A 72089-nucleotide genomic window follows, 5' to 3' on the forward strand; every position below is an offset into this window, starting at 1 on the left:
CTGCTGTTGCAAACACAGTGATAGGTCAAGGGAACACCACATCATGGAAGCTATGTGGACTTGATAAAGACACTTGTTTGACTGTTTTCTTTGATATATCATCAAGTGATAAAGATCCTTCTGGAAATGTAAATCCACAGTTGTATATACAAACCACCACAAGGTAAACTCACTTTTCTTTTTTTCCCCACATTAAAATTGTTTCTTTGAGAATGTAAGGGTAAAACGGTCATTTTGGTACAGATACCAGGGTGTTGATGGGCAACCAAAACTACGAGTTACTACAATCACTAGAAGATGGGTAGAGAGTGCTGTTGTTTCAGAGGTAAAAAAAAATAGTAAAACCCTTTTCTTTATCTGGCTAAAAGACTTATTTACCCTTTTCTTTAACAGGAATTAATGCAAGGTTTTGATCAAGAGACTGCTGCTGTAGTAATGGCTAGATTAACTTCTTATAAAATGGAAATGGAGGTGAATTTGCACTTTCCTTTCTACTACTTTTTTATACAAATCAAATATATAAATTTTATTTACCGAATTACCCTTTTCAGGAAGCATTTGATGCAACAAGGTGGATAGATAGAAACCTAATTCGCCTATGTTCCAAATTTGGGGACTATAGAAAAGACGACCCCTCTTCATTTTCTTTAAACCCTAGTTTCTCATTGTTCCCTCAATTCATGTTCAATCTTCGAAGATCACAATTCGTTCAGGTAAAAAGTTGTTAATTTACTAAATTGCCCTTTTTGTTATATGTTGAGTTTTTTTAATTTTATGAAACGCTGGCAGGTGTTTAATAATAGTCCAGATGAAACTGCTTATTTTCGGATGATGTTAAACAGAGAAAGCATAACAAATGCAACTGTGATGATTCAGCCTTCATTGATTTCATATTCATTTAACTCACTTCCTTCTCCTGCATTGCTTGATGTGGCATCAATTTCAGCTGATAGAATCTTGTTGTTAGATTCTTATTTCAGTGTAGTTGTTTTTCATGGCATGACAATTGCTCAATGGAGAAACAATGGCTACCAACATCAGCCTGAACATCAAGTACTTTTTCTCATTTTCCCTCATTTCCTTTTTATAATTAAAAAAAAAAAGAAAAAACATCAGATTAATATATATATTGTTTTTGTAGGCATTTGCTCAGTTGTTACAAGCGCCACATGATGATGCAGAACTGATAATACGTGAGCGGTTTCCTGTCCCACGATTGGTGGTGTGTGATCAACATGGTTCTCAGGTAAATGACCATTTTACCCTCACATTCCAAATAACAAATTTCACGATATTGATTAGTTGTTAAGTAAATTACAGATAGTGTTGTTGTATAATGTATACATAAGGTTTGTTTCTTTTCTAGACTGAATAAAACCGTTTGAACGAAACTAAATGACCATTTTACCCTTGCATTCCAAATAACAAATTTTTGCAAATAGGTAAAAGGGTTGGTGTTTGAATACATTAAGTGATTAACTCATTAATATGTGAAAAACAGGCAAGATTCTTATTGGCTAAGTTGAATCCATCAGCAACATATAACAATGAAGTGGCTACAGCTGGAATGGATGTCATCTTCACTGATGATGTCAATCTTCAAGTCTTCTTTGAGCATTTACAGAGGCTTGCTGTTCAAACTTCTTGAAAATTAAGGAAATCTTCATGTCTTCTTATTGTTATAAAAATGTTCATATGAATTGAGTCTTAAAAGAGAATGCTTATTTCAGGGAGAGAAGAGTATTTGGTAATTTTAATTTTGACTTTTTCTTTTTTGGTAAGTTACAACTTGTGAGATGGATAGTATGTCTATTGTGTATTTTGAGAACTTTAAGGTTATATATTGGAGCGGATTCTGCTCCCAAGGAGCCGAAAAAGGGGAAAAAATTTGATTGTGTTTTCTTATTTTGTGTAGATTGTTGATACATGGACACTTTTGATTCTCTTTTTGTACTTTTGGATTGATAATCTTCTTCATTTGAATTTGAATTTTTGTTTTTAAGTAGTGGCATTTGATTTCTCTAGTAGTAATTTGTGAAATTGGAGAGGAAAAGAGGAAGTGGCATGGCAATTGGAGAGAAAGACATTTATTTGTAAAAATATATGGCGAAAGGGTATTTTAGTAATTTTAACAAGAAAAATTACACAAGTATTTTTGGGTTTAATGTTTCTACAAGTTTTCTAAACAGAAAGAGTGAGATTTTCTAATGAGATTCACATCATTCATTTCATGAAAACCTATCTTCATCAATTTGATGTTGCTTCACCAACTTGATGAGATGCTCATAGCTCCAAACTTTACTCTCTCTATGATCAAGTTCTTCAACAATTTTCAAAAAACACCCCTTTCCAAATGCAACGAGAATCAAAGGGTTACTTTTAAACTCCACAACATCTCCAAACAATCCCACTTTTCTCCAACAACTTAACTCATCAAACCCATATACATCACACAAAATCCCACAAGTAACAATATCACCTTTCACACCTCCATCCACCATTTTGAAGATTACAACTTTCATGTTTTCAAAATCTTTCATTCTTGCATATGCAAACAACATCGTGTTAGCAATCGTCACATTCCATCCAACTTTCTTGTATTCCATCTCTTGAATCACGGATTCCATTCCGGTTCTACTCAAAAGACAAGCATGACTAAGCATCCGTAAACACCACACCATGTCACTATTCTTTGTTTTGGTATGATAAAGCTCGTTTCCCAAATCGTCTAATTTAGAAAACATAAAGTTCTCAATGTAAACAATAGCCACTTTATGAATCAAATCATCTTTCAAGAAAACTTTCGGTTTTAACTTCAACACCTTTTTACAAACCTTCTCCATCTTTTCCAATATCCCAAAGTTGGCATACGCATCTAGCATTGCCACCATTGTTGAGGCTTCAAGATCCATCTTTTTTGAAATCACAATCTGATATGTTCTTTCCATTCTTTTAATCAATCCAGCTATCGAAAACTCTCTGACTAACAAATTATAAGTAGATTGATTAGGGAAACACCCGTTTGATTCCATTCTTTTAACACACTTTGCCATATCATCATACAAACCATTATCTGCATACACTTTGATTAGTTTATTATACGTATGTGGCTGTGGAATCACTTTGGTATCTTCCATTTCCTTAAGATAAAACAATGCATCTTCAAATCTTTCTTTTTTGAGAAAACCATGGATGATTGAATCATAGATCTCAGATGAAGCCTGCAAACCATGAAAATTCTTCATATCTTTCAAGGTCAACACTGCAACTTCAACTAATCCCTCTTCAACTAACAAACTTATGATTCTCTCGTAGTTGAATTGGCTCACTCGCGAATCATCCTTGCTTTTCCATTTATCAAACACCTGGTGGGCAACATTACAAAACATGAACTATCGCACCATAGAAAAGCGCAACATCCTTAAATCGATCAAATTTACAGAAAGGTTTTTGAAAAGAAACGAGTGATGTTCAAAGAATGTGAAACTTCACCTGAAGAACCTGGTTCGATCTGGAGCTTTGATTGAGGAATCCAACAGCAGCCCAGAAAAGTTCTTTGCTCCAATCTCCATCCTCTTCGAGGATCTGAACAGGGTCTGAGTCTCTAGCTTTGAGCTTCTCAAACAAACTCCTTTTGAGGTTCCAATTTCGAGGAAGATCATCAAATTGAACCGAATTTTCTTTGTAAAATTTCGTTTTGCCACCGGAGAAGTGTACTGAAAAAGGAGGAGGTTTGGTCGGACGTTGGAATTGGGGTTTTGTAGACGTTAGGGTTCTGATATAGGGTTTGGGAAAAACTAGGGCTTTATAGAGGAAGGTTTTATCGTTGACGGATATGGAGGGAAGGAGCATCCCCACACCCATTTGAAGACCAAGCATGAAACTACCGCAACTGTTTGTTTTGTGATTGCGTTGTTATTTCATACTACGAAATATTAATTAATAGATATATATATATTAAAGATAGCAACTTAGGATTAGGATTAGGAATAGTAAATTGGACTTTTTTTTTTTTTTTTTTTTTTTTTTTTTTTTTTTTTTTTTTTTTCCCTCCACTTTGCTCCTCATTTTTTAATAAAACTTTAACGGTTTGACAACTTTGATCCATTTTCTAAAAAATTGTTAATTTCTATCCCTTTAATTCTTTAACCGTTTTGAAACTTCTGATCATTGCAGTCAAAACTTTTACATTTTTTCATAAAACGGTCCGGGACAAACTTCGGGCTTTTCATCCTTACACTTTATACGTCTGTCATATTTATCGATTCGAAAACAATATTGAAAGTTTCTGACCCCACGTAGCGGGGGTAACCTTTCTAGTTAATATTATTACAAATTTCAGTGTATCTATCGAAATACATGTTTCATAAATACATTGTAGTTTTTAAATATATAAAACTGTTTGATAAAAATAAAAATAGTTGTTTTACTTTTAGAAATATAAAATATATAAAATAAAAAATTAAAAGCTGGATATATGCTTATTGTTTAAAATAAAAGTTAAAATCTGGTGATGACAAATAAAATTTTTCTTTAATTCGAATTTTTTTATTAAAAAATAAAAGTTCAAAGCTCTTAAAAATATCAAAGATCGTTACCAAAACCACAACAATTAAAAACATAATAAATTTACAATATGTCGTCTATTTTTTTCCACTATTTTTAATTATAATTAATTAATTTATTGACTTTGTTAAGATTCAAACTATATTCTCTTCAACATAACAAGTTTTTTGAGTGAATTTTGATGTCGTTTAAAGACAAAAAATACCAAACTCGACCTATCCTTCAATGTTCTTTATGGGTAAAATATCATTTTTAGAGTCATATTGGTCTTTTTAAGATGTGTATATATGAAATTCCCCCTAAAAGGAAAGATGATGTAATAAAACCACAACAATTAAAAACATAATAAATTTACAATCTTTCATCGGAGTGTCAAACATCTAATTCTTTTTTGAACATATTCATCAGTTTCGTATTTGTTTCTCTTTTTAGTTATAAAAAACAAAACCCTGACACACCCAGGATATCTTATACATTAATATACACTACGAAAGATGTTAAAACATAAATCTACCAAAATAACAAGTAATTACTAAGTTTCTAACATGCTCGAAAGTTGTTACAACATTTAAAAAAAACTATTTACATATGTTTATATACCCAATCTTACGTTGCAATAGTTGCTAAAACACAAATCCAACCAATATAATATTGAATTTAGGTTTTTGGAAATGAAGAACATTTTTGAAAAACTAAATTTAGGTTTTCATAGACGAATATACGCAAATGAGCTATCGATCTCAATGACCACATTAAATGCGCTATTCGAAACACAAATCCAACCAATATAACATTATATTTAGGTTTTCGAAAATGAAAAGCAAGTTCGAAAACCTGAATTTAGGTTTTTGTAGACTAGTATATGTAAATGAGCTATTGATCTCAATGACCATATAAAAAAAACTTGTCCTACATAATGACCACACAATTTCAAAATTTGAAAAATAACTACAATGTTCCAAATCTGTAATTTTCAAAAAGAAAAAAAAAATCAGATTATCATACACATTTTTATGACATTATCGAAATGAATCTAGTTTTCAAACTACTTTTACTAACAACAAGCAATCAGAAATTTTCTAACGTTTAAAAATTTTCAAACTTCTTTAAGTGATAAGACGTTTTCGGAAAAGATATATTTATTTTGAAATTTCGAAAAACGTTCTTACCATATACTACTAAGCTCATTTATCAAACACAAAGTTAAAAGAGAAGTTAGATTTCAGAAAAAAAAATGGATATGACATGCTAAATTTTTAGAGATGTTATGCATATCTGAGGTACATGACAAAGAATAAATTGTGTTATGCAATGCATAACATCATAATGAAGGGAGTATGATATAGTTTTTCCTGCAAATACAAAGTATGTTGATTTGGTTCAAATGGCAACTAGCAAAGTTCATGTAAGAGAAACACACACACATACACACACACACACACACACATATATATATATATATATATATATATATATATATATATATATATAATCTATACAAAAGAAAATTGAATCAGAAGGAGCCTAAATTGTTTGTTCGTATATCAAAGTAGCTGGTTTCCAAATCGCAAGCTATCATTTCTAATTTTCTTGGTCCGATGGAAGCTCAGAGAAAAACAAAATTCAATAAGTCATAACATATATAATTTCAGTTCTCACTAAAATAAGCATTTTTCAAAATAATTTCAAATTTCAAATTTCAAAGTAGTTTCGAACAAAATGAACATAATACTTTATTCTTTAACTAGTTTTTGTTATGATTTCCAATAAATGATATGAACATTTACCAAGATAAATAACAAAATTTACTTAAAATCTCACGTTCCTTCATATTTTTTTGAACTCATTCTTATTTATATGCTGTGGTTACAAGATTTTAGAACTTGTTTTTTAGAACGTCTTGAATGAATTTCGGAAGTCAAACTTAAAAAAAAGTTTTAAATAAAAAATCCCTTGTTAGTAATTCGAAATAAAGCGTCATTTTCGAAAAACCTTGTTAAAAAACCATGGTTACTATATGAATTTACATTTGAGTTGATCATTACATTTTGTTAGAAAAATGTCATTAACGTCAATAGCTCGTTTTGTATTAGTGTACTAGGTGTAAGACTCATGTATTATATGATTTTATTTAAAAATAAATAAATATGAAATTCTAAACATTTGAGAGATTTGAATTTATAAGAAAAATTAGAAAAATATTGAATTATTAAAATTAAAATATTTTATCTCTTTTAAATTTAAACAAATAATTTAGATAAATAAACAAATGAAACTAATGAGCTTTAATTTACAAATTTTGAAATTAAAAGGAAACTCAATTAAGGAAATTGAAATGCATTTATTATTATACTTATTTCAATTAATATATTTAATTAAATATTATATGAAATTTAATAAAAATAAAAAACCACAAAATGCCACGTGGAAAAGATTTAATTGAAAAAGATCACAAACAAAATGACATGTGACTAAATCAATGAAAATATGACATGTTAAAAAAAATATTTCATTTATCGAGTAGATTTAACTTTAATTAATAACATAAGGTCACAATGATAACACATATGATATAATATTTACTTATTTAGTTTTATATAGCAATTTTACATAGCATTTTGTGTAAAGATAAAATTTAGTGTTGGGTTAGACTTTAGAGATGGGGCTCAAGAGTGTTTGCCAAGCATTTTGTGTAAAGAAACCTGACCATATCAACATGATGGCGTAACTTACCATATCGAAGCTTCAAAATTTTGAAGCTATGATGATATCATGAAACAAGAAAGAATATGGTCTGTTCTCCACGAGTAACTTTCTTTTCAACCCTCTTAAATCACTGTCTCTCATTAGAGTCATTATTTTCCGTTAAAATCGTTCATGCCCAACTCATAAAGCTCAGTCTTTGCAACGCCGACACTTTCTTGGGTAATCGCTGTCTTGATCTTTACTCAAAATTCGGAACCATTAAAGACGCTTTCCAAGCGTTTGATGACATACGTAACAAAAATGTATTCTCTTGGAATATATACATGCGAGTTCTCATTAGTCTCGACGACATTAAAGGAGCACGCCAACTGTTCGATGAAATGCCTGAACGAGATGTCGTGAGCTGGAACTCCATCATTTCAGGGTACTCTTCTAGTGGGTTTCACGATTGTGCGCTTCGATTATTCTCACGAATGCAAACATTTGGAGTAACACCAAGTGACTACACATATTCGATTGTGTTGTCATTCATACAATCTGTTCATCATGGGATGGAAATCCACTGTAACATGATAAGAAATGGAGTCGATTTCTCTTCTGTTATTATCTGGAACTCATTGATTGATATGTATTGTAATCATGGCGTTCTAGATTATGCTTTTGGTGTGTTTCTAAATATGGAGCAAATCGACATCATCTCCTGGAATACACTGATTGCAGGTTTCAGTAAATCGGGTTACAAAGAATTGGCTTATAAACACTTCAACATCATGAGAACAACCAATCATCTACCTGATGCATTTACAATATCTTCAATTATGACTTCATGTTCTAGTTCTACTTCTACCATCGATCAAGATTTATCAACAGGGAAACAGTTATTCTCTTTATCCATAAAATTAGGGTTTCTTTCAAACACAATTCTTTCAAGTGCAGCTATCGACATGTTCTCAAAATGTAAAAATATAAACGATTCAATACGTGTTTTTGAAGAAATCAACAATTGGGATTCATGTGTTTGCAATTCAATGATTTCAAGCCTTGTGAATAATCGACTCGAGGAGAATGCAATGGACATTTTTACCCTTTCTTTAAACAAAAACATAAGGCCTACAGAATTCACACTTAGTTGTTTGGTGAGTTGTTCTTCCCTCTTTCTGCCACCTGTCGTTGGGACACAATTGCATTCTTTGGTTGTGAAATTAGGATTTGAGAATGATTCTATTGTTTCAAGCTCACTTGTTGAAATGTACACCAAATGTGGTTCTATTGACTCTGCAAAAACCATCTTTGACCAAATGGGTGTCAAAGATTTAATATCTTGGAACACCATGATTCTAGGGTTTACTTATAATGGAAAAACAATCAAATCCCTTAAACTTTTTGATGAATTACTCAAAAGTGGGCCCACCCCAGATGAAGTAACCCTATATGGAATTCTATTAGCTTGCAATTATGGTTCTTTGATCAATGAAGGGTTGTTAATCTTTTATTCAATGGAGAACGAATATGGGGTTACACCAAAAGACACACATTTGACCATTATTGTCGACTTGATGATAAAATGTGGAAGACTTAATGAAGCACTTGAAATAGTTACAACAATGGGTAGTGGACTCAATGGTGTTATGTGTAAATCGATTCTTGATGTTTATGGGGTATATGGAGAGTTGGGATTTATAGAAAAGGTTGCTGAAATATTGATGAATTTGGAACCTATGTGTGTGTTACCTTATATTGTGTTGTGTAAAGCTTATGAAGTGAGGGGAAAATGGGAAAGTGTAGCTAGAGTGAAGAAAGAAATGAAAGATAGAAAGATTAAGAAAGTGGTGGGGTGTAGTTGGATTGGAGTGAAGAGAAATTTGTTTGATTTTAAAGAAAGTGAAGTTGTTCATCATGGTGGGGAAGATTTGTACTTGATGTTGAGATTAATGATGTGGGATTTAGATGATGAAGGTTATAATATATTTTAGTTGTATAAAAGTGGATGATGGAAGATTAAAGATTTAGATATATAAAAGTGGTTGTAATTCTTCTTAAGTCATATTTTGCATCTTTATGATTAATATCTTTTATCCTTTTGTGTTTTGTTTGTTTATTAGATCTTTTTAGTTAGGTAATAAAAAAGTCTTAGTGTCTTATATTTATAACTTTATACCAAAATCTAAAATCTTTCTATTTGTTTGTTAATTGATTATATCGTGTTCTTTCATCATTGCCATGCAAGAATCAACTTTGGTAGATTTGATATCACAAATGTAAAATAATTCAATAAAATAAAAATATAAAATAATATCACAGATGACCACAAGCCTCCTTGATGCCAACTTCTAATATTAAATTAACAAATAGTTTTAGTTGCATGTCTTGAGTAAGCAAGTATGTCATTCTTTTCATTATATTGTCACATAAGTGCTATATTATTTTCTTTTTTCCTTTTTTATTTTATTTATCAAATCATTTTATATTTACTTTTCATCTTTTAAGAACACATGCAAAAATCTTAATGCACAATATATAAGAGGAAAAAAATAACACCGAAATGAAAGTAATAATTTAGCTTTGAAATGGTTAAATACAAAAATCCATCATACCACAATAATCAATTAAGAAAACAGATACAAACAAACACCTTCTTGATTATGTGATTGAGAATATAATTTTTAAAATGGTTACAACAATTTTAAAATACTTATCGAAACACCCTTTTATATATAACAACACTAGTCACTAGACTCCTCTAAATCCAACCATAACACCATGAAGCACCACCATTTCCTACTCGTATCTTTACCCATCCAAAGCCACATCAACCCCACTTTCCGACTAGCCAACAAATTCACACGCGCCACAAAACTGACAAAAGGAAAATAATATAGCACTTATTTATTGTGCATTAAAATTTATATAAATTATTCTTGAAAGATGAAAAATAAATAAATTGAAAACCGCAAAAGGAAAATAATATAGCACTTATGTGCAATATAGTTAAAAGTTAAATATGAGTATAGCATTGTGAAAGAAGTGCATACTTGCTTGTTCAAGAAATGCAACTAAACCTATTTGTTGATTTAATATTAGAAGTCAAGTAATCAAGATGGCTTGAGGTAACCAGTGATGTCATATAAGATCTTATTTTATTTTATTGAATTATTTAGATTTAGATATGTGATATCAAATCTATCAAAAAAAAAAAATGACGATATAGGCAAATTCTATTTGTATACCTACTAAATAGAGTAATCATTTCTATTCGTAGCCCCCATATGTATAACAACACTGACTAAATCCAACGATAACCATGAAGCACCACCATTTCCTCCTCGTATCTTTACCCGTCCAAAGCCACATCAACCCCACTTTCCGACTAGCTACCAGACTCACACGCGCCGGTGCTCAAGTCACTCTGGCCACCACCGTCAGCGGCCTAAAAACCCTCCCTTCAGTCCCCGGCCTATCTTACCATTTCTTCCCCGGCGGCGGTGCTGATGGAAAACTAAGCTCCCTCCAAGAACTCAAGCTCGTTGGGTCAATTGACCTCAAAAAACTTATGGTAACAAAAGCTAAAGAGGGTCAAAAGGTGGATTTCTTAATCTATGGTCTTTCCCTTCCATGGGTGGCAGAGGTGGCGCGTGAACTCCACGTGCCGTCAGCATTATTCTACTTCCAGTCCGCAGCTTCTTTTTCAGTGGTTTACCATTTCTTGAAAGGAGGTGGGGTAGGAAATTCCAATATTGACCTTACTGGTTCAATAAAAGTACCAGGATTGCCCTTGTTAAGATATGGTGAAATCCCTTCTTTTCTCATGCCCACCCATCGATATGCTTATGTTTCCCAAGAACACATAGACACCCTAGAAAAACACCCAAATTCATTCATACTAATCAACAGTTTTGATGGCTTAGAAGAAGAATCGATTAAATCACTACCGGATCATATTAACATCTTCTCCGTCGGACCATTGAATTCCGGCGAAACGGAGGAGCCGTTCGTCATTGATACTATTCGGGATTCCGATCGAGAAACATATCTTAGATGGCTAGACTCGAAACGGGAGAAATCAGTGGTTTACGTTTCCTTTGGAAGCTTGGTGAAGTTACAGAAAAATCAAAAAGATGAGATATTTCAAGGATTAATCGAATCAGGCTACCCGTTTTTGTGGGTCATTCGCAATCAAGGAGAGGATGATGAAGAGTCGAGGCGTTACACGGCGGAAGGCGGTGGGTTGATAGTGAGATGGTGTTCACAGGTGGAGGTTCTGAACCACGTTGCCATCGGGTGTTTTGTGACGCATTGTGGGTGGAACTCGACGGTGGAGAGCATGGTAAGTGGGGTGCCGATGGTGGGGTATCCGCAGGATGCCGATCAGAAGATGAATGCAAAGATGGTGGAGGAAGTGTGGGGGAATGGGGTGAAGGCGGTGGCGGATGGTGAAGGTGTGGTGGGGAGGGAAGAGATGAAGAGGTGTTTGGCGACGGTGATGGGAGGTGGAGAGATAACGAGGAACTGTGAGAAATTGAAAAGCATGGCTATGGAGGCCATGTCGGAGGATGGATCTTCACATAGAAATCTAAATCGATTTTTCCAAACATTAAAACTTGTTTCGGGATGAAATTTTGATCGAGACATATTTTGTTTTTGAAACCGAAATTTGTAACTTTTTATAAATCAATTTTTATTTCCGGTTAATGTCATGTACTCATGTTCTACACTGAGTCCCTGAGTACGAAAACTTTAGATCATATTCCAGATTATCATTTTAGCATTACTTTTATCATTTTCCTTTATTATAAGTTTACAATATTTACTAGCCGGATAAAGCCTCTGTTTTGATCAGAACGAAGATAAAAAAAAGTATGAGTTGAGTTTTTTTTACCCGTTAACCCGTTTATTATACAAGTTGTGTTCAGGTTTACAAATGACCCGTTTATTTTATTAGAAAAAGTAAAATAAAACAATATATCAAATAAAAGAAAGTAAAAATTAATATGTAAATATGTGATATTTAGACTTCTTTTCCGTGAATCACGAACCTGATTCTAACCCACGTAACTGCAAACATTTATAATTATACGAGTTACATGGTTGTTTTATCAATGAAGGGTTGTTAATCTTTTATTCAATGGAGAACGCATACGTGTTATGCCAACAAACCACCCATTTGACCACCATTATTGACTTGATGATAAAATTAGCTAGAAAACTTAATGAAACAATTAACATAATAACAACAATGGGCAGTGGACTCAATGATTTTATGTGCAAGTCGATTCTTGATGTTTATGGGGTACATATAGAGTTGGGATTTATAGAGAAGTTGCTGAAATAATGGTGGAATTGGAACCTATGTGTGTTACCTTATATTGTGTTGTGTAAATCTTATGAGGTGAGGGGAAAATGGGAAAGTGTAGCTACAGTGAAGAAAGAAAAAGATATAAAGACTAAGAAAGTGGTAGGGTGTAGTTGGATTGAGGCAAAGAGAGACTTGTTTGTTTTTAAAGAAAATGAAGTTGTTCATCATGGTCGGCAAGATATGTACTCGACATTGAGATTAGTGATGTGGGGTTTAGAAGATGAAGGTTATATATTTTTTAATTGTATAAAAGTGGACGATGGAATATAAAAGATTTAGGGGGACTTTGGATAGGAAAAAAAAGTATTTATTGTTTATTGTTTATTTCTACCACAATAAGCTAAGTTTAAATGTTTAGATAAAATCCTTAAAAATCAGGTTATTGTATTAGAAATTAGCTAAATAAGCTAATTTTAATAAACATACCCCCTTGCTTATTGTTTATTACTTATTCTTACCACAAATAAACTAATAAATAATAAACTAGTAAGCTAATTCAAACACCCCCTTAGATATATGAAAATAGTTTTAGTTCTTCAAAGGTCTATGTATTCGATCTTCCTGTTTTTGCCCTCAACCAGGTACAAATTTTTTATATTGATTTTGCTATTCTTTCTACACTTGGTTTTTCTTTATCCGTTTATATATATATATATATATATATATATATATATATATATGTCTTTTGGGGCTGCGAGGGGCCATGGCCCCCTGGTTTTTAAACTATTATTACCAAAAAAATTAAGATAATAAGTTATTTGAGAATAAAACTACTATCGGCCCCTCCAATGATTTTGGAAATAGGCAACAAAAATTTTAAGGCAATGTAATCAACAAGGATTAAGAGACTAAATACATATTCAGAATAAAATGTTATTTAAGATTAGATATATGTATTCACTAGGGGTGAGTAAAACTGAACCCAGAAACCAAAAAAACTATCACACCCCAAAACCAGAACGGCGAAAACGTTCGGGGTGGGGGACGTTATGTTTAGTATCACAAGACATGCATCATAGTAAGCAAAGTAATGAACAACCATTTCTTTAGAAAGAAAGTGCTTACAATGTGTGTGTTCACAAAACATAGAATACATAAGCAAATAACAAAACAAGACTTTGAGCTATACTGCTCCATCTTCTGAATTCCTAGCGCGGGTACCTGTCTACTAGTTTCCTGAGAATACAAGTTATTTGAAAGAGTTTACCAACAATTAAGCTGGTGAGTTCATAAGATTTTAGTGATGTAAGTAAGTTGTAGAAAGTTTTTGTAAAATGTAATTGAAAAATGTAGTAAGTTGCAAGTTATGTAAGTTGTAAGTTATGTTTAGAAAGGTTCGCCTGTTCCTCCAGAAAATCATATATTTCCTACTTTAATAAAAGATAAGTAAAAATGACTCTACAATCCTTTCTATGAGTACTAAATGGGTACAAGTTATATAAGACTCAGAATAAACAAACAATCGATTATGTGTATCTGCCTTAAAGCGGAACACACACATCTCATTGTTTGTTTGATCATCGTAGTATATAAATCTGGTGTAATCACTTGTTACTCATGGAGTTAATTGTAACAGTTCTGTTATATTTAATGACAAGATTCCTTAAGAAAACCCTTATTTCTTATAATAAAATAGTGACCACATTGATTATTTCTATAATTACTTAGTTTATACTGGCTATATATGATCTAATATCGAATAGATAGTTAATTGGGTTAATCTGCCTTAAGCCCACAACCAAACAAGGAACAGGAAGTAAGGCGGAAAGCACACATCCAACTACTTATTGGGTATTAATGATATGCAACCGTGATGTATAAACTAAGGTATTATATAGTTAATCACCTAAGGTCTTTTAAGTTTATATTGGTTTAATAAAATGGATTAAACCCTTTACTGGCAAGTTTCTAGTTTTGTATACCAAAAGTTTTGTTTGGAAAAGTATGATTTGTACTAGAAAACTGTGCATTGACTTTGTGTCCTACGACCTGACCCATACCTGGTACCCTTATGATGACTTAATGTATACTGAACATATATATATATATATATATATATATATATATATATATATATATATATATATATATATATATATATATATATAGAATCGAATAGATAATAGACTGGGTGAATCCGTTCCAAGCCCACAACCAAACAAGGAACAGGTGGTGAAGCGGAGAGCACACATCCTATTACTTGTCGGATCCTATTGATATATATATATATATATATATATATATATATATATATATATATATATATATATAGAGAGAGAGAGAGAGAGGTAGGTTCAAATGTTTCTCACATCTATTGTGTGCTAGAATGCACCAATAAGAATTGAGTAAACATTAAATGTATATTAAATGATATCCATATTTATAATTCATTTTTATGGAGACTAATTTAATTCGTCATTAATGTCAATAATAATATTCTTTCAGAATGAATTCATATATAAAATAATAAGAGTGTATTCTAGGAGAACGAGAGTATATTCTATTAGAATACACCCTCATTCTTCATATTCCATACAACTTTATTATATTTTAAGTGAGTGAGTCCTGAAATAATGTTATTGCTGACATAAAAACCTAGATACGAATTCATTCTGAAAGAATGTTATTGCTGACATTAATGACGAATTTAATTAATTTCTATAAAGAGAAAATTATAATTATGGATATCACTTAATATACATACAATTATGGAAACCATTTAATATCTATCATTATTTAATTAAATAATAATATAATTTTACTAAATTCCTATTGGTGCATTCTAGCACACAATAAATGTAAAAAACACTTTAACATAGCCCTATATATATATATATATCCTTTGATGTATATATTAAGGAATCATAAGTTTCGCAATATGGCCCCTTTCTACTAAATGTACTAGACCTGACTGTTCTGTTTGTCATTTTGAAAATATGTAAGTTTTTCTCTAGTTTATAACTATCTTGACTCGAAAATAGTTTGCATTAACTTTCAAGTGGAACTGTCACTTTATGAAAGTAATGGGAAAATATAAGTAACCGGTTGTCTTATAAATTGACATACTGATCGTACTAATTACCTTAAAACATATTTGTTTTATTAAGGTCATAATGTGAAGGCTAGTTCCCATATTATACGCTCTCCCTGTCAAAAGATTCTGGGAAGCAAACGCGACTTCAGCAAACGAGTTGCTAGGCTGTGTAACTTCACACTAAGGTTATGTGATCATGCATACCTAATATAGATATCACCTTTTGCTTAGAACAATACATTAGTTCACTACAAGAAAAAGACCATTTTACGACGCGCAAACCACGACACTCATTGATCTATGTTACGCAATAGAGAGTAACATTAAAAAAGTGTCTTCTCTTCAAAAAATTTAAGGATTTAGGTCACGCATTATCGTGCGCCCTTAAATTAGTGTCTGGTGTAAAAAAAAATAAAGACACGGAGGACACTTTATCTAAAATGTGCGTTGTCTATAAATGTCGCTTTATGATTTTTACTAACATGCGCGTTCTTAAAAGGGGGAAATGAAATCCCCTCAAAATTCTTAAATTTTTTAATACCCGCTTCAAGATCCCCTTTGTTCTCTTCTTTCCCTTCAATCTGCAAACCCTAATCACTATACCATCTCTGCTATACACCTCAACAACTCATAACTCGTTCTATAATTTTTTTTCTTAAATACTCGCCTTCCCTCTCTCGCATTTTCCTCTTCCTGTTGTTTCTTCCGATGTTGCTTGCCACTGTTAGGCCCTCTTTAATTGACACATTGCAGATGACTCTCCCAAAATTAGGTAATACTGACCTATTGTTGATTAGGTACCGGTTTAATTACTCCATCCAACTGCAAAGAGCAAAAGCCCTAAATCAAGTAAACACATAACGTCGACTGGGTACTGATTGGTGAGATTCTCATGACCGCACGCTTTTCACCGCCTCCATTTCCATTCATCACATCTGACTTCAATCTTCTCTGTGATTCATAACCTAATTTTGAATTGCTATTTCTCTTTACCAATCACAGGTATGTCTCTCTCTATTCTTTATTAAAAAAACTGCAATTATTGTTTTGGTTTTGCACATAAGCTTTTGAAAATCCATCCTCACCCTCTTCGGAAAATCAATTCCACCTCTGCACGCCTCCGTAATGTGGTATGATAGTTGCCTGCTTGCTTCCGGTTATCCTGACATCAAGATAAGGCTAGAGACTTCAATACTAAAGGAGTTCATTTCATTTGCGTAGTAGATTCTTCTTGGTGCGACATTTCCCCCGAAGCTGCTTGCTACACTTGGATTCCCATTAAACGCCATCTCCCCTTCATTGTGGTCGACTCACCCTCTTGACTTCCGCTTCACGCCGACTCCATGGTTAGTCTATATTTAAGATTATAATTTCACATGTTTGTTATTTTTGTAGGATTATTCGGTAGGTATATTTTGATAAAGTTCATGCGTATTTTTCTTTTTTCTTGAAATTATAGCCACTTCTTTTGATTGCTCACCGCTCCAAACATCTTCATTTATTTTGATTAGTTTTGCATTTTGTATGCAGATGAGCTTCAATTTAATCGTTTCCTTACTCCTTAAGGATCTATTCTTTCTTCATTCTTTCCTCATGGGTTGAAAGCAAAATGGGGGATATTGCCTCGTATGTTGCTAAAAAGGTAAACTTGAACTCCAAATTACAACTCTATTATTTTTGGTTTGTTTAAATAAATGCTAATCTGGAATCGAGGTATAGGGCTTGAACCCTAATTTCACTTCTTTCTATTATGAGCTCTCTCTTTTGAAAAAAAAATAATCTAATGATGTTAGTTCATCTATTCTCTACACCATTTTGAATACGATTTACAAGAAGAAGTTATCATGATAAAATTGTTGTTGTAACATGTTCAAATCATGTTAGTAATCACGTTTTCAAAGTATTCATCACTAGAGTCATGAGTAAACAAGATATTCTAACAAGTATGTTAACACCTCAAACCTGATTACAATGAATCCACATGGTGGAGACTGTGAAGGTGAATTGTTGTGTCGGGTTTAAACCTTTCCCCCCAGCTCAACACTTCCTACCTACTACTCTTCTCTGTTGATTTCTTTTTAATGTGTTGATTGCAGCTCACGTTATAACTTTTTATTCAAATTAGTTTTCAAAGTATCATCTATTATTGAGATTGAGTTTTTATTTGACAGGTTTTTCAAAAGACTCAACTCAAGGGCTATTGGTGACAATCAATTATATGAGTATTACGCATCATCTTTATAATGGAAGAGTGGAGCATGTTGCACTCGACAGGTATAGCTACTAGAACACTAATCAATATAAGATTTTGAGAAAGACTAATGTTTCTTTTACTTGTGTTCAATAGATAATGGAGAGAATACTATCATCTCCTAAGAAGACACGGCTTCATGGTGATGTACTTCGGATACTTTTCCTACATATGGACCCAATATTACCCCTCCCCAGACTTAAAATGCTTTCAGTTAAGTTTCTAATTATCTACAAATTATTTCTTTTTTCTTTTTCAATTCTATTTTGCTTAACATATGGATACTGTGTGCTACTTGGCAGGTTCTATATCACGTGCTTGGGGCTATACCCTCCTATCAAGGGTCTGTTGGACCAGCATTAAATGAGTTGTGTCTTGGTTTGCAATCTGAAGAAGTAGCACCTGTATGTAGCATTTTAATTATTAGCAATGTAATCATATTTTCTTGATTCCCTTACAAGCCTAACTTTTCTTGACATTTATACCCTCAGGCTTTATCTGGTGTTTATGCGAAAGACCTTCATGTTAGACTAGCTTGTCTAAATGCTACAAAATGTATTCCAGCTATATCCAGCCGTTCTGTTCCTCAAGATGTAGAAATTGCAACCAGCATTTGGATCGCCTTACATGATCCCGAAAAGGTAGAAGATTCAATTTTTTTTAATCATGTATTAGATGGAAATTAGTTTATATCAAGTATTTACCACATTATATGTAATGCAGTCGGTGGCTGAAGTGGCTGAGGATTTATGGGATCGTTATGACTGTGAATTTGGGACCGATTATTCTGGACTCTTTAGAGCTCTTTCTCATGTGAATTATAATGTTCGTGTGGCTGCTTCTGATGCATTAGTTGTTGTATTAGATGAGTACCCAGATACTTTACAGGTGATTACTATTTTCTACCAACTCTTATCTGATTCATTTAAATATGTTATATATGTTCTCATACAGATTGATGTTTGTGCAGGAATCTCTTGCGACTTTATTCTCTCTTTATATCCGTGATAGTGGTGTTGGTGAGGATATGATTGATTCTGGTTGGTTTGGGAGACAAGTGATTGCAATGGCTTTACATGCTGCAGCTGATGTACTTAGAACCAAAGACCTTCCGGTTGTTATGACTTTCTTGATATCTCGAGCCTTGGTAAAGTTTTAATTTTTTTGTTCAAAGTTTTTGATAGTTAGATTAGATATTATACAAATGTAGCTTTCAAACTTTTGATGATTTCAACTGCAGGCTGATACCAATGTTGATGTTCGAGGAAGGATGATTAATGCTGGTATCATGATCATTGACAAACATGGAAAAGATAACCTCTCACTTTTATTTCCTATATTTGAAAATTACTTGAACAAAAAGGTCAGTATATGCTGTGAGTCAAAATTTTCACTTGAGATTAAGTATGAAACTCCTAAAGTTAATATATAATCTTTCTTAGGCCTCAGATGAAGAGAAATACGATTTGGTACGTGAGGGCGTGGTGATATTTACCGGAGCATTAGCAAAACATTTGTCTAAGGTTTGATTTTGTCAATCACTTAGAAGTAAATTTAAATTTTAAAGGTCTCTCTTTTTTACTTTTTGATTTTCTTTTAACGTTTTCTTCTTGAACAGGATGATCCTAAGGTCCATGCTGTTGTAGAGAAGTTGCTGGAGGTGATTAACACCCCATCAGAAGCTATACAGAGGGCAGTCTCAAGCTGCCTGTCTCCATTAATGAAATCGAAGCAAGTATGTATTAGTGTATCCAACAATAGTGTACATCTGAAACATTTTGAATTGAATCTTTTGCTATTTTTATTTTTGGCATTAGGAAGATGCATTGTCACTTGTTACTAGGCTGTTAGATCAGGTTATGAAGAGTGAGAAATACGGAGAACGTCGTGGTGCAACTTCTGGACTTGCTGGAGTCATCAAAGGATTTGGAATATCTAGCTTGAAAAAATATGGAGTTGCTACTGTTCTTCGTGAAGGACTTGCACATAGGAATTCTGCCAAATGTCGTGAAGGATCTTTGCTGGCATTTGAGTGCCTTTGTGAAAAGCTTCGGAAATTGTTCGAACCATAAGTTGTTCCCATTAATCAGTTTTTGTTTATTTATTAATTTATGTATTTCTATTCTATGTGTGATAGATAACACTGTCTCTCTGTTACAGGTATGTGATCTACTTGTTACCATTGCTTTTATTTCTGTTCTCTGATCAAGTTGTTGCTGTCTGGGAGGCTGCTGAATGTGCTGCTCGTGCTATGATGTCTCAACTTACTGCTCAGGGGATGAAGCTTCTCCTTCCTTCACTTCTCAAGGTCCATCTCTTTTTCCTTTTGTAGAAGATTGCTCCTGTGGAACTTCAACACCATGAAACTTTCCTACCTCGAGCTCCCCAATTAAAAGAAAGAGCTTCTCAACTTCTTCAAATGGTATCTTCTTTGATGATGTGATTTGATTAATCACTCGCGTTCACTTTCATTATGGTTTTGAAAACCGGACCGGACCGGCCGGTTCAACCGGAAACCAGTAAGGTCACTAGTTTTTTCAAGCCCGAAAACCGTTTGTTTCTGAACCGGTATTAAACCGGACATTTCGTTGAAAAGCGGGTTAAACCGGACCGGTCCAACCTGCTAAGTAACTGGTTTTTCTTTAAATGTTGGTCACTTGTCCAATCACTATCATTATATGGAGGATCAAACCAACGGGTGTTTCTTTTCACTACCGATGTGGGACAACTCCGAGTTTAGAGGTAAAAGGAAATTGGCAATCCTTTTATAGAAGATTAAATGGTTGTAGGTTTTATCAAGTGACCGATGTGGGATAGAAGAAATTGCTGGCAAATTAAAATAGCAACATGTGGAGACAAGTTTCGAAACAGGGACTTCGATTTCTTTCAAATATCCTTAACAACTTAACCATTTAACCAAGAAGCTACATGTTAAAAAATACGCAAGAATATATTTTTGAAATATAATTATCAACAATATTCAAATCGTCATCTTAATTGTTTAGGATAATAGTTAATAATAGTTCATTTTAATATATATATATATATATATATATATATATATATATATATATATATATATATCCGGTTTTTTTGACCAGTCAGACCAGTTGAACCATCGAAGAACCGGTAAGACGACCAGTTTGATGCCCGGTCCGGTTTTCAAAACCTTAGTTTCATGTTCCACCTTCTAAATTTTGTTTAAGGAACTTGTGGCTATTGTTGGGAAGGCCAAAGGGGGACAAAAGGGCACTAAAAAGCAAAAAGATCAATTTCCAACTTCTCACACTAGAGCCAAACAGTGGAAACCAGGAGAAACAAAACTCCCAAAAAATAAAATGAAAATGACACGTGGCAATGGTTGCTGTTTCTGTGGATCAAAATATTCGTGTTGTCATGTGTGATTGCTGTTTCTGTGGATCCATTATTCTTTTATATTCCAATAGTTATAAACAAGAAGAAGTGCCTTGATCAGGACAAGAAGTTGAGGTCTTCTACATAGTTCATATCATCTTTCAGTTTTGTACTGGTTTTATAGCTCCTTCACGGGTCAAGATCTTTGAATACAAAAAACATGTTGAAGTTTGTTGTTGTGTTCCAGTATATCCCCAGTAACCACAAGCTACCATCGGAGGACCACCGTTGAACACCCCAAAATCCGGTGGTCACTGCCCATAGAACAGGTAAGGATGCTTTGATTTGGTTTTTTTACTGATATGTTGTTTTTTAGTGACCACCAGCCACCACTGGAAGACCACCGTTGAAGCCTACCCGTAGAAATCTCGCTGCCACTTCAATCCACTTCAGGTGTAATCTATTGTTCCCTTTTAAAAATTTTGAAACTTAGACATGACTACATATGATCAAAATAGCTATCTAATTTTATTAATAATAACTATTTAGGAGGTTGTATGCATTTAAATACACTTTGTCAACTTTTGACTTGTTTTGCCTGCTGACCCTGTTTTTTTTAACTAATTTTGTTATATGATGATAGAGATATTAAAGTGCTATGTTTGGATAAGGAAAGGTGGAAACTTTTAAAGAGTGGGCACAAACTTGCAGATGTATGATTCCTTGTGTTTATACTTAGGTTTTGTTTTGTTGGATGGAATGGAATGAACCATTGCATCCATGCGTGAGTTCATATCCTCTAAAATCAACAATTTGGGTGCAGTTGAAGGTATAACATGAATCCTCCATGTTTTTTGAGTGTATATGGAATCGAGGGTATTTTGGTCTTTTTGTAATATATGTCTCTGTACTTGTTCAGAAAAGTTAGAAAGTCAAGATCCAAGTAGAACCAAACAGGAGATGCAGAGAGCAGCTCAAATGATTCCATGTCTAAAAAACGGGTTTGGTAAATATAAAAAATATGTAAAAAGTAAAAAACAAAAAAACAAAAAAAACACCTATACCGACAACAAGTCGTCTGTATAGGTATTAGCTATTCAAACCGTTAGGACCCTTTTCAGATGTTCACTTTTCCCTCATTTGACCACTCACATTTGGCACAACTATTTGCAACTAACATTCCTTGTTTGATTCTTCTATTAATTATATTAGCATATTAATTTTTTGACTTTTATTTGATCAGGTCACAAGAATTATCGGAGCAGAGGTTCATTAGTCTTCAAGAATTATGAAAGGCAAGATGCAACTTTACTTAGTTGGAATTTGATGTTTATCATCTTTGTGTATATCATTTTAGTTTGTATAACATTACTTTGCAGAAGCTGTCCCTTGATACGCAATCTAGTATTAGGCTATATAGTTAGGGAAAACCTCTAGTAACAATGTACAATTAGATCCCCTTATGCAGAGAAGGAAAAAGATAGAAGTTGTTGGCACATAGTAAGCTAGATAATGCAATTGTATATAAATGAGTTCATTTTTTTATAACCTTTACTCACTATTGGAATAATTATTTGTATTTGACATATTAGTGAAATGAATTATCTTTGTTATTTATGGTATTTTATTTTGTATTATGAGATTTTTAATGTATTATTTAATATGAAAAATTAGTAAATCTATAAATAATATTTTTTTTAAACATTTAAAATTATGATACGCAAAAATGTGTGTCATCTTTATTTATGACATGGCCTTTCTTGACAGGGACTTTCTTGATGCGCATTGCGTGTCATTAACACGCACGTCGTAAGATTACGACACACGAATGCGTGTCGTCTTCCTTTATGACAGGGCCTTCCTTGATACGCATTGGGTGTCGTAAACGCGCGTCGTAATTGCGCGTCGTAAATGAGCGTCATAAATGCACGTCGTCTCTCTTTATGACAGGGCCTTCCTTGACGCGCAATGAGCGTCGTAAAAGGCTGTTTTTCTAGCAGTGGTTATTCATTGGTATAATTAGATCCTGTAGTTGTCCCATGCTATAGCACCTTATTATGTTTGTTTTGTTATAATATCTTAGTATGTTCTTTCTGTTATCATGTATTGTATCTTCCTCCCCGTTTGTAACACTCAGAATCAGAAAGACCAAGAAAGGAAAGGAAAACCCTAAGTCAAGGGGGTCAACTCGTCGAGTCCATGGGTGAACTCGGCGAGTTGGAGTTGGTTCCGTGTCGAGATATAAGTGACCAACTCGGCGAGTCGTCAAGTGGACTCGATGAGTTTGGTCTGAACAAGAAAAGCCCTAATATGAGGGTTTGCACCCTATTTAAAGGACCTTATGTCCTCACCTCAGTCCCCCTTGTCGGCCAGAAGCTGCTATACACGATTCCAAACCCTAAATTGAGTGAGAGAAGGAAGAAAGTGAGTTTGGGGATTTTGAAAGAGGAAGATTTGGAGGATTTGACCACTAAAGAGCTAGAGGATCCAACCCTTTTGTTTTGAGCATCAGTTTGAAGGTTAAAAATCTGTCACCTTGCCTTTGTTGCTTCTAGATCTTTTCTTGGTTGAGGTTTTGGGGGCCATTTTGGCATGATAAGGAACCATTTCGAGTTAGAAGTCCAGATCTCAGGTTGTTACTTCGGATCTAGGGTTGTATTGGCTTAGAAACCCATAAAGTATCAGTCTTTGGTGTGTTGGTGAAGCATGCTTGTATCAAACCCTAGCCCTAGAGAGTTTTAAGCCTATAGCTCCTTGGTTTCACGTAAAGTTTGCAACTTTACGTGAAGGATGGGCCTTAGAAGAGTGGGTCTACAGTTTGGAGCCCCAACATAGCTCGAAAAGCCATTGTATGGATTAAGAACAGATGCTACTCGGCAAGTCTGTTCTTGGACTCGACGAGTTGTATGAAGATAGGCAGGAACTCGACGAGTTGGAAGAACAAATCGACGAGTCTGTTGAAGATTGTCGTGGACTCGACGAGTCTGTTCTTGGACTCGATGAGTTGGATCTCAGAACCTCAAACTTTTCTGGTCAAGACTTAGATCTGTGAGTTGAGTGGTGACTCAGTGAGTTGGACAGGATGGGACTCGGAGATCGTTGAACTCGACGAGTCGACGGGGTGACTCGGCAAGTTGAGGTGTATTGTGAGAGCTTCTGAGTATAAGGACTCGACGAGTCAACGGGTTAACTCAGCGAGTAGAGTCAGTCAGGAAGGTTGACTTAGACTAGGACTTTGACTTTGTCAAGAGTGGACTTAGTTGGCTTCTAGAGTTCAGTTTGGATCTAAGTGATATATATATATATATATATATATATATATATATATATATATATATATATATATATATGTATTTTGATATTGGTAGCTCGGGGAGCTAGTGGATCAGCAGTTCAGAGAATTGTCGGACAGCAGCCAGAGGGTTACCAACAAATTTCAGTAGTGCAGGTGAGTTTCATTTTGTGTGAATGGGTCTACGGCCACAATGCCGACCCATGTAATTATGAGTAGGAAGACCCGGGGGTTAGCCCTAGGCACTGTTTGCTATTATGATATTCAGGACCAAGGTCCAATGCCGGGCGGGTGCCCAAGGAGTGGTTTGCATGATAGAGTATACTTGTTGTCTGTGTGATGCATGTACGTGCCTGGTAGGGAGGTGAGTGTGGGCGAGATCCCGTATCTCACAAATAGCAGAGTATGGATGGTGTTCCATGTCTCATTAGTAGCAGAGTAGGGGCGAGGCTTGAGATAGGTATGGAGTGAGTGTGGGCGGGGGCCCGTATCTCACTTACAGTAGGAGCTTGGACGGGGTTCCATGATCACTAGTAACAGGATGGGGGCGAGGCCTTAGGACAGGAATACAGTAGGGTATGTTCAGTTATGTGTTATATGCTATTTTGTATTATGTGGTTAGCGGGCGGGGCCCAGAGACAGGCGGGGCCTAAAAGAAACAGATATGTATCTGATCGGGGCTTGAGGCCAGGCGGGGCCTGGAGCTGCGGGGCCATTGTAGCGGGCGAGGCCTGAGGTAGGGGCGAGGCCCGAAGTAGCGGGCGTGATGTGCTATATGTGTTTGTGCAGGGTATGTGGTAGGTTGGGGAACTCACTAAGCTTCGTGCTTACGGTTTTCAGTTTTGGTTTCAGGTACTTCAGGTAGCGGGGGGGGGGGGGGGGAGGGGCAAGAGCTCGGGGTGATCGCATGGCACACACACCATTAGTTAGACAGCCTGAGATGTTTTACTCTGATAATGAGAATATGTTTTCAATTGATACTCTGAAATTATGTTATGAATTATGACATGGTTTTTATAAATATGGTTTTAGTAATGTTTAAAGAATATTTTCAGTCGTGATTTTTGGGACGTTACAAGTTGGTATCAGAGCCTTGGTTTGAGGGATTCAGACATACTCCCGGGTGTGTCTGAACTCAAACTAAGGAATTGGTATAGAAGTTTTAAAAATGAAAAGACAGTTTGTAAAAGAGTTTTGAGAAATGAAACAGTTTTAGAAAAGCGAAAAGAATTCAGAAAGAAAAGAACTTTGATAAGAGAAAAGGGTGTGGTGCATGCAATCAGCTGAGCTCAAGTAAGTACCCCAAAATACCCATACAAGTTTATGTTATGATTATTAGTTAGTAGAACAGCATGCTAGATTAGGACTAAGGATCTAGGGAGGATGCCTTATGTGCCTGTTATATATGCTTTTGAGCTGCATGATGATACTAGTTAGACAGTAGTAGGGTGGCCTGTTTAGGTTATGCCAGAGTATATAGGATTATGCTACATGCTAGTACAGATTCTTGATATGAGATTATGATTGCTTGAGTATGTTATGGTTAGATTTTTCCTTGTCTGAATGTTGCTTGCTTTGTGCATTGTGGGATTCTGAGTGGTGGGAGATAGCCATTAGGTGAATACGTCACGTCACATGTAATCAGGGTTGAGTAATCTCAAAGTACTGGATTTGGCCCTATTGTGCAGCTCTCGTTTAAGTCTAACCGTTGTAGGGACGAGTCTTTTACTCGAAGGATTATCTGAGCCTCGTCACATGTGATGGTATTCAGGTGATGGCTAATTAGCATCGCAAAGAGGCCTTCAGCAGCTGAGGACTGGTTTGGGTGGAGTCAGAGGTTTCCTTAGGGTAAGCCTAGGATGAGATAGTGTTGGGAGCAGTAGTAGTAGAAAAAGGGACCTGGTGGAGTCGAAACAGTTCTTGAGGAAAGTACGGATAGATGTGGAAGGTAGTATGGGCCCGTACTACTGAAAGCAGAGGATCCGTACTCGATTCGAGAAAGGCCGAGATGAGACCGGGAAACTTGTAGTGTGTTTGTATGATCCCTCGACAATGATGAGTATTCAGATAGTTATTGTGATATGTTTTCGGCATGGTGACATTACGTGAGAGACCAGTGGGCGGGTCAGGCGCCAGAGAGGGATCAGGCTCAGGTTCAGGGACCGAGCAGCACGAGAAGCGTATGAGAGAGTTTGTATCAGCGGAGGTTACGCGCAGCATACTAGATCAGACTCCTGTGATCTTTGGCAAGGTCAAGGAGGGTATATTGGAGATCTTGGATGAGAGGCTGGGAGCCTTCCGTACCGAGATGATGGCCTTGATGGGAGCGCGTACCTTGACATTCCGAGAGTTTAGAGCTTGCGGAGCACCAGATTATCATGGGGCCAGGGACCCCATTGCCAGCAACAGGTGGTTGGCCGATGTCGCCAATGCATTCCGTTCGAGTCGGTGTCCCGAGGGGGACTAGGTCAGACTCGCCTCCTGTCTTCTAAAGGACAGAGCGCGAGATTGGTGGGAGGAGGTCGGACATGCCATTGGTGATGATGCGGCGTTGGATGCGATGACATGGAGTGATTTCTCGGCCAGGTTTAGGGCTGAGTTTTCACCAATTATTGAGGTGCAGCAGTTGGCATGGGAGTTTCAGGATTTGACGCAGACTACTGAGACTGTGGCGGAGATCACCGCCAAGTTCAGGGAGAGGGCCCTTCTTGTTCCGCAGTATGTCGCGGATGAAGAGATGAAGAAGGGCCGATACCACGAGATGTTGAGGGATGACATCAGGCAGTTTGTGAGCAGGTCCAGCTGCAAAACGTTGGGGGATATGATCGCTCGGGCTAGAGAGAGGGAGATTGATTTGGAATAGATCCGGAAGAGGAAGCCGGATGAGGTTCAGGTAGCCACTGGTTCAGGCAAAAGGACCAAGGGGTCAGATTCGATATCGAGGGATTACCAGAGCCGTGACCGATGCGTGAGGTGCGGAAGGATGCACGAGGGAGTGTGTAGGAGTGGAAGTGGTGGAGATTTGGGCTGCTTCAAGTGCGGTCAGACTGGTCATTTTAGCAGAGATTGTACTGCTACCACCACACAGGGATCGGATGTGATATGTTTCCACTGCAGTCAGTGGGGCCACAACAATGCCCAGTGTCCTAGTTTGCTTCCAGTAGGACGGGTGATAGCACCTGCCCCTGCAACTCTGAGGATCACAGATGCCCGTCAAGGTCGAGCAGAGGTGCCTGCGGTAGGAGGCAGGGCTTTTTAGATGACTACCATGGAGACGCGAGTAGCTCCGGCCGTTGCAGGTGTGTGTTTTCCGTTTTCTGTTTTCTTTATTCATGATTATATTGTTATGGTTCTGCATCGTTATTGGTATAAGTATTTTAGAATTAGGTGGCTTGCTTTTGATTTAGTTATATGTCATCTGCATACCTTGGATAATATAATGGTAGTTAGGGGGTTGTGCCCTATGGAAGCAGGTTACTTAGGATGCAGTAACTATAGCATGCTTGTGTGGAACTCAGTAGTGGTCCGATGGATTTAGGAAGGTGTTATTGAGTGATGGATTAGTTAGAACCCTAGTTGTGGCAAGTTGGGGGTTCTCAGCAGATTGATTGCGTTATAGTAGAGAAGATTGGGAAATTCTCTCAAGCATTGAGCAGCAAGGTATAAGCAGGATCAAAGTGGGGGATAACCCTCCGAGTGTACAATTGTAAGAGCACGTAGATCCAGAATGAGTAAACGACCTCTGAGAAGGAAAGGAAGTAGCACAGTGACTGATGGGTTGAGGAGTTCAGCGTTGAGAGTTTGAGAAACTTCCCAACAGTTAGTTCATGTGAACAAGATGGTTAGTCTCTGGTTGGGAATTCGGGTTGGAGGATCGCCTATAGGACTCGAGAGAGTTGGAATGAGGATGTTGAGAACGGTTGACATGGGATGCTTTCGTATTAGTAGTCAGGGGCAGAGACAACATGTAGAGCATGGTAGAGCGGCGGGAGAGCCGCAACATTTTTCTGTCGACGAGCCAGTGGTGGAAGGTGTTGTAAGACTACGAGGTAGCCGTAGCATTTACCAGCGGTCATGTAACGACCCAAAAATCATGACTAAAAATTTCTTTTTAAAACATTACTAAAACCATATTTATAAAAACGTATCATAAGTCATAACATAACTTCGAGTATTAAATTCAAAACATAATCTCATTATCAGAGTAAAACATTCCTTAGGCTAACTGACTATGGTGTGTGCACTGCAATCTCTCCGAGCTCCTCTTTTGAAAACTGAGTACCTGAAACCAAAACTGAAAATCGTAAGCACGAAGCTTAGTGAGCTCCCCCAAACTACCACATACCATACAATAACATATAAAACACATCGTGGGCCTTGCTCACTGCATCGGACCGAGGTCCGGACTAACTGGGGCCTTGCCCCTGCATCGGACCGAAGTCCGGAAACTGACTGGGACCTTGTCCCCTGCATCGGGCCGAAGTCCGGACTAACTGGGGCCTTGCCCCCTGCATCGGACCGAAGTCCAGAAACTGACTGGGACCTTGTCCCCTGCATCGGACCGAAGTCCGGACTAACTGCGTCGGACCGAAGTCCGGAACTAACTGAACAGAACATAACATAAACATATCAACTAGCATGAACACACATATACTGCATACTGCATCGGGCCGTAGCCCGGAACACATAACACATAAATCCTGTCTGAGCCACGAAGGCATCAAACATACTAACTACTGCATCGGATCGAAATCCAGAAACTACTGCTAGCTAAACGGGCCGACATTGTGGCCTTAGACCCGTTCCTACTGGAAGGAAACTCACCTCGGAATGTTGACTGTTGAAAGCTCGAGTGAAAGATCCCCGACTGCTATCTCGGCTGCTCTCCGGCTATCATGACAAGTCAAACACTAATAAAAAGGGAAATCTTTTGATGGGTAAAATGACTATTTTACCCCTACTATGGTGTGGGTCATAACCAAGGCCCAAAACCTTTAATTCTTCTAAGCCCATCCATGGCCCCACTAAAGGCCCACTAATGGCCCAATTTTCTTCTTTGGGCCCAAATCCCTTTATTGGACCTTACTCAAGCCCACTGCTAAATCCTTGGTCCTTAGCAACTGAATTCTGATGGCCCAATAAGGCCCAAGGACCCTAAGTCTCAACTCAGCCCACACCGAGGCCCAAAATGCAATAAGCCCAACTGACTGCGTTACGCGGGGCGTACTCTAATGTACACTTAGCGTACTGGCTTGCTAGAGAGTACGCGGGGCGTACCTACAATTACGCTCGGCGTACTTACTCTGTTAAGACACTTCCCATTAAGCGCTTAATACTCCGACTCAAGAGCCATAAACTTAGATCTAGGTCTTATTCCGTGCCCTAATCCATAAAGTCACTGACTTGGTGACTTTACATGGCCAAAACCAACTCAAACTCTCAAAACACTCTTCTACTTCCATAAAGGGGACTAGATCTCATGCATGGACTTAATAGGACCACAAAGGTCGAATCTTTACTGCTTCTGGGACTCATATGACTCTAAGGGAGGCAACCCTGGTCTTAGAAACGAGCTTAAGTCATAAAGTCCCAATCTTGGGACCAAAAGGTCCATAAACTTGCACTAAGGAGATCTAAGAGGTCAATCATCAAGCTCAAGACTTTTTACCTTGCAAAGGTCCGAAATGAAGCACTTATCCCAGATCTACAAGCTCTAGCTTCAAAGGTTCCTCCTTGCCAATCTTCTACTCTTTGCTTCCAAGCTTTAATCCACCAAAATGGGTTCTCCAAGGTCAAGATCTCATAAAATGAAGGTAGGGACGTTCTAGGGTTTCTTCTGAGGTTGGGGAGGCTCATATGGGGGCTAGGGTTGGAACCATAATGTCCTTTATATAGTGCTCAATCTGAAATTAGGGTTTCATAACTTTTTAGCATACGCTGGGCGTACGCCTTGGACATCCGCGACCCAGCTGCCTCATTACGCTGGGCGTATCCACGCCTGTTCCAAACATGCATGAGTGGTCTTCTATGCAAACTTTTCTCTTTAAGGGCCATTCTCGCCAAATCTTCAAAGTGACATAACTCCTTCATTCTAGATCCATTTCTGATGAACTTTATATCCACAGAAAGGTGGCGAGAAATCCTACGCTTCTAACAACATAACCCGACCCGGAAACTTCTCGAATAATAACTCCAAATTAATAAAGGACTAAAACGCCCCTGGCCTTGGCCTCTGAATTTCCATAAACGAATATTTTAGAACAGGGCGTTACAGGTCAGTTAGCATGGAAGGTGTTGTAAGACTACGGGTAAGCCGTAACATTCCCTAGCAGATTAGTTAGCAGAGAGTGGGCGGGGGCCAGTATCTCCTAGTTAGCGGAGTTTGGGTGAGGCCCTTATCTCCTAGTGATCAAGGTAAGGATCAGGAATGGTTAGTTGATGAGAATAGTATGGAACTAGCCTGCATAGCCTAGAAAGGTGAGGCATTGGGAGAGGCCACTCCAGGATGTAGTTGGGTGAGACCCGTGGGAGAGGCCCGTATGTGAGATGCCGTATAGGTGAGACCTTAGAGCAGGTTTGCTCAGTAGTATAGTCGGGTGAGACCCGTGGGAGAGGCCCGTGAGTTTTAGTAGCACAGGTGGGACATGGTAAGGACCTTAGGGTCAAGTTAGGGGACCGAGGGTCCCAGGACTTGTAGCACCAGAGTGGCAGGGTAGATGGAGCAGTATTAGGTGGCCGAAGTTTCTTCGGAAGTCGCTGGGAGCGACTGAGAGATTATGATGGGACTAGCGACCGGTAGGAGTCTGGTAATGCAGATATTCTGAAGAAGCATTGCCTTTCATTAGCCACTGCTGCACACTTTCTGTCTTGATTTGGGGGTTAGTTTCTTTCGCTTTTTACTTTTAAGACTCATTTACCCTAATAAATAAAGATAATTTTGCCAAATGTCAACTTCTTATTGAATTTGACACATGTCATTTTCTTAGAATTTTAAAATTATTTTTTTTCACTTATCATTTTTGTATTTTTTTCATTTTTATTCAACTTCCACCTATTAAATGTCACCTCATAGTAATTAATGTGAATTAATGTATATAGTAAACCTTCCATTTATGAATTCTTATTTCTATTTAATGAATTGCATTTGTGAATTTATATTAATTAGTTTTATTAGTATAGATTAATTAAGACAAATTACATAAATGGTTCTTGTGGTTTATTCTATTTATTGTATTTATTTTAAAACTTTACTTTAAAAAATATTTAATTTTTACACCTTATATTTAACTTTTTTGATCAACCCGTGTAATACCCGGGTTTCCCACCTAATACAAGTAATATTTATATTTCTTTCTTTAAGGTCGATGGTTTTAATAATCTTTTTAATTAATTACTTATGGGAGGTTGTGCATGGAGTTTCTTCCCATCTGCCACATTAGGTTTTATTAATTGTTTATGTTGGTGTTTGTGATTTTAGTCAAGAATTTTCTTTTATTTTATTTAGTTTTCAAGAAATATATATCAATTTTGAAACACACAAATTAAGTACAATTAAGTAGAATTGCTTTATGGTACAAATTTTTTATATTTAACTATTAGTACAATCAAGTTATCAACATAAATTTATTTTTTATGATTTACCACATTTGACTCTTATCCGGTATTTTTTGTTTCGGCCCCCTTATTTATATTGTCTGTGTTTCGCCCCCTCACACACACACACACACACACTCTCTCTCTCTCTATATATATATATATATATATATATATATATATATATATATATATATATATATATATATATATATATATATATGGAGTCTTATGTATTATTCCTATGTACTAGAAATACATAGGACTATAATACTTGTTAAGACATTGTCACGGACATCCTAAGCAAATAAAATATCACTTTTCGAATGCACACGGGTAGCCTATATATATATATATATATATATATATATATATATATATATATATATATATATATATATATATATAAAAGGGTGTATATGGAGTCTCATGTATTATTCCTATGTACTAGAAATACATAGGACTATACTACTTGTTAAGACGTTGCCACGGGCATCCTAAACAAATAAAATATCACTGTTCGAATACACTAAAGGATAGTACAGAGAAACATGGTCGAATTAAAATATCACTGTTCGAATGCACTAAAGGATAGTACGGATAAACATAGTCGAATCCATTAGGACATAGCCTAAAAGTCAATGCCTCTTTGCTTAAGGCACATACTAGTCAAAAATAGAAAAATATAAAAGGAAGATTTTTTATTATTAATGAAAGACTAAAATAGCAATGACATAAATTAAATAAAATTCAATAATAAAAAACGAATTCAGTTCTGTTGCGACTTTTCTAATCATGCAATCAACGCAAACCTGGTTATTAAAAATGTGTTCGATCTAAGCTGGTACTGAAAACTACTAATAAGCTCTACTAAATTCTTTTTTACCTAGTTAATTAACCAAAACAAGCTCTTCATTTAATCTTAACTTTTTTACTTATTTAATTAAACAAACTCTTAATCAAATCAGAAAAGCAACATTATGATCTGTGTAAAAATTCCCAGCAATATTTAATACTTCTCACAAGCTCGGAAGCATAAAAATATAAAATTTTAGTTTATATCAGAATTAAATCTCAACAAAGAATCAATCTAATACTTGTTACTACCAGTTGATTAGAAAAATTACAGATTCCATTAACTAATTAACTAGATTGATTTAATCCTAAATTAGGTGTTCAAACTAAAGAGAACTAAAATCAAACATTCATTAAGATCACAACTTAAATTACTAGATAGAATCACAAATCAAAAACCATATCTAATGACTGATTGCATGAAAACTATTGATCTATGCAGAACTAAAATCTAGGGTTTAGCCAGACATGGCTAAAATCCGATAAAAAAACAATGATAACCCATTAGGTTGGAACATTACCTAGCGGAGAAGAACTTAGGCGACAAACTGTATCGAATGGTTTTCTAGGTGACCATTCGGACACATTGTCCCAATGTGTGGGGGCTGGAGTGATATGGCTACACAGAGACCCCAAATCAAGCATCACATTTGAGTAGGGGGTATAAGCGTGAAAATACCAATTGTACCACTCTCAAACAACAACACCTTGGGCAACGTAAGGGTAGTGAATACGGAGAACCAGCGACAATGTTATGGGTGGGAGTCGCGCTCCACTTAGTACGTTGGGTCGTCAATTCATGTTAGTTGCGAAATGGGGATCTTCTAGGTGAGAATTAGCGATGTTTAGATCCATGATAGCGGTGGACATAAGAGTAATTAAAACGGTGAAATAAATAAATAATTACTACGGTGAATGTTAACAATCAATATATTCATAATATTAAATGGTGAATGGTAATTGGTAAGAAACATGTAGAGTGGGTACCTATGTGACTGAATGTCTTGTACGATATATGCATGTTTCCATACCTATGTACTTGAATGTCTTGTACGATATATGCATGTCTTGTACAACCAACATGATTGATGGCTTGGTAAGCATGGAGACTTTTTGGGTAGCTTTATCTTATATGTTATATTAGCAATGATACCATCTTATATATGTCTTGAGTTTTCTTTTACTTTTGGGTTTTGCAAACTTTTACTTTGATGTGTGTTGTTTTTTAATGATTTTTAAGTAACGTTGATGATGTTTTCAAATAAACTAAAATAAGAGGTTCATTACATTAGCCTGTTAAATAATGTTTTAAAATTAAAAAAATAAGGTGAAAAACGTCGTTACATAACATTTAGGGTTTGTTGTTATTCTCAACCTTCATCCTTAAAAAAGAACATTAGCCCCCTTTGAGTGTTTTTGGGAGATCGTGAGCCTTTGAGTGGATTTTTGTTGAAGAAATGAGATTTGGTGGCAATTGGTGCATTAAGGAACTCATTACAAACAAGATTAAACCTTATACATTGCTTTTGGACCCTGTAAGTTAGAAAGTTCCTTCCTTTATGCTTTTCCTCCTCCATGTATCAAGGATTATAGAAGAGTTTTGGTTCTTTAAACCTGATGTTCTTGGAGTCTGAGCAACTTCGGGACCTTAAATTAGATATGAGATGATTTCAGGTCATTTGAGAGAAAGAAATAGTGTGTACATGTGCTTTCTTGGAGCCTTGCACAAAATCTTGACCATTTTGTGCCAAATATGAGTAGCGTTTGAAATTGGGTTTGATTGAGTCATAGATCTAGATAAAGTTGGACTTTATCCATTAAGATCTTTATTTGATTCAGATATGAAAGTTAGAGCTTTTGTTTGAAAGGATTAAGCACTTAATGGAATAAGTGCATTTGACTAAGAAGCATGACACGACCATAGAGGGATCGCGACGTGAAGGTTGAGTGGAATTGCAATTGTTTTGTCCCTTTGTGCCCGAAACACAACCATGAGTTGGGTCGCGTCACGCTGACCATTGACAAGTTAACCGTTGTGTTTTTTTACAGGTTTGACTTTTGGTCAAACTTTGATGGTTTGAGCTGTAGATGTTTTACCTCTATTGGATTTAGATGGTTCGTGTGGCTAGTTATTTGAGGACTCATGTGAATGTGTGATTTCAATTCTTCATATTCTGGTGAGTTATGGATTATTTAAAACATATAATTAATTGGGTTCTTCAAACAAATAAGCTTTCTTTTTGACTCATTATGGATAATATAACTTAATGGGCTAAGTCAAATAATCAAGCTTAAGGCCCATTATCTATAGGATGTTAATAGAAGCAACCACTTTTTTAGAGGATATTAACAAAACTGATCCATTTTTTAACACATTATCGAAAATGACCTTTGAGTTAGGAATGTGGCTTTTCAGACTTGGTGTTAATTTCTACGTATTTTTTTCTAATTTGCACCAAATGTTTTGTTTTTCACAAAGTTCACTATTTTCATGTTCGAAATGACAGTTTAAAAATATTTTATATCATCAGTTTTTCAATCAAATGTCACTTTTTAAGTATTTGTATCCTATCTATTTCTCATTTGTTATGTTTTTTGTTGGACTTCAGTGAAAAAACATAACGTTCCAAAATTTCTGAATTATCATCAGATTTGGATTGTTCTTAAATTTCGAAAATAATTTTTTATTTCTTAAATGTATAATTTTATCACAAAAAAATATGTGATATAAAGTTAAACTGAAATGTTTATAATGACTCATTCACTTCAAATAAATCTAAAAGTGATAATGTCACAGCAAACCTAACCTTGAAAGTATATCCATAATAAGAACAAATGAAGCACGATTCTTTACCGATTCAATATCCTTTATGTTGTTTTTTTTATTTATTAGTTATTATGTTAGTATAAAAACTTTTGAGTCTTTGTGTCTTATATTCTTGACTTTGTATCAAATTCTCAAATGTTTTTAGTTGTTTGTTAAATGTTTATATCCTGGTCCTGTCATGCAAAAATCAACTTTAGTAGGTTTGATATCACGGATCAATATAATTCAATATAATAAAATCTAACCATCAACTTTTGATCATATTAAATCAACAAATAGCTTTAGTTAAATTCCTTTGACAAAACCAGTCTACATCTTCATTCAAAGCATTTTCTATAATAAGTTTTTAGTTAACGAAAATACACTTTTGATAGAACAAGTAAAAAAGTTAAAATATCGGCAACATATAAAACAGTTAGATTTTAATACCAAAAATGATTATACTAACCTAGATGTAGTAATTTCTAACATGTTTATAGATGATGATTAATCCAAATTATTAACTAATTTATAACTTAACTAAAAACGATAAAAACTATTCATATCACCCTATCAACCTATCCACATGGATGACTAAGGTTGTGTTTGGCGCGCCACAGCTAGTTGAGCTAGCTTATTTTTCGAGCTTTTTTATGTTGTCGTGTTTGGTAAGCCAAAAAGTAGCTGATAAGCAAACTTATAAGCTAGCTTTTTGAAAAGCTACTTAGACTAGCTTTTTAGGAGCTTTTTTAAAATTTTCCAAATACACCCTTTAATTAATTATAGAAACACATATTCTTACATGTCCTTTTATGTAATTTTATATATTTTAGCTAGCTTTGCAGCTAGTTTTACCAAACGTTATTTTTTATCTGCTAGCTTTTCAGCTATCAGCTAGTTTTTTATTTAACAGCTAGCTTTTCAGCTAACAGCTAGCTTTTCAGCTAGACCGCCAAACATAGCCTAACTATAAGACTTTGTGGGTTCGAGTGTTAAATGCCAAGCAATATGGTTTCCCTTCACCTCACCACCATCTTCCACCTTGCAACCATTTCCTTCCACACCATTATTAGTATAACTGCAAAGGCCACGATTGTAGTGGATAGAAAGAAGAGAAGAACATAAAGGAGCATAGAAAAACAAACCGATTAAATGTGGTCTTTCGTGGTATATACAATATAAGGTCACAATCGTGGCTCCAGATCAGCACCAAGAGATCATCATGGTGGTGTACACATTTATTTTTCTCCTCCTTCTGATAACCACATGACCCTCATGACATATATACCCCATGTCCTTATGGAGAATTAAGAGAATTGTTTATGACTTACGTCAAAGTTTAGGTAGGCCTCGCCAAAATGGCCCTTAGTCTAACATGATTTGTGTTTCTCTTCAACTTCAAATGTGAAGCCTTGAATTGAGTTCTTTTAAAGGTATAATATAATCATTGGATTAGAATTGAGTTCTTTTAAAGGTATAATATAATCATTGGATTAAGTTTTGGGTGAAATTTTGTGGGAAGATATTATGTTAAAACAAAGATTCGATAGGGTCGATAACCTAAAGGAACCCAACGACTATCATGGTAAAGATAGGACTCAAATTGAATATTGGGTTCGTTTTGCATAGACAGTCGAGGAAGACCAATGGATAAATCCAGATTTGGTTGCGGTTTTTGTTTTTTAGATGAAAGAGATATATAAGTGTGATACTTTTGTGAGTTTTTTTAGATAATGCCATGTTGGTACGCGGGTTATGCGACTACATGGTGGAACTCATTTTTTTCTATAAAGGCAGATATTCTAGCTTGGAGATTGTGTTTTAACCCGAGTCCTAACATGTGTAAACTTGGTTGATAAAATGATTCTTTATAAATGATAATATATATATATATATATATATATATATATATATATATATATATATATATATATATATATATATATATATATATATATACCTCCTCTAATAAACAAAACCTCTAAATGCCACATGTCCCTTTTCTAGATAATCTGATTGACACGTGGAAATGTGGCAATTTTTAAAGAATTCTTAATTTTCATTTTTTTTTTATAATTGGTAAAAATCTTTCAAATATCCGCTTTTTCTGTAACATAAATATTTGAAAATGATAAGTATTTATAAAGAATTTTCAATTTTCAATTTTTTTTTGGTAATTAGATCTTAATTTCTAAAATGCGATTTAATATTTTGGACGGTAATGCTTTAAAAGACTAATAAAACAGCTTTTAATTTTATCTGATAGTCTTTTATGATATTTTTTTCATGATAAAATTTTTAATTGTTAATTTTTTTTGTCTATATAAAATTTTTAATCATACCGACCGTACTTTCCACGAGAGCTCTTTTAAAGAGTTAATATGTGGCTCCACATATATTTACAAAGTATCAGTGCTTACGTCCAACACATCATGGCTTAACAAATCCTTGTCTATCCTCATTGGGCTTCGACTTTGAGGCATATCGGTATAACAAGGTCTTACAAGTGGCTATATATGTTGAAATATGTCCTCTCTCCATAGGGCTTTTTTGGTGAGACAATGTTGGGTTTCACATATAATTACATGGCTTCAGAGCTAACGTCCCACAACCTCATGGCATAAGACATCCATGTCTACTTTCATTGAATGACTCTTTTAGAGGTTCCTATGAGGCTTCACATATATTTATAGAGACTAGTGTTTACAAAGTCTTTGTCTTATTTGCAATGCTTTGATTTTTTTATATGATCGGATTTTATAAACTAGTACCTAAAAAAGAGCAAAACAAATACAAAAAGTATATCTCACGGGATTTTATAACCCAAAAGTTCAATTGGCCTTAAGTTTTGTATTTCTACCTAAGTCAAGAATTGCGAAACCATCCTATCAAATATGAATCCCTATAGTAACTATTTGAATCAAGTTCGAATATTAGCAGTATATGAATGCAGTCCCATAAAGGAGGCTTGTCCTTTCACCAAAGACATGTCCTCTCACGAATAACTTCAAAAACCGAAGAAATTGTTGTGTCGGTAGACAAATCGACAAGGTGTTTTGTTATACTTCCTCCGTTTCAAAATTATAGTCTTTCTTTCCATTTGGTTTATCCTAAAATAATTGTCCGCTTCTAAAAATAAATAACATTTTTACCAAAATATATATTTATTATTATTTAGTCAACTACACATTTAATGCATTTAATGGAACATTAAATACAAAGTAAGAAAAAACTGTCATTTTATTATATAAAGTTAATGATAATTAATGTTTCTTATATTTTTTTTGTTTGTGGACAATAATTTAATTTCGGGAGGAAGGGGAGTATATAATAAGATATGAAACTAATAATTAAATAATCAATTATAAAACATCCATGCGGACACCTTGCTATTGTATTTTGATTGAGAATATAGTTTTTAAAATGGTAACACGAATTTTAAAACACCTATCGTTTTATATATAATGACAATACTACACTCCTCTAAATCCACAGGTAAGCCCATACTCCATATTCCTAAACATGAACAACTACCATTTCCTTCTTGTATCTTTACCACACCAAAGCCACATCAACCCCACTTTCCGACTAGCCACCAAACTAACGCGCGCCGGTGCTCGAGTCACCCTGGCCACCACCATCAATGGCCTCAAAACCCTCCCTTCAGTCCCCGGCCTATCTTACCATTTCTTCTCCGACGGAGGTGCTGCCGGAAAACCAAACTACCTTCAAGAAATCAAGCTCGCTGGGTCAAGTAACCTCAAAGAACTCTTGATAACAAAAGCTAAAGAGGGTCAAAAGGTGGATTTCTTAATCTATGGCATCTGCCTTCCATGGGTGGCAGAGGTGGCGCATGAACTTCACGTGCCGTCAGCTTTATTCTTTATCCAGTCCGCAGCTTCTTTTTCGGTGGTTTATCATCTCTTCAAAAGTGATGGAGGGGTAGGAAATTCCAATATTGACCCTTCTGGTACAGTAAAAATACTAGGATTGCCCTTGTTAAGATACAGTGAAGTCCCGTCTTTTCTACTAACTACCCATGCATTGGCTGTCGTTTTCCAAGAACACATAGAAATCCTAGAAAAACACCCAGATTCATTCATACTAATCAACAGTTTTAACGCCTTAGAAGAAGATTCGATTGAAGCAATACCTGATCATATAAACATTTTCCCCGTCGGACCTTTAGTTTCCGGTGACACGGAGGAGCCGTTCGTCAGCGATACTTTTCAAGATTCCGATCGAGAAACATATCTCCGATGGCTAGACAACAAACCTGAGAAATCGGTGGTTTACGTTTCATTCGGAAGCTTATTGAAATTACAGAAAAATCAAAAGGAGGAGATATTTCAAGGATTAATCGAATTTGGTCACCCGTTTTTGTGGGTCATACGTCATAACGGGGAGAACGATGAAGAAGAAGTGATGCGTTACACGGCGGAAGGCGGTGGGTTGATAGTGAGATGGTGTTCGCAGGTGGAGGTGTTAAACCACGTTGCGATTGGGTGTTTCGTGACGCATTGTGGATGGAACTCAACACTGGAGAGCGTGGTCAGTGGGGTGCCGATGGTTGGGTGTCCACAGAATGCTGATCAGAAGCTGAATGCAAAGATGGTGGAGGAAGTGTGGGGGAATGGGGTAAAGGCGGTGGCGGACGGTGAAGATGTGGTGGGGAGGGAAGAGATGAAGAGGTGTCTGGCGGTGGTGATGGGAGGTGGAGAGATAAAGAGGAACAGTGAGATATTGAAAAGCATGGCCATGGAGGCCACTGTTGAGGGAGGATCTTCACATACAAATTTAAATCGATTCTTCGAAACCTTAAAACGTGTTTCATAATTAAAATAGTTTATTGTATGGTATATGGTATTGGTAGCTAGCCCAATTGTATGTTAGCCCATTTATTCTCTTTAGCCCATATATGGTCTTTGCTTATTTTATTGTATGTGTATATAGGTTATCGATAAAGTCAATTCATAACAATATTTTAATACATGATTCAATTAATATCATGAGTCCCAACGACTAGTACATGGATTATGGGCGACATATCATCTTCATGTTGACTCATGTATACTTACATCGACTAAAAATAAGTGCAATAGTTTTCAGTATTAGTCGGTTATGGACTCGAATTCTTGTTCCTAACAATAGTAACACCACTCTCGGTCATAATCCCTTTTGTATGTTATCAATAAAAAAAAGTTTTTATTACCTTTCAAATCATAAACAAAACTCGATATATGTTCGTCAATTCACTCGTGATAATAATATTAAATTGAGTTTGATGCATTTTGGTTTTCTATGAAAGACTTACATGACTTGGTTAAATACTCCTTTGATGTGATATCGTGAGTGATATATATCTCGTAACCAACTGTCTAATCCCTCAAGCACTTTCCATTGTCAACTCTTTCACGTGACATATATCAACGTCTTGGTCATCCCGGACAACATGTTTTCAAGAATTTACTTTTAAACCATTTCATTTAATGTAATAATAAAAACTCTTCTATATTTTTCATTCATGTCAACCATGAAAACATGTTCGGTTGTCTTTTAAATTGTCCTGAACTTATGTTTTGTTTCCATTTCAACTTATTAATTTATTACTGTATAGAAATCTCATTCGTAACGTTATATTTCTTGATTAATTTTTACATTTTTTGTGGGGATATCCTCTTTGACAAAATTCATACGTCTTCTCCAAATTTTTACTTTTCCATGTTCACATTAAGGTAGTGTTTGGTGCATGGACAAAATGGAATTAGACAAAATTAGACTCAGACTTTTTAATATTACCATGTGTTCATTAGGTTTTGCTAGCATTTATGATTCCAAACTCTTCACCAAAACTACTGAAGTCGTACTTCTCTTATTATATATTTACATTATTATCACAAGAAGTGATGTTCAGAGAATTGCCTTTTTGGAAGACTCTCTACAATGACATTTTGAGATGAAAGATCTAGAATGTCTTCGTTACTGCTTAAGATCGGAGGTGCTTATTGTATGTGTATATAGGTTATCGATAAAGTCAATTCATATATGGTCTTTGCTTATTGTATGTGTATATAGGTTATCGATAAAGTCAATTCATAACAATATTTTAATACATGATTCAATTAATATCATGAGTCCCAACGACTAGTACATGGATTATGGGCGACATATCATCTTCATGTTGACTCATGTATACTTACATCGACTAAAAATAAGTGCAATAGTTTTCAGTATTAGTCGGTTATGGACTCGAATTCTTGTTCCTAACAATAGTAACACCACTCTCGGTCATAATCCCTTTTGTATGTTATCAATAAAAAAAAGTTTTTATTACCTTTCAAATCATAAACAAAACTCGATATATGTTCGTCAATTCACTCGTGATAATAATATTAAATTGAGTTTGATGCATTTTGGTTTTCTATGAAAGACTTACATGACTTGGTTAAATACTCCTTTGATGTGATATCGTGAGTGATATATATCTCGTAACCAACTGTCTAATCCCTCAAGCACTTTCCATTGTCAACTCTTTCACGTGACATATATCAACGTCTTGGTCATCCCGGACAACATGTTTTCAAGAATTTACTTTTAAACCATTTCATTTAATGTAATAATAAAAACTCTTCTATATTTTTCATTCATGTCAACCATGAAAACATGTTCGGTTGTCTTTTAAATTGTCCTGAACTTATGTTTTGTTTCCATTTCAACTTATTAATTTATTACTGTATAGAAATCTCATTCGTAACGTTATATTTCTTGATTAATTTTTACATTTTTTGTGGGGATATCCTCTTTGACAAAATTCATACGTCTTCTCCAAATTTTTACTTTTCCATGTTCACATTAAGGTAGTGTTTGGTGCATGGACAAAATGGAATTAGACAAAATTAGACTCAGACTTTTTAATATTACCATGTGTTCATTAGGTTTTGCTAGCATTTATGATTCCGAACTCTTCACCAAAACTACTGAAGTCGTACTTCTCTTATTATATATTTACATTATTATCACAAGAAGTGATGTTCAGAGAATTGCCTTTTTGGAAGACTCTCTACAATGACATTTTGAGATGAAAGATCTAGAATGTCTTCGTTACTGCTTAAGATCGGAGGTGCTTACTCGAGATACTAATATGTATTTATGCCAAGCAACTGTATCCAATCTTATATCTCATGTGGGTCTCACTAATTTTAAGATCACATCTACACCTCTTAAACTAAACTTTCGACTTACACCATGTGATAGCTCAATTCTACCTAAACCTACACTTCACCGCTAGTTGGTGGGATCTCTTTATAGCCACTCGCCCAAATCTGACATTTTTAATCCACATTGTCAGTCGGTTTATGGCAGTTCCTCAGACTTCTCGTTATATTTGTTGTAACACCGTAAATTTTCAAAATAATTTTTCATTTCCAAAATCACATAATGTATCACATCACAATTCAAAATCCATAATCAATTTTGTTTTTAAAAAAACAAATCCCAAGATCTCTGATATAAAAATCTCCATCAGTGTGTGTGTACGTGTCAAGCCGTCACCTTCCCACGGTCCTCGCTGGTACCTGAGACATCAAACATAACAACTGTAAGCGTAAATGATTAGTGAGTTCCCCAAAATACCACATACTACAAATACACCACTCGAGGCTAACCCGACCCTCTGGTCAAGATGTCTCAGCGGGACCTTCCAGTCCCGCAGCTCGTCGGACCCTCTGGTCCAGTCATAGCTCATTGGGCCCTCTGGCCCGATCTGAATCGTTGGACCCTCCGGTCCGGTCTATATAGTCATACGGCATACAATAACACATAGCATACAATCTCATAAATAGCACATAATATCATACATAACACATAAGACCCTCTAGTCAACTCATAATACCACTCAAGGTAACGTATAGTGAGAAGACTCACCTCGCGTGTCTCGGTAACTCGTAAAGCTCTCAACCACTAGTGCTCGATCTCCCGAGCTATCGTCCTCCTACAACACAGGTGTATCTTTACTTAATACTACTTGACTCTGACTGACTAATACCACTAAGTCAAACCAGTCAACACTGGTCAACGGTCAACGGTCAACCCGACTCGCCGAGTCTGGCGTGGACTCGCCGAGTCCCTACAGGAACCCGATTCCCTCTGAATCTCTTCCAACTCACCGAGTCACTCACCCGACTCGGTTACACAGTCCCTGGTCCGAAGTCTCTAAACAACCCGCACCAACTCGCCGAGTCTGGGATTGGACTCGGCGAGTGCACTCCATGCACAACCTCAAACGACCTTCTAAGGTCAGATCCACTCTAGTAACTCATAGATCCAGTCCCCTTAAGCTTTTTAACCACGTAAAGTCCGAGTCTTGGTGCTCAATAAGCATCATATAGCTCATTAATGGAGGTTTAGCTTCAAATACATAGATCCCAATCTAAAACCTCCATGGATGCACATAAAGCTTGGGCAAGGAGGTGCTCTGGACCTCTATGGGTCTAGATTCAGAGCCATAACTCGCCAAGGGACCATAATGATGCTAGATCTAGCCACAAATGGGTTCAAAAACCCTAAATCTATATGAACATCACAATAACAAAGAAGGATTCGAATGGTACCTCAGATGTGATGTCCTGGACCTTAGCTCTTCAAGAATCCACCCCTCTCTTGCTTCCTCTTGGCTAGATCTTCTCTTCCCTTGCTAGACAATAACTCCAAGAATCAACAATGGCTTCTTCCCTCACTTGAATCACTCAATTGATCTAGGGTTTCACTCTGGGGACTAATGAGCGCAAATGACGGCCATAAGGCCCTTTAAATAGGCCGCAAACCCGAGAAATTAGGGTTTCAATAAACGTCGTAGACTCGCCGAGTCCACTAAGGCGACTCGCCGAGTCCGAGCATCAATCCGGATGAGAACCCGCGTCTTAGCTCGGCGAGTCTATGCACCAACTCGTCGAGTCCCTTCTCAAAACTCAAAATAAAAAGATTAATTAATATACCTGAAATCCCGGATGTTACATTTGTTGTTTTGAAAATTTTAAGATGCATCAACGACACCATGTTTCATGACTCATGAGTTACACTTCCCTTCTCTATCATCTATTGAGTTGCATGCATTTTATGATGAAGAATGGGATGTTGATGTTACTGATCCATGTTCAACAACATGTTATTGTTTCTTTCATGGTGACTCACTTATTTCTTGATGTAACAGTCCCTCATTTCCAGATCAACTATTTCTTGATGTAGCAGTCCCTCATTTCCAGATCAAGTACGAAAGCTGAGTACAGAGCACTTGCCGACACTACTCTAGAACTATTATGGTCACAATGACCTTTTCTCTAATATGTGTGCAAACAACCGTAGTGCGATACATATTGTCTAAAATGATGTTTTCATAAGTGCACAAAACATACTGAGATCAATTTTCATTGCATTTGTCTTGTCTACACGTCGATCACTCTTTTCGTCTGTATTCTCTAATGATTTATAGATATCTTTACCAAAGCTCTCATTTTGGGACGTTTCTCTAGTATTGTTCACGAACTCAAGCTCATTGCTCACAATCCTCTGTTATTTGTTGTTGTTGTTGTTTTTTTTTTTTTTTTTTTTTTTGGGGGGGGGGGGGGGGTTAGTTATTATTTGTATTTAGGGCATCCACAATGCATTGAACTCTATAGAGTTCAATGGAGTGCCACATCATCATTCAATATTTCATACAACTCTATTCCATTTTATACCACAATGCATTAAACTCTACAAGTTCAATAGAACATATTAAAAAATATTTTTTTAAAGATTTAAAGACTTTCCTTTTTCCCATTGAAGAGTTCAATGACCATTGAACTCCAAATCCATTGAATGCCAATGTGGCATTTCACAATGGTGGAGTTATATCCATTGAATGACAAGTAGGCATGACACCTCATTCAACTCTTCCATTAAACTCCTCATTGTGAATGCTCTTATGTATTCGAGGGACTTATATCACCATTGATATTAATTAGTCTAAGGTTATATATATGTTTGTTCTCTTATTTTTACCCTGTAAGAAAGCCACAAACATAGATTCTCACTTCCAACTATCCATACGGATTCAAGCTCAACATCTTCATGACTTCATCTTCCTCATGTCAATTAATCAAACCGAGATACTTCTTGTGGGGAACATAATAAAGGCCAAGAAATAAGCCAAATCATCTAAATTTGGAACTCAGCACATATAATTCTTGAAATCCAATCATATAATGTCTTTTTATGTGTACTACGATTTGGATGTCATCTCCACATCTATCTTCTACAAGGCACTAAACGAGCAATTGGATCTAGCATAATCTTGTAAAACACAATAATGTATCAAACCATTCACATAAATAGATTTGTTACTTCCTTGAAGAAACTAAACGATCTTGTGAAATCATGCGACCCACAAACCTAACCCATAGCTTTGAGAACAATTGACAAGGAACCACCTTGCTTACTTTAGATATAACTTTTAAAAACATTTTACTTTTGACAATTTAATCTTTTTATTTGGTAACATCTTAGATACTAGGTATATTAGATATTGTACAAGATTTTAATGTTATCAATATCCTGTATATACATCATAAAATTAAATAGAGGCAAACTTTTTGACAAAAATAGATTAATTTGTTACAATATTTGGCACGTTGTTTTGATTAACATAAAACTCCTTTAATAATATTATTAATTTAAAATATTTTGATCAAATCAACTAAAATAAATAGTCACTTTAAAACAAAAGAAAAAATAGAAACGATCTGATAGAAATAATTTGATAATAAAGGATTATTTGCATCAAAATGTGAACACATACTTTACGTGTATTTCTTGTTTTAAATATCACAAACACGTATTATTTATGATTTCAGAAATATCAAAAACATGTATTTTTTTATGGTTTCTTTTAAATATGATGCAAAAACAAAAACGTTTATAAAATATGATATTCGAAAAACAATTTCCAAGTTAAAAAAGTTGTCTTGAATGATATACAACTTAATAACAAGGACTGTATCAGTAATATCTGTGTACTTGAAGGACCTCTTTGCACCATTTTCCAAAATATGATCGATATCTCAGCAAAAGGAACGCCGTGACCTGTAAAGCGAAACACAATCGCTGTACTTCGAAACAAAACGCCGCTCCGACTCTCCGACCACCACCAAACATCTCTCTCTCTCTCTCTCTCTCTCTCTCTCTCTCTCTCTCTCTCTCTCACATTGAGTGTTTTCGCCACCGCCGTACACGGCCACCGTCCACCGCCACAAGTTCAGGATTTGCCCACAATGGCATATCACAACTCCCGTCACCTGCGCCTGCTCTGTCTCACTTTCTTCCTTCTCCTCTCTTTCACGGCCGCCGATGACGCAGCCGTAATGCAAAGCTTCGCCAAAACCCTCTCCCCGGCGCCAACCACCTGGACTGGTACTGATTTTTGTACATGGGAGGGAATAAACTGTGATAAGTCCAACCGTGTTACATCCATAAACATAGCTTCCAAATCCCTCACCGGAACCCTACCCCCAGACATCAACCAACTTTCCCAACTCAAAAGCCTCGCCGTCCAACGCAACTTCCTCTCCGGCGACTTACCTACCTTGGCCAACCTCACCCTCCTCGAACAAGTTACCCTCGACACCAACAATTTCACCTCCATCCCACCGGATTTCTTTTTGGGCCTCAATAATTTACAAAACTTCAGCATCTCTTTCAACTCAGATCTGTCTTCCTGGGTTCTCCCTGAAACTCTCTCTCAGAACACTAACTTACAAAGTTTTCTGGCGAGCAACGCCAAAATAACAGGCACCATACCGGACATCTTCGGCAGTTTACTCAATTTGCAGAATCTCCGGTTATCCAACAACAACCTCACCGGAAACCTACCTCCGAGTTTCGGCGGTTCACAAATTCAAAATCTCTGGCTCAACAACCAACTACAAGGACTCTCCGGTACGCTTGATGTCCTCTCTTCAATGAATCAACTCAGTCAAGCATGGTTACAAGTTAACACTTTCACCGGAGCAATCCCAGATCTTTCAAATTGTACTATCTTATTCGATCTACAACTCCGAGACAACCAGTTAACAGGTTTAGTTCCTCAATCATTAATGTCCCTCCCTAAACTCGAAAACATCGCTATACAAAACAACAAATTACAAGGTCCATTACCTGTATTTCAACCACGAGTTCATTCCGAATTAGGAACCGATACCAATTCCTTCTGTTTATCCACCCCCGGACCTTGCGACCCACAAGTGACGTCACTCCTTGACGTCGCCGGAGCTTTAGGGTACCCAATGTCACTCGCACAATCATGGAAAGACAACGATGCTTGCAAAGGATGGATTTTCATCACCTGTGACTCTTCCGGTAAGAACGTGACATCTGTAAGCTTTGGAAAACAGAAATTCTCAGGTACTATTTCCCCATCTTTTGCGAAACTGACATCATTAAGGAGTATCTCATTGAACGATAACAATCTCATGGGTCCAATTCCTAAAGTATTAACATCTTTACCCAACCTGCAACTTCTTGATGTCTCCAACAATAATTTATCCGGTGATATACCGGTTTTCCCAAACGGGGTGAGGTTTACAGATGGTGGTAATCCACTATTAGGTACAGGTGGCCCTAGCAGGACACCTGGATCCGGATCGGGTCCCACCAACACAACCGGGACCCAATCCGGGACCACAAAAGGGGTTTCAGCTGGTATGATTGTTGGGATTGTGATTGGTGTTCTTGTTTTTGTTGTGATTATACTCTTTGTATCATATAAATGTTACATCAAGAAACGAAACCAAAAACAGGTTGGAAATCAAGAAAAGGGTAAAGATTTGGTTAAAAATGACCATGTTGGTGTTGTAGTTGATAAATTACATACCGAGGGTAGTGGGGATAAGGAAATGTCTGTTTTTGAAGGGGGTAATGTTGTAATTTCGATTCAAGTTCTCAGACAAGTGACTGGTAATTTCAATGAAGAGAACATATTAGGAAGAGGTGGATTTGGGGTTGTTTACAAAGGGGAATTACATGATGGGACTAAAATTGCAGTTAAAAGAATGGAATCGGGTGTAATGGGGACAAAAGGGTTAAAAGAATTTCAAGCTGAAATTGCTGTTTTAACAAAAGTTAGACATAGGCATCTTGTAGCTCTTCTTGGATACTGTATTAATGGAAATGAAAGGCTTTTGGTTTATGAGTATATGCCACAAGGGACTTTAAGTCAACATTTGTTTGAATGGAGGGGTAATAACGGAAATCCACTTAATTGGAAACAAAGGGTTTCAATTGCTTTGGATGTTGGAAGAGGGGTTGAGTATTTACATAGTTTAGCTCAACAAAGTTTTATTCATAGAGATTTAAAGCCTTCTAATATTCTTCTTGGAGATGATATGAGAGCTAAAGTTGCTGATTTTGGTTTGGTCAAAAGTGCCCCTGATGGGAAACATTCTCTTGAGACAAAATTAGCAGGAACTTTTGGCTATCTTGCCCCTGAATATGCCGGTGAGTGTTCTTTTATACCCTTTATTGTATTTCAACATTTTACCATTTTACCTTTTTAACCTTGTTAACATGTTTTGATTTAAACAGCAACGGGAAGAGTGACTACAAAAGTGGATGTTTATGCATTTGGAGTTGTGTTAATGGAGTTAATCACAGGGAGAAAAGCCCTAGATGAAACATTACCAGAGGACAAAAGCCATTTAGTGACATGGTTTCGAAGGGCAATTTCGTCCAAACAAGACATAATAAAATCCATGGATCAAACACTTGAGAATGATAACGAAGAAACCCTAGAAAGCATTTTCAAAGTTGCTGAGCTGGCGGGTCATTGTACTGCACGGGACCCGTATCAAAGACCAGACATGGGCCATGCGGTTAATGTGTTGGGCCCACTTGTGGAAAGATGGAAACCTTCTAGAACCGAAGAAGAAGAAGAAGGAATTGATCTTCATGTGAGTCTTCCTCAAGTTTTGGAAAGGTGGCAAGCGGATGAAGGAACTTCTAGAATGTTTGGTGATGATTCTTTTAGTCAAACGGTTTCGAGTGTTCCTTCTATGCCTTCGGGAATTGGGGATACGTTTGACTCCATGAATTGTAGATAGTGAAAACGGTTGACTTTTGATTGAAAGTTTGAAGGATGATTTGGATACATATATATGGGGTTTTATGATCTATGGTTCTTTGATTTGTTCATTATTTTAGATTAGAGATTGAGTTAGTTTATGGTTTTTATTATTGGGATGGGGTTTGGTTGGAAATTGGAATTCTTTGGGTGGAGATGGTGGGAGGATATGGGGAAATTTGTAATTTTTTTACAAGGGAAAGATGATATGGATCACCTCTATGAGAGTCATGTTGTTTCTTGATATGTATATTCTTTTTCTTTTGGTCATTTCTTGTTTCATGATATGTACATTCATGGTAAAACATAATAACACTTGTTATATATTGAACTATATGTATATTTTTTTTTATCTTGGATTAACTTATACTTTTTTCATGATGCAAATTCTAAACAATGTTGTAGAGCATATTTTTTGTGTTTTATGGAAGCATCTTTATGAGAATTAGGGTTTTGATGTTGTATAGCTAAGCATCTAGTGTCCATATGTGGTATAGTTGGTCTTTGGGTGGTATACTTTGTAAAAATAGTCAATGATTAGATTTTTAAGAGTCAATATAGGAGTTTTAATTCCAATATGAATTAGGAGATCTATGCGGACAACAAACGGGTTCAGAGTGATATATTTGCATAAATGGTTAAGGATTCGAGTCTTGTTAGTTAAATTTTTATTCCAATCGCGAATTAGGGACTCCTAATTGGCTAAGACACTTATGCCAACCAAGCTAATGTGTGGATACTTGGGGTGATATTTGCATACATGATCAAATGTCTTAAAATCAAATGTAAATTAGGGGCTTCTTTTGGACACCCTAATCATATGCCCAACCAAGTAAAGGTAAACTTTACTTGATTTAATTCTTGGGTTGCAAGAAAGATAACCATTTGGTGAAAAGATTGTAAAGTACAAGAGAGAAAAGGAAAAAAGCCAAGTGGTGAAGCTTCTATCTTTAAATGATTTTGTGGGGTTTGAAGGGGGAATAAAACATGTTGGAATAAGACATCTAAGTTGTCAATTAAATAAAGTGTTGGTTATTATTATATTATTAAATGAAGGAAAAGGCAAACTTTGCACATGGGTGAACATGGGAGGTCTTCAATGGATAACTAATCCACCGTGGCTATTATGCCTTGTGGTCCATAATTGTATTAGATGCATGGGTTTAGGTGGTGACAATGCTGGAATTCTTTTTTTAATATTCAGAAACAAATGTGGGCCCTTTGCTTTATAAATATATAAAAACATAAGGATGTTTAATTCGTTTTATTTTCATAAATTTTTTAAAAGATACAAGTATGTATTATATTTATTTAATTTATATATTAATATGAGAGCATAAAGTGTTGCTTTAAAGTTCAAAGTTCGAACTTACGTTTTTCTTTTCTCCTCAAACTCAAACACAAAGCCTTTACGTCTTTCTAAACAAATTCCAACTAATTATTAGTCTAGCTAATGGCATGTGGATCCAATGATTTGAGTATTTGAGATGATTAGTTAACCATTATTAAAAAACCTGATGGATAATAATATTTATTCGTTTGTATGTAACAAATGATGTGACAATCGCGTTATTTGAATCCTTGCGACAAATATTTTTTGTGGGTCAACTGCAATTTAGTTGTGCACCAACCAATCAAACCATGTGATTCCAGGAAACATAGCAACTAATTCACTTTCATCTATATGTATGGTCATACCATATTAATGTGTTGGATATATATATATATATATATATATATATATATATATATATATATATATATATATATATAGATCCGGTAAAAAAAATTTTTTTTTAGGAAGGTAAATTTTTTTTTTCTATATACTTTTTTGACGAACAAAAAAAATGAATCACTAGATGAATCAAAAATAACATGATTCACCAAAAAAAATCTCAAAAAAAAACATACCGATGATTCATTTATACAATGATTTCGTTGTTATTCACTAAAATTGTCATAAAAGTGAATTTTTTCTTAATTTACTTAAAAATGAATCATGAAGATGTTTTTTTTAGGAATTTTTTTTGTGAATCATCTTACCTTTGAATCATCTAATGATTCATTTTGTATGTTCGCTAAAAAAATATTTAGAAAAAAACCTTCTTACCTTCCTACCAAAATTTTCCTTATTTGATCTTGACTCTCTCTCTCTCTCTCTCTCTCTCTCTCTATATATATATATATATATATATATATATATATATATATATATATATATATATATATCACTGTTGTAAAAATCCCGAATAGATCCCGATTAATCTCCGAATAATCCCTAGGCGCTACCCGACCGATTAGAGGGCACCTAGCGTTTAATCTCTGCCTATAAAATGAGTGAATCAGTAAAAAATGATAAAATTTTAATACTTTGAAGAAGTTCTATATCAATAGAAATTATTTGAGGAATGATTAGTATTCTACTAATCATATTAACATATATTATGATGATATCAGTGGTATTTATGAACTTTGTTATGATATTAGTCATATTTAATTTTTGAAAATTCATCGATTTTGCAATTAATGATCCCCGATTAATCTCTCGATTAATCCCCGCCTAGCCGATTAATCCCTTAACCTCAGTCCACCGACTAGGTAACGTCTAACGTTTTTTACAACTTTGATATATATATATATATATATATATATATATATATATATATATATATATATATATATATATATATATTCATTTTGAAAGATCAACCATTTTATTCAAGTTTAGGAGTTATTACTCTTTATGCTCTGATTTATTGAAAGATTAAATCTTTTTATTTAAGATTATGAATTATTACTCATTATGTTTTGGTTTATTGAAAAATAAACTTTTTATTGAGATTATGAGTTATTACTCCTTATGCTTTGAAAGATTGAACATTTTATTTGAAAGGATAAGTTATTTAATCCTTTGTTTTGGATTATGGAATTACTAATTCCTTTTTTCATACATTATGGGTTATTAAGCCTTTGATATTGGATTTGGGTTGTTTCATCTTTGCTTTTGAGTTATGAGCTATTAAACTCTTAATTTAATTTATGGATATTATGTTGTTGATTTTAAATATAGGTTCATACACTCTTTTGCTTATGGATATTTGAGTCGTTAGCATTCTATATACGTACTAGTTTATAACCCGTGAGAACCACAGTTACAAAATTAATTAAACTTTCATATTTAAAAGTCAAAATTATTAATCAATTATTTTAAATAAATTATTACTTAAGATATATATTTTTTAGTTATATAAAATCATAATCGTTGATTTAAATAAACATATTCAGTTATATCACCTTATAATTTGTATTAATTTTATTTTATTTTTCAATCAAATGTTATTAGTTAAATATAATTAAAGTGAGAAAGTTTAAAATTTGAATTTTAAAATAAAGAATCAATTATTAATTTAATGTAATTAGAGTGAAAATTTTAATTTGAAATTTGAAATGGATAATCAATTATTAATTTTGTGTAATTAGAGTGGAAATTTAAAATTTGAAATTTTGAAATTGATAATTAATAGGTTGACAAGTGGCATGATAGATGATATATAACATTAATGAGAAACTCTAATTGTATGACACTTATCAATAGGGGATTAAACCTATTCTTTTATTAGAATAGGGAGATAGAGAGATTAGTTTATTAAAGTCTTATAGTATTTCAGAGGATTGATTTGAGTTTAATGATTCACATACATATTCAAAATAAATCAATATTGGTATTTTCACTAGACATTGTTAGGGTTTGTGGTAGAGATCTGGATACCAACTTAGATTGTGATATCACTTTCCGAACTGATATTTCTACCCTATGCATGAGTTACAAGAAATTCAGCTTAGGATAATCCAAGTGGACACTTACGATTCTAGGAACAGAAATTGTAAGCCAATATGCTAGAGGATTCTGTGAAAGTATGATGAAAAACGAGAGCTTAAGATCGTAACCATCTTCTGAAGAGGAAGAACTATTTATATATTAAGCGAGATTAGGGTTTTATTAGGGTTGAGCCGTCATTAGTTGCTTTGGAAGCAAGTCATGATAATCCGGATTTAGTGAGGATTTAAGGTTACCAAAACTAACGAGTTTCGTTAGTTTTACCATAATCAGTCAGGGGCTTTGCCCCTAGACCCCGCCAAAGGGACACTGCCCCTTTGGAAACCTCGGACCCAAGGGTGTTGCCCCCGAACCCCCGACAAGTCGTCAAACCGGCTTCTAATTCAATCTTATACATGCGTGCGCTCCGCACAACCCCATACATATATTAGAGTACAAATTATGAAGCCCCTTAGCTCACATGTTAGTTCCAGTTACTTAAAATGACATTGTGACACTAAAATCACCAACATACATTTCATTGTCTAACTTATTATTATGATTTATGCTCAGACGGAATACTTAGGAGTTGCATTAAGAAGTAGCAAGGACATTTTAAAGGCCATCGATGGTGTGGTTTATTTTGAACTATTTGATGATATATAATGATTACTACATCACTCCTTAAAACAAAACAATGATATTTTGGTGATACTATTTTCTAACCATTAGTAACCAACCGTAATGCTATTTTGAATTATTAAGACATATTTTATGTGTTGTTAACTTTGAAGTATTTTGAAACTATGTAGGGATCGTATTTTACGCATATTTTCTGTTCTATCTTCGGTTAGTTATGAGTTATTAAACTCTTGAATTTGATTTATGGATATTATGTCATTGATTTTAAATATTAGTTCATTCACTCTATTGCTTATGGATATTTGAGCCATTAGCACTCTACATATTAGTTTATTGAAGTCTTATTAGTACTATTTGTTTGCAAAACAAATAGTTGCAAACAAGATCAGTACTGCATGCACTCTATTTTTTTTTCTTTTAAACAAATTGCAAAACCAACATCTTCTAAGCAGTGCAAAAACAATTTGTTAAAAATCTCTATTTGTTTCCGTAAGAAAATTGTTTTAAGATTTTAGAACCAAAACAAACAAAAAAACAAAAAGATCAACATAAAAAAGCAAAGGGACGTGTTTGACATCATTTCCTTAAATCTAATGTTTGGTTGTGGTCCATAGGACATGTTTGGCACAGAGCTTTTGGAAACATTTGAGAGCTTCTATCTTTTAGCTTTTGACAAAACGTTTTATTTTAAACAAAAAACTCCGTTTGGCAGTACGAGCGTTTAGCTTTTAGTTTAAGCAAAACGCTCCAAATCTAAAAGCTACTTCATGTAGTGTTTAACAAAACGCTACTGAGCTTTTGAAATCAAAATTCCATAATTACCCTTAAAATATATTTATATATTTATTTATTTTTAATCAATTATCTTTTTATGTAATTTTATATATTTCAAAAGCTTTCAGTTACTTTTGTCAAACACTCATATAACAAATAAAAGCTACAACTTCCCGCTACCTGCTTCCAGCTAATAACTACTTTTGCCAAACATGCCCATAATCGTATTAGATGCGCGTGTTAATTCTAATGTTTTATTACAACTATTTTCTTTTGGTTGGAATAAATTTGATTTTTTTAAAATTAGATTTTGTATAGACTAATCCAGCCAAGTATTGATACCCGGATTATCGAAACCGTAAATGGTTATACCCGTATATCCATATCTCATGTAAAAATTCGATAAAACCGGTTTGAATTTAACCGAATTCCGATAGCCTAAAAACCGATTTTTAACCTACACTTTGATGAATAAATATATAATATGTGATGTAAGACGTTAGTACTGATAAACTTTTTTCGTACATTTTGATGAATAAATATATAATATAAGAACTGTTTGGATGCTATTTTACTTATTACACTGTTAAAGATATATAATGAACACAAAAAAAATATTGTGTATACCCTTAGCGTAATAATATGTATATTTTTGGCGTGATAATATTTCTTATGTTAATTATGTATCGTTATTCATGTAATAATATTTATACTTTTTGCGGACACGTGGATGCATCCAAAAATTCCAGGTTCCTGTTGGAAAATAACCTACTAATGTGGCCGTCAGATTATCTTGATAATGATTTTATCAATTATATTATTTACCATAACATTTTTAATAATGACATATCATGTCCATTATATTATTTACCATAACATTTTTAATAATTACATATCATGTCCTTAAGATTAATTCTATATGTAATATGATACACATGACATTTATCCACAAGGGACCAACTTTGTGTGGTTCTAATATTTTTTCATAAGATATAATTGATCAATAAATACACACATTTGAGAGGACATACGTTTTTTAAGAGAAAACAACGTTTCTTCCTTTTATATTTTTAATCCTTTCTATAAACAACATCATAGTGTGTATGATTCAATCTATCAGAATCAATATTTAGACACCATTATATGAAGTGGAATAATTATAATATGTAGTTTGGGCTTATTTGATTTACTTCTTACATGTCTTGTAAGAGATCATCTTTAACTCGGTCCAATAAGTCCTCCCAAAAAAAGATGTTGACCGATTAAATAAGAGATGTATTCATTTTATGACCCTAATTTCTAACGCCCATGCCTCCATTGTGGAACGGGCATCACATCATAATTTCCTCAGCCAATCTTTCCCCTGCTCAGCCACACTCCTCCATCCTCCGCCAGTATTTGCCTCTCCAACGGCTTCCTCAACCACTTCTCCACCATCATCCTACTACTTCCACGGTAAGAAAAACCGATTTCCTTTTTCCTCCATTTCCCTTTTTTATTTTTATTTTCGTACTTTAAGAGAAGCACTTTTTTTTTGATGTAGTTACCAACAATTGTAGTTTGAAAATATGTAAAAAAAAAATCAAACAAAAACATTCCACTGCTTCCGTTGCAAACCACTGAATCTTTCATATTGATATGGATAAGACTTCAATTTCGCTGACTCTTAACTTTTCCTTCATTTTGTATGCTATTAAAGCTTAAGAGCCCTATGCACTCGTTACTTGGTAGTTAGTAACAAAATATTTCGACTAATATTGTATCCATCTACTTGTTTATGCCACTCATTTTTAGTATATATTTTTTTAAATTCATTATCTTTTCTATTTATATCACTTATTGAGAATTAAAAGTTGGGATCAATTTCTTATCAGGTAGCCACAAGCAAATTGGTATTCTTTTACCACAAGGGAGTTTTAAGAAAAGGTGTTGATGGAATTGGAGGCGGATAGCTAAAATAGAACTTATATGGGTGGAAGATATATGTAATCTTTTCTTTTCTATTTGGTTCAATTTGTGTGTTAATAACTTGAATGTATCATAGTTTATTACTTTGGTAACATTTGTTGTTTATAAACTTTGAAATTATTTATGTTTAATTTGGATTTTGTATATTTTTTATAATTATTCATAAATGTTATTCAGATATTTTATGAAACAGATACATTTTAATTGGGCCAAAAGGACCAACCCGAAAATTGAATAGTCACTTGATCGATCCTTTTTGGCTCTTGCGTATTGTCGTACCCATCCAATAGGCCAATACTGGTCGAAGTTATAACTTTATTTATTTGTATACTTTTTAATAATTATATTGTAGCATCTGATTCCTGGTATGTGGATATTTGTATAAGTGTTTGCATTTTTAGCCCTGTACTCGGCGAGTTATAGGCCCGACTCGCCGAGTAGAGACGGGACCCGGGACACGTTTTAAGTTGGCGACTCGGCGAGTCCGTATTCTGGACTCGGCGAGTCACCGCTGTTGGATGAAACCCTAAGTTTCAGGGGTTTGCACCCTATTTAAACCCTCATTCCGCCCCAAGCTCGCCCCCATTCACCCTTAGAGCCCTATACCTCGTTCAAGCTTTGTTTCTTTGTGAGTTTGAAGCGTTTGGTGTGTTCTCTTGAAGTGTTGGAGTGGGAAGGAGAGTAGATCAAGAAGAAGAAGAGGAGGTCAAGCATCTTGGAGCTATCTCAGTGTGTTCCCTAAGGTATGACTCGATTTCCCCCTTGTCTTCATGCTTATTGTCCCTTATAGCTCCATTAAAGTCCTTCTTGAACCATTTCCAAGCTTGTGTATGTTTGAGGGTTCGTAATAAGCTGATTAACCTTTAGATCTAGGCATGGTTGAGCTCCAGGAGCTCAGATCTACTATCTTTTTGGAACCATATTGCATGAAAGCCCTAGATCTACCCTTTTGGTGCATTTTGGACCCTAAAACCCTCATGGTTGTCTATTTACACGTAAAGTTGGAAACTTTACGTGTTATCAAGCCCCAGGATCACGGATCTATGTATGGCATGAGCTAGATTCAAGCAGAATCGACCATATAGTAATTACATGGTAACGACTCGGCGAGTCGTTCATCTGACTCGGCGAGTCGAGTCGCAAGTCTCCGAGTTTGTCCCCTTTTCGTTGTGTCGAGTAGAGTAGTGAGTCCTGAGTGGACTCGGTGAGTTGGAAGCCGAACTCATCCATGAAGGAACTCGGCGAGTCAATGCCCTGACTCGGCGAGTTCAAGACAATCTTCTTAGATCAAGAACAGACTCGACGAGTTGTTCATACAACTCGGCGAGTCACAGCATAAAGTGTTCATCGGATGAAGATGAACTCGACGAGTTGTTCATACAACTCGGCGAGTAGGATGAAGGACTTGGACATCAGTTTAGAAGGAGAACTCGTCGAGTCAACGCCTAACTCGACGAGTAGGGACGGGATACAGGGCAATCAATTGGATAGAGACTCGACGAGTTGGGGAGCCAACTCGGCGAGTCGGGTCAACTGAAAGTTGACTCTGACCTTGGCTTATGACTTGGTCAAGGGTAAAATGGTCATTTTACCCCAAGGGACAGTTAGCAGTGGTTGATTGAGCATTTTGTGGGAATTATAGCTGGAGGATTTCCGGAGCAGCAGCAGACAGTTAATCCCCACACAGATTAGCAGCTACATCGAGGTGAGTCACCTTCCAGTAGCGGTGGGTCTACGGCCACAATGTCGGCCCACCAGTAGGAGTTATATGTAGATGATTGTCTCTGTGATATTCATCTAGGGATTAACGCTACCTGTGTTATGTTTATATGCTAGTATGATATGATGCTATGTGCTAGTGACAGTAGGGGGAGATAGTCCCCAAGATATCCGGTCGGTAGGGCCGAAGGGGTAGTCATACCCAGCCATGCTAGATAGATTCTGATATTGTGATACATGTTATGTGGTAGTAGTAGAGGGGAGAAATAGTTCCCCAGTATTCGGTCGAGAGGACCGAAGGGGAGGCCAGCACCCAGATATGCTAGGCAGTATCCGGTCGAGAGGACCGAAGGGGAGGCCAGCACCCAGGTATGCTAGGCAACGTCCGGTCGAGAGGACCGAAGGGGTAGGTCGGGCACCCAGATATGCCTGACAATATATGTATGTTATGTGATCATATGGTATGTGGTACAGTGGGGGAACTCACTAAGCTTCGTGTTTATAGTTTTCAGTTTTGGTTTCAGGTACCTCTTCAGCTAAGGGAAAGGAGTCGGCGTGGTAGCAGCATATCACACACACTCTTGTTTTTCTGCACTACGGATTTTCTGGGGTGTACTCTGAAATATTATTATGATATTACCGGTTTTCAGACACGGAGTAATATTATGAATGATTTGTAATGATGTTTTTACGTATTAACCTAATTTAAAAATGAAATTTTTAGCCGATATTTTTGGGGCGTTACATATATTTTAACTGTAATGTCCATGAAATTTACGCCAAATTTTAAACTTTTAACATTAACAAAAGAAACAAATAGTAATTGTTTTTACAAAACATTTCTAAATCGTTTATCATCAGAGTGTCCCAAAAACAGATCGTAAGGATGGGGAGCAGTACGGTCACGCCTTCGCCTTCCCTCGATCTGCTGAAGTACCTGAAACAATAAACTGAAAACTGTAAGCCCGAGGGCTTAGTGAGCTACCCCCAAAATACCAATACCGTACAAACAGAAATCATATCAATAACAATCAGTCAATCAACATGCATACTGGGCCATCGGCTTGACTGTTTCGCCCTTCTGGGCCTACAGTCTATCTGAATCTATCCCGAGCCTTCGGCATGACTGGTCCGCCACGTGGGCCTATAGTCTCCCCGGACCGCTCATAACGTATGTTGGCCTTCAGCACAAAGCAGGACCGCCTCAACCCAACCAACAAGCAAGTAACCATGTGCGCATACTATTTATACTAGCATATACAAACATCAAACATATCTATCTCACTGATCATCAACCATAGAATTCTCTCGTAACTAGAGCGCTGACCTAGCAGGTCACTAACATACCAATCCCTACGGATCATAAAGCATAACATACTGCCTACCCTGATTCCGATCAAACCGATCATATCACATGTAGCATTCCATAACAATAACAACTAAAGGGTCGGCCTTGGTGCCGTAGACCCTATCGATATAGTGAGGATAACTCACCTCACAGATGTCGACTCGAAAGGTAACTCTAACTATCGGATCACTCGTCACCGACTCCACCACCTATACCCATAGCACAGTATACTCATAAGTCTTTAGCCTTATAAGGCACTCCATAACCCACTAGTCACACCTTGATCAAGGCCGAAGTCCTTGGTCAAGGTCAACAGTCCATGTTGACCTCAACTCGCCGAGTACTCTAGGCTGCTCGCCGAGTTCTTGAAGTACATTCCAACTCGCCGAGTCATCGGGGTGACTCGTCGAGTTCCTTCGAATCCCGATCAAATCTTAAGGCCATCCGTCGAGTTTCCTTCCTACAACTCGACGGGTATACATGCAAACACATCCTTGTCTAAAACTCATATGACTCGACGAGTTGTTCTTCAACTCGTCGAGTTTCATGACCATCTTCATCCAACTCGCCGACTTGTTCAACCAACTCGTCGAGTCCACGTCTTCCTTCATCTGACTCGTCGAGTTGTTCATCCAACTCGCCGAGTTCAATGCATATCTTCAAACGACTCGCCGAGTTCCTTCAGTCATTTTATCATGTAGACGTCCATAAGCCATGGCAAGGCCCCAAATTGCAGATCCAACTCCCTTAGGCCTACTTATCACGTAAAGTTGTAAACTTTACGTACATGCATGGCTTTACAAGCTCCAAATGCCAACATCAAGCTCTTAATGGGTACTCAAGGACAAAGGGGACCTTAAACTCAACTAAAGCTGGGACTTTATGTCTGAATAACCCAAGGAGGGTCTAGATCTGAAATTACAACTTCAGATCTAGCCCATATATTGCCATACTAACTTGATCCCCTCCTCTAAAACCTTAGAACTCATACAAGGATGAGGTCTAACCAAAATAACTGAGGGAAAAGATCAATTACCTACCCCAAGAGATGACCACAGAAGAAGAACACGGATCTCCTCTCAAATCCTTGCCTAAGCCACTTGGTTCACCACACTTTTCACCAAAATCTTCTCTCAAGCTTCACACACAACGGCACACACACACGAGTTAGTGGAGCAAGGGAGGCTGTAAAGGAACTGAAAGAGGCTTGAGCTTCTTTAAATAGGGGTGCAAACCCTGGGGATTAGAGTTTCATTTTCCAGCTCCTACTCGCCGAGTTCAATAATGGACTCGCCGAGTAGGCCACTAAACTCGCGATCCATCCCGCTGCTATTCGACGAGTAGGGCAACCAACTCGTCGAGTAGGGCCAAAACTCCAAAAACATTTATTTAAATTATTACCTGAGATTCGGGCGTTACATTAACACTTTGTTTGTTTATGTTGATAGATATTTTGGGACTACAAATTTCTATCATGGTGTTTGAGGCGGCTTTTAGTACAAACGGGCGGATTTTAGATCCATACTGAACAAATTTGTCTGCAAATATATGACGTTGCGAAAGAGTTGGAAAACACGATAAACAATGGAGGCGAAAAGGAAAAACAATCAATCAATATCCTTGAATAGTTAATTTGTATTTGGTCATTGTTATTTTGGGTTATTCGGGTCGGGTCGGTCCGACCCAAATATAGTATTCAATTCGATCCGAGTTTCGGTTTCGGTTTCGGTTCAGGCACTCAGTCCAAATGCATATCCCTAAGTGGATGAATGGAATCTAGAAAAATGAGGCAATAGAAAAAATGGGTGATTTTTATTCATTGCAAAGTCACCTTACTACAGTTTTCCAAATTAATGCCAATAGTAAAATGTTTAATGTTTGTGAGTATGAAGAAGTTGTGCACACTTACTTTTTATATAGACAAACATATTGTATTACCGCTTAACTTTAAATGTCATTTGGTCTAAATTAATTGTAAGTTTCATATGAAGCACCACAGTATGATCGATGGGGTCACATGCCTAAAATGATGTGTTAGGTTGTACTGTTTTGCTTTTGGTATTAATCTGAAACATGATAAACTTATCTTGGCCAATAATGAAACATGTATAATAATAATAGTCACTCGGCCAAGTGAGAGAAATGTTGGAAAACAACCTGTTAATGTTGCCGTCGGACTATATTGATAATGATTTTATATGTTGGTACAATTACATTATGTATTATAACATTTTTCGTAATGATGTATGTCATATGATGGACATGACATTTATCCATAAATGGCCCATATTGTGTGGTTCTAATACTTTCTGATAAGGTGTAATTGATAATAAATACACACATTTGAGAGGATGTACATTATTTTGGTTACATATTGATTATAAGCTCTAGAAGACAACATATTAATGTTATGTTTTTTTTTTCTATATCAACAATTTTTATATTCTGACCTGATTTGTAGATACGCATAACTCACTCGTATGAAATCATAGTTACTTGATTTCTTTCCATTATGTAATTTGGTATTTGTAATTCATTTTATACCGTAAAACACTTATTTTCATTACATACTAAATCAACTATAGTCCTCAGAAAACAACATAACAATGTTGCATTTTTTTCCTTTTGTTTCAGCAGTTTTTATATTTTCTCCCACTTTTTAAAATACACATAACTCACTAATATGAACTCGTAATTACTTGATATTTTATCCCGCAAGTAATTTCTTAAAAAGATGATCAAAGTGTTAAATACAATTAATAGTTGTCATTTTGACAATCTATAAAGTTTATTCTAACCTTCTCTTAAAGAATGCATATCAAATCGTTAAACGCAATTAATAGTTGTCATTTTCGATAATCTATAAAGTTTATTCTTAACTTTTCTTAAAGAATGAATATCCATGACAAACCTGTTTCTTATTGATTCTATTTAAAGCTAATTAAGCAGCAAGTTTAAACTAGACATTGATAATCAGTAATCTTTATTATAAAATAACCATCAATTTTGTTTTGCCTTATTAATATTGAATGGTCCAGCTACACATTTATGTAGATAAATTACAAATCAATGTTTTAAAAACCAGTTTGAACCGGCCGATCGAACCGGGAACCGGGAGAGGGAGCGGTTCAACGATCACCGGTTTTACATTGATTTCTGAACCGGATTTAACCGGCCGGTTTTTAGAAAAACCGGTTGAACCGGTCAAAATAAACCGGTTGAACCGAATAAAAACACATGAAAAAAATTCATTTACATTATAAACTTTGGTGATTTTTTTCAAATCTATTTAGTTTTCTGTAAATAAAAACATATGATAAATGTTATAGATTCTTTTGATGTGTTGTATTCATCAAAAACTATATTTCGTTTCGGTATTATACTTTATTTTATTTTTGACATATATGGATTGATGTAAAACACTAAAACTTATGGTTAAGTGTTATTTTAATGTATTTGGATTCATCTACAACTTATTTTTATGTGTATTTTTAATGTTTGAACTTGTAAACATCAAATTTATAATTTTTATATGTATGTATGTGTAGGAAAATAGAAAAAAAAAACATGAAAAATATAAAAACCGGTTCATACGGCGGTCGAACCAGTTAAACCGGTTGAACCGGGAACCGGTCACCATACCGGTTCAACTAAAAAACCGGTTTTAAAAACGTTGTTACAAACTTCTAGTGGGACCCCTCATTAGGCAATTTTGCAAAATATAATTGATGGTTATTTTGTGTCAAATGTCCAAAAGGGTGTTTTGAGAAAAACAAATTTGTAATTTGACTTGAAAAACGAGATGTCATCACTTATATGGAGAAAGTACATACACATTATGGATTTTTTTTTCTTTCTAAATAGTAAATATATTAAACGTACAAGATTTACTTGTATAAATCATCTATTTGGTCTTTATATAGTTCCACAACCTTGTTCCTACGGATCTTCATGGTTGCAGTCATCAAACCACTATCAATCTGAAATTCCAAGAAACATATTTTATCAAAAAGATTAATTATGTAAAAAAAAAAAAAGGGGGTAAGGTACAATAAATAGAATGCATGTGGAATTACCGTAAAAGGGTCTTCAATGACAAGAATGGGTCCCACCTGAAATGAGCAATCTGAAGTCCTGCATGCATCAAATTCAACATTAAGAAGAAAATTATTAACATGCTGCCTATAATACATACATACATAAATGAATGAAAGTAGGATGCTATTTCTTGCATTTATTTAGCCTAAATTTTGTTAAAATAGGTTTGAGATAAAGTAAAGTTGGTTGGTTACCATTTACGAAGGTCTTGAGATAAGATGGCAGCCATTTGGTGTTTGGTAAGTTGAGCGTTACCATTATCAGATGAATTTTTGGATGCCAATAAAATTTCTTCTTTATTTGGAACAATTATAGCTCCAAGCCGACGTTGATCCTAGTTGTCATTTGTAACATCAAAAATAAAATTATATTATTAAGAATAATATTTGTTACATTTTTGTCCTTATTTGAGGTTTTTGTAACGTTTTCTGTTCTTATTCCAAGTAAAATGACTATACTTTGGGACCAAAAATGCAAAAATCAGTTATACTCAGGTAAAAAAAATAGTCATTTCAATTGGATCAGGGACCGCAAATGTTACAAGAACCTCAAATAAGGACTAAAATTGCAAGAGTTTTTTTTTGGGACCAAACTGGCAAAAAATCAGTTACACTTGGGGAAGAAAAATGTAACTTAATAGTATTTTATTAAAGGAAAATAAAAGGATCTGAAAGGAGGAAATGGAAATGAAGGTTTAAAAAATGGATGTGTTACCTGACCAATAACAACTATTTGTTGAATTAAATTGCTTCTCATGGCTGCTTCTTCTATTTGTTCTGGTTCAACATTCTCCCCTATTAACCATTCAAAAAACCAACATTCAAATAAACTTTAAAAAAAAAAACAAGAAATAGATAGAGAAACTCTTTTTCTTATTTTATTTTTTTAACCTGTAGAAAGGACAATAGTGTCCTTGGCACGGCCTTCAAGAACAATAGTGCCACCAGAATTACGACTTCGGCCTAATGAATGGGAAGGGCAAATCCAACCGATATCCCCCGTGTTTAACCATCCGTCCTCATCTATTGCTTCCTTTGTAGCTACCGGATTCTATTTCAGTTAATCACCATCACTAATTTTAATTTAATCATTTTTTTCTTAAAAAATTACACCTGGTTTTTCTTTTCCCATTAACTGTCTGAATGGGTAAAATAGTTGAATGGGTAACGGGTCTATTCTTTTTCCAGACTGAATAAACAGTCTGAATGAGACTAAATGACCATTTTACCCTTACCTTGTAATAGCCCTGCATGATTTGTGGGCCCCTGGCTTTGACTATTCCCTTTGAACCGTGGGGAAGGTCTTGACCGGTTTCATCATCTACAATTTTTATTTCTGTATCTCGAATTGGACGCCCAACCGATCTAAGAACCTTCAAGTCTCACATTTATCATTTTCTTATTCTTTATATATATTTGTAAATAATATAATATCTATATATGAATTTTCACATCTGGATTTGTATATAATTACATTTAAATATGGTTGTCGAGCAGCTATGACAGGAGATGACTCTGTTAATCCATATCCAACTTGGACTTTTGTTCCAATTGCCTGTAAAAAAATTACAATTACAGACAATTTTTTTTATCTATGCTTTAATCTGGTAATTAATGTATTAGAAAAAAAAAATAATGAATCTATAAACCTCAAAGAATTTGTCAACATGTAATGGTAAGCTTCCACCTCCACATATGCCAGCCTGTCGAATGTAACAGATATCACATTTAGAAGTTCGTTTAAATCTTCTTCAATTAGCTTTTACAATTATCAAGATAACAAGGGCATTCACGTCTTTTTCACAGACAAATAGCGAGTTGTTGTCCCATATTTTTGGGTGGAATAAAAATTTCAACTACAACAGACAAAAGAAAGTAGACAACAGACAGCAGACAACAGAATGACATAAGAAGGATAATATACGAAACCTTTGAAATCCCAATAGATGAATGAATTTTAGTGTAAACAAGTTTCTTTGCCAATAAATGTAAAGGGAGCAAAAAGGCAGCAATAATTCGTGCATATATCCAATCCAAAGTTGCAGAAATGTAAGAAGGTTCTTTCTGACTTCTTGACAAACATTCTCCCTATAAAAACAATATGAAGACTAATTACAACATTAGTATATATAAAATTAACCAAAGGTAAATTCCCTCATGCACAAAGGCAAAAAGTTAAAAGTCAACAAGATGCTAAAAGGTTTGAACCTGATATATGTTTTTGAACTCCATGTATGCCAAACTGATCTTTATCAATGATAATGCAATCACCTTACGGATAGCAGATGAGGTGGATATTTGTTTCTGGATCCCACTGCATAATAGAAACAACTAAATGCAAGAAATAACAATGTACTTTCTTTATATTACAAAATTTTCTTTTATAATAAACAAATTGATGAAAGTACATTGTTATTTCTCACATCATTGAATCATTGTAAAGTTTTAAAGAGTAAATAGAGAAGTTGTACTTGTATAAAGTTTCAAATACTAGAGGGACAGATATCATATACTGTGGCTGATAGTGTCGCAAATCATCCTACAACGAAAACAACTAAAAAGAATTTAAATCACATTAGAGAATGTGAATATTATATAATATCCATTTTCTGGATTTAAGAAAATCAAAATGGGATTAAAAAAAATACCTTTAAGTATTTGACGTTTGTGTATACTTGCTCAATTCCCAAAGCAAATATAAGATACTCAACAGCACGTTCATATGCATGCCAAGGTGGAAGCATGCTTACAAATCTGTCCCCGGGCCCCGCAGGGAGAATGTCCCACAAATTATTAACCTAAAAATGTATAAAAACATAATATATGAAAAGTTGATCAACTGAAAGGGGCAAAAGAGACATTTACAGTACCTGATGCAAAAGATTAGTATGTGTAAGCATTACTCCTTTTGGATTCCCAGTGGTCCCACTTGTGTATATAAGAGCAGCCACATCATCAGACTTGATGGGTTCATAAACGTACTTTTCACCTAAAGATTCACAAAGTCAGTCAACAGACACCAAAACATGTTTATGGAGTATGGAATGGAATCTCAAATTCCAATTCCTAAGTGGTGGATTTGACTTACGGGCATCATGTGAATCAACCAAAAGCATACGATGTTCATGGCCAATATCTATAATCTCCTTGTAGGTATAAGCAGGAATTCCCTCCATCATATGGCTATGGCTATTTAATGATGAGTTATCCCCCCAAAGTAAGATCACAAATCTAACAGATGCCTTTGAGTTAAATCCCGTTGCAATCCGCTGATATAATTCAGGATTATCCACAACAAGTGCAACACTGTTATTGAAAGAATGAAAATGGTTGACATGAGGAAATATGAGTCTATTTATACTTTTTATAAACTTTTTTTTCAGTTTTGAAGTTGAAAGTAATTTAACTTTTATGCTAACCTTTCAGAATGAGTGTAGATGTGTAACAGCTCTTCTACAGAGGATCTGGATCCCCTCACAACGTTTATTGCTCCTGTAGCCATAACACCTACACCCAAACTTGTTAAAATAAAATACAAGCATATGTGTATTACAAAATAAGAAGAAAAAAAAATCATGAATTCAGTGTATCTACCTTGATCAGCAACAAGCCATCTGCAGGAATTGTCAGCAAAGAGTGCTACCTTTTCACATGGTTTGATTCCAATAACTCTTAAACCTTCACAGAAGTTTAAAATATCCTCCTCTAGCTGCAAATTTGACAATCAAAAGTGAAGGTTCAAATTGAATTGATTGGAGTTAAAATTAAAAGACATAGTAAAAGGGAAGAAGACCTGGTTATATGTCATATTTGTAGGTGGGTCATGATGTGGATCCACCAATGCAACCCGATCACCAAATTTTTCTGCTGAAGATCTCCAAATATCAGGAATCGCCTTTAATTCATCTGTTGATACATTCTTCTCTGATAGCAACTGACTCTCGAGGATAGGTGAATACTTTCTTACTTCCTTTTCTTCTGTCTACAATTGAGATTATGTTGGAAAGGTCATTATCTTTTCATCAATATACAAGCTTACTATATCATGCTTTTAAACCTTTGATAAGAAAAAAGTCATGAAACTAACACTGATAAGTGATAACTAAATCATAGGTTCTTACAATTGATATCCAAAATATTTCATTATCCAAATTCAAACTTTATATGAATGTTAATATTACGAGAGCACCACTACTAAATTTAATTGTTACTAAGTCATAAGTAATAATTGTACTTGTGTTTCATTGCGCTTTATATTGTTGTGAAAATGCCAAACCATAAAAAACAAGGAAGAAAAGGAACTCAAATTGTCAAAAAAGAAAACAAAAAGGTATGCAACAACCTAATAAACTCTCATAATGGCAATACGATTAATGCATCATACGAGATCACACAAATTTGATTCATCAGAATTGATTCCGATTCTCTTTTGGTTCATAAAAACATTTCACAAAAACCATATAGTATATAGCAAAAGAAAAAATAAAAACAAGAAAAAAGAGTAATTCAGATACCTTAGATTCAGAGTAAGCTCGAATTCGATTCAACAAACTGACACGATCTCTTGTGCCCTTTTTACTATGAAAAAGTACATTTCCGGCATTGACGTACTGGTACTGGAATTGATAGCAAAACGGAGGTCGCCGTCGATGATAAGACGGTGAAACGATATAGTTCGTTGAAGCAATTGCAATCGACATCGAATCGGACATTGAAGGAACTTGAAACAATGGATTCAACAAACCTCCATTAACAAACATCTTGTATGTTGTGTGTGTGAAGTGGATCAGAGTTTTAGTGTGTGAAGCTTTGAATTTGGAAATCGAGAAGACCGGAGAGAGATCATATATATTTTTCATGGATGGATTAAATGATGTAAGAGAGTGTTTGGCGTCAAAAGTTTTTTTTTTCGAAAGTTTTTTTCATTTTAGCTGTTTACGCGCTTGTTTATAAAAATGGTTTTGAGTTACTTTTTTTTTTTTTTTTTTTTTTTTTTTTTAGCGTAATTTACCATTTAAAAGGCTAAAAACATAATTTTTTAAATAAAGTTATTTGAAAATGACTTTTCTATCTTTCAAATGTCTTTTTGAATTTTTAGAAAAATTAAAAATCAAAAAATCATTTTGAAAAACAATCTCAAACACCTCTAAGCCTTTTATGTTTTTTGTAGTTAGAAATCATCCGAAATGAAAACTATTTCTATTCAAAATATACACATTTAATGTTTTCTTTTCTTATTAAGAATCTACTTTCAATATTAATAATGAATATTTTAGTAATAAAAGTTTAATATTTTAGTAATTTAGCTGAACACTACTACAAGAAAGTCTCATAGAGGTGTATTATATTGTGTTCTATATCATCAATAAACTTCAGCTAAATTAGTTCAAGACAATTAGGTCGAAAGTAGATGATGTAACATTGCAAAGATATTAGATATGTTCTTATATAATTATAAAAATGCAAAAGCTTAGATAAAAGAATGTGTATTTATAGCCATTGAATTAGTTCATGATGTTTTTGCATGTTTTTTGTGTTTAGATTTGCACTTTATGATTTCATGTTATACCCGTGCAAAATAAACCATGAGATTATTGAATTAGTATTGTTTTATTTATTTTATTTGTACTTCTACAACTATATTATCACATTATTTTTGTTTAATGCGAACAAAGATATAACTTATTATAACTAGGGGTGACAATTTCGACAGTACTCATGATACAACATGAACCTGTCATGGAGATAACATGACTTGGGTTGAGTTTCTTTTACCCGTCAATCTATTTATTATATGAGCTGTGTTCGGATTTAGAAATAATTTCACTGGTTGACATGTGAACCTGTTAATTTTATTAGACTAAAAAATATAAATAAATTTATTAAATAAATGAAAATGGATAAAAACATACAATTCATGATGTCTACCTGTACCCTCACCCAAGGTCACTAATGCATGTAATTCTAATATGAAATAATGTTTCACCGAATGTTTGACACAACAACTATTACTGGTACCCTTAGGTTATCTTGTATACATATCACGGACTGTGGTCCACTTGGCACCCGCTAGAATTCGAGAACACCACCCCAGGTGATTAGTGGTGGCTAGTCGTTTTTAGTGGTTGTGGTGGGGAGAACGATGAAGAACGCCCAATGATTATCATTCTCTCTCTAATTTCAAATAATTAAAAAAAATATTTTTTTGTTTAAATAATAAAAAATAAGAGGGATATAGTGATGTGGAGTGTTAGGTATACCAAATGTTTAGTGGTTGCATATGGTGATGGTATGCCACTCACTCTTCAATGGCTATTGATGGGTATACCGGATAACCTTACTATTTTAGTTACATGACACTATTGTTTCAACAAGTAGTAATAGATAGTGCTAATAAAACTACTTACCTAAGCACCACATACACCATGATTATGTGTAGCTATCCTAAAGTTTCACCGAAGCATATACATTATACAGTTTCATCGAATCAGATACATTGTAGAGTATCAAACAACAAGGATTATGTGTAGCCCATACCATATAGTTAATGTTATATTATATTAAAAACATTTATTAATATTATTGGTTTGGTTCGGTGTTGGAAGAAAGCCATAACCGAACTATACGTATTTGGTTAATCAAAAATAGAAACAACACCACTTTTTTTTATTAAAGGTTCGATTACAATGGTTCGATTATTTTCATTAATTTGGTTTTGGTTCAGTTTTCGGTCAATATGCTCACCCTAACTAATCTATTCCTAACTATCACAACCTATGTCTCAAACAAGGCTTGAATCCATGACCTCTGAAATTAGAGTTACTTCATACGGCTAAACCAAAGACCTTTTGGTTTTTCAATCATGTTAGATTGCAAACGTATTAAGGATAGCTATTTAATAACGTTTTGTTTTTTCACCCATGCTAGATTACTAGCGTATTAAGGATAGCTATTTAATAACGTTTTCTTTGTTCACCCATGCTAGATTGCTAGCCATTTTTTTCCAGGTTATAGACTTAATTAGCCGATTAGCTTATTAATTAACTTTATGTATTATTACACCATTAGCCCATTAGGCATTAGGCCTTAGAGTTTAAAAGGTCCAATATAATCCTTACTCGTTAGTCATTACCTTAATTGGTTGGTGACTTGAAGGTTTGTTCGGCAAGACGACAATCAATCACAAATAAATTCCAATATTATTTTTTCAATTGGTTAGACTTGACGGAGTGGGTTCGGCACCTCTCGGCGAACACGAGCCACGTCCTCGGCGACCTCGGCTCGGCAACCCTACTTGGTGAACTTCTGCCGATGAGAGAAACATTTACCATTTTTTTTTTTCCTTTTTACAATTTAATCAATTTTTCATTTTCAAAAAATACAATATTTACATATATATATATATATATATATATATATATATATATATATATATATATATATATATATATATAGGATTATGTTATTTTGTTTTTACTAACTATTGTGTGCCAGAATGCACAGATCTGGACCACCGGATGGATATAATCAAATGTCATGATCTGAGAGTCTATGATATTACAATAGGGTAACATGCACCATATAATCACATAATTTTCAGCATAAGGGTATTTTGGTCAATTTACCTATATTAAAAAGGGAAATTTCCGGACTTTAAGGGATAATTAATTCTTTTATTTTAAAATTTTTGAATATTTTAAAAATCCGATTTTATTCTGTCAGAATGACAGAATGTCAACCATAAACTAGTAAATATACTTTCGAT

The 72089-nt window shown here is 35.1% G+C and overlaps 6 protein-coding genes, 1 long non-coding RNA gene and 2 pseudogenes across 7 annotated transcripts in view; 7 read left to right on the forward strand and 2 right to left on the reverse strand.

The window, feature by feature from the left end:
• LOC145094881 (protein transport protein SEC23 E-like) overlaps window positions 1-2002 on the forward strand; it is a 3979-nt gene extending 1977 nt beyond the window's left edge. The window contains exons 6-12 of the mRNA XM_079032870.1: window positions 1-163; window positions 244-325; window positions 394-471; window positions 552-713; window positions 790-1053; window positions 1142-1246; window positions 1502-2002. The exon at window positions 1-163 is cut by the window's left edge and continues 7 nt beyond it. Of these exons, the coding sequence (XP_078888996.1) occupies window positions 1-163; window positions 244-325; window positions 394-471; window positions 552-713; window positions 790-1053; window positions 1142-1246; window positions 1502-1648 (1001 nt within the window). The 3' untranslated portion in view covers window positions 1649-2002. The remainder of the gene's footprint in view (window positions 164-243; window positions 326-393; window positions 472-551; window positions 714-789; window positions 1054-1141; window positions 1247-1501) is intronic.
• A 100-nt stretch (window positions 2003-2102) lies between these two features.
• On the reverse strand, window positions 2103-3911 carry LOC145094892 (Pentatricopeptide repeat (PPR) superfamily protein). The gene is made up of 2 exons (XM_079032881.1): window positions 3493-3911; window positions 2103-3365 (listed from the first exon to the last, which is right to left on the reverse strand). Exons 1-2 carry the CDS (start codon window positions 3877-3879, stop codon window positions 2229-2231), a joined length of 1524 nt encoding a protein of 507 aa, XP_078889007.1. The 5' UTR covers window positions 3880-3911; the 3' UTR covers window positions 2103-2228.
• A 3294-nt stretch (window positions 3912-7205) lies between these two features.
• Window positions 7206-9350, forward strand: LOC145094903 (Tetratricopeptide repeat (TPR)-like superfamily protein). The gene has a single exon (XM_079032890.1). It carries the CDS (start codon window positions 7356-7358, stop codon window positions 9243-9245), a length of 1890 nt encoding a protein of 629 aa, XP_078889016.1. The 5' UTR covers window positions 7206-7355; the 3' UTR covers window positions 9246-9350.
• A 1151-nt stretch (window positions 9351-10501) lies between these two features.
• Window positions 10502-12037, forward strand: LOC145094913 (crocetin glucosyltransferase, chloroplastic pseudogene; annotated as a pseudogene).
• Window positions 12038-12394: 357 nt separating this feature from the next.
• On the forward strand, window positions 12395-19986 carry LOC145058755 (protein ILITYHIA-like). Its single transcript, XM_079006653.1, has 13 exons — window positions 12395-12559; window positions 12659-12851; window positions 17055-17063; window positions 17831-17919; window positions 18007-18057; window positions 18213-18314; window positions 18402-18551; window positions 18634-18798; window positions 18881-19057; window positions 19151-19273; window positions 19353-19433; window positions 19529-19645; window positions 19728-19986. Exons 1-13 carry the CDS (start codon window positions 12395-12397, stop codon window positions 19980-19982), a joined length of 1677 nt encoding a protein of 558 aa, XP_078862779.1. The 3' UTR covers window positions 19983-19986.
• A 19209-nt stretch (window positions 19987-39195) lies between these two features.
• On the forward strand, window positions 39196-40782 carry LOC145094933 (phloretin 4'-O-glucosyltransferase pseudogene; annotated as a pseudogene).
• Window positions 40783-46922: 6140 nt separating this feature from the next.
• On the forward strand, window positions 46923-50293 carry LOC145094922 (receptor-like kinase TMK4). Its single transcript, XM_079032901.1, has 2 exons — window positions 46923-49337; window positions 49425-50293. Exons 1-2 carry the CDS (start codon window positions 47117-47119, stop codon window positions 49937-49939), a joined length of 2736 nt encoding a protein of 911 aa, XP_078889027.1. The 5' UTR covers window positions 46923-47116; the 3' UTR covers window positions 49940-50293.
• Window positions 50294-56242: 5949 nt separating this feature from the next.
• On the forward strand, window positions 56243-57316 carry LOC145069978 (uncharacterized). The gene is made up of 2 exons (XR_013689771.1): window positions 56243-56647; window positions 57067-57316. It is a non-coding gene; the product is annotated as an uncharacterized LOC145069978 (long non-coding RNA).
• Window positions 57317-63988: 6672 nt separating this feature from the next.
• On the reverse strand, window positions 63989-69183 carry LOC145094946 (putative acyl-activating enzyme 16, chloroplastic). The gene is made up of 18 exons (XM_079032912.1): window positions 68839-69183; window positions 68118-68306; window positions 67919-68033; window positions 67744-67831; window positions 67413-67630; window positions 67195-67313; window positions 66973-67122; window positions 66796-66863; window positions 66533-66638; window positions 66254-66412; window positions 65974-66027; window positions 65799-65879; window positions 65560-65697; window positions 65216-65375; window positions 65040-65119; window positions 64520-64659; window positions 64304-64361; window positions 63989-64207 (listed from the first exon to the last, which is right to left on the reverse strand). The coding sequence occupies exons 1-18, from the start codon at window positions 69181-69183 to the stop codon at window positions 64115-64117; spliced, it is 2361 nt and encodes a 786-aa protein (XP_078889038.1). The 3' UTR covers window positions 63989-64114.
• Window positions 69184-72089: the final 2906 nt, after the last annotated feature.

This window comes from Lactuca serriola, chromosome 1 (genome assembly GCF_051521515.1).
Source record: "Lactuca serriola cultivar US96UC23 chromosome 1, Lser_US96UC23_V15, whole genome shotgun sequence".
Lineage (NCBI taxonomy): Eukaryota > Viridiplantae > Streptophyta > Magnoliopsida > Asterales > Asteraceae > Lactuca > Lactuca serriola.

Coding starts and splice junctions, on each gene's coding strand:
- LOC145094892 (XM_079032881.1), bottom strand. CDS start 3,879: ATGCTTGGTCTTCAAATGGGTGTGGGGATGCTCCTTCCCTCCATATCC. Junction 3,366..3,492: donor GATCGAACCAGGTTCTTCAG/GTGAAGTTTCAC, acceptor GTTGCCCACCAG/GTGTTTGATAAATGGAAAAG.
- LOC145094903 (XM_079032890.1), top strand. CDS start 7,356: ATGGTCTGTTCTCCACGAGTAACTTTCTTTTCAACCCTCTTAAATCAC.
- LOC145058755 (XM_079006653.1), top strand. CDS start 12,395: ATGGAGAACGCATACGTGTTATGCCAACAAACCACCCATTTGACCACC. Junction 18,058..18,212: donor AGACACGGCTTCATGGTGAT/GTACTTCGGATA, acceptor GCTACTTGGCAG/GTTCTATATCACGTGCTTGG. Junction 19,646..19,727: donor CATTAATGAAATCGAAGCAA/GTATGTATTAGT, acceptor TTTTGGCATTAG/GAAGATGCATTGTCACTTGT.
- LOC145094922 (XM_079032901.1), top strand. CDS start 47,117: ATGGCATATCACAACTCCCGTCACCTGCGCCTGCTCTGTCTCACTTTC. Junction 49,338..49,424: donor TCTTGCCCCTGAATATGCCG/GTGAGTGTTCTT, acceptor TGATTTAAACAG/CAACGGGAAGAGTGACTACA.
- LOC145094946 (XM_079032912.1), bottom strand. CDS start 69,183: ATGAAAAATATATATGATCTCTCTCCGGTCTTCTCGATTTCCAAATTC. Junction 68,307..68,838: donor GAGCTTACTCTGAATCTAAG/GTATCTGAATTA, acceptor TCTCAATTGTAG/ACAGAAGAAAAGGAAGTAAG. Junction 64,660..65,039: donor AAATAGTTGTTATTGGTCAG/GTAACACATCCA, acceptor AATGACAACTAG/GATCAACGTCGGCTTGGAGC.